The sequence below is a fragment of the Drosophila persimilis genome, unplaced genomic scaffold, assembly GCF_003286085.1.
Source record: "Drosophila persimilis strain 14011-0111.01,24,50 unplaced genomic scaffold, DperRS2 tig00000606-arrow-arrow-pilon, whole genome shotgun sequence".
NCBI lineage: Eukaryota > Metazoa > Arthropoda > Insecta > Diptera > Drosophilidae > Drosophila > Drosophila persimilis.
In genome coordinates this window covers 2,748,717-2,817,030 of record NW_020825324.1, presented here as the reverse complement: position 1 = coordinate 2,817,030, position 68,314 = coordinate 2,748,717, and the positions used below count along the sequence as shown (strand labels likewise).

The 68,314-nt window shown below is 49.6% G+C and overlaps 8 protein-coding genes and 1 long non-coding RNA gene across 12 annotated transcripts; 3 read left to right on the top strand and 6 right to left on the bottom strand.

Moving 5' to 3' along the window:
• Window positions 1-102: 102 nt before the first annotated feature.
• Window positions 103-706, bottom strand: LOC6597790. Its single transcript, XM_026990753.1, has 2 exons — window positions 675-706; window positions 103-621 (listed from the first exon to the last, which is right to left on the bottom strand). Exon 2 carries the CDS (start codon window positions 590-592, stop codon window positions 197-199), a length of 396 nt encoding a protein of 131 aa, XP_026846554.1. The 5' UTR covers window positions 593-621; window positions 675-706; the 3' UTR covers window positions 103-196.
• A 24,075-nt stretch (window positions 707-24,781) lies between these two features.
• Window positions 24,782-25,792, bottom strand: LOC6597788 (farnesol dehydrogenase). The gene is made up of 2 exons (XM_002022884.2): window positions 25,138-25,792; window positions 24,782-25,060 (listed from the first exon to the last, which is right to left on the bottom strand). The coding sequence occupies exons 1-2, from the start codon at window positions 25,711-25,713 to the stop codon at window positions 24,893-24,895; spliced, it is 744 nt and encodes a 247-aa protein (XP_002022920.1). The 5' UTR covers window positions 25,714-25,792; the 3' UTR covers window positions 24,782-24,892.
• Window positions 25,793-26,366: 574 nt separating this feature from the next.
• On the bottom strand, window positions 26,367-27,552 carry LOC6597841 (farnesol dehydrogenase). Its single transcript, XM_002022883.2, has 2 exons — window positions 26,957-27,552; window positions 26,367-26,902 (listed from the first exon to the last, which is right to left on the bottom strand). The coding sequence occupies exons 1-2, from the start codon at window positions 27,518-27,520 to the stop codon at window positions 26,735-26,737; spliced, it is 732 nt and encodes a 243-aa protein (XP_002022919.2). The 5' UTR covers window positions 27,521-27,552; the 3' UTR covers window positions 26,367-26,734.
• Window positions 27,553-34,768: 7,216 nt separating this feature from the next.
• Window positions 34,769-39,549, bottom strand: LOC6597840 (protein stoned-B). Its single transcript, XM_026990570.1, has 6 exons — window positions 37,559-39,549; window positions 36,207-37,497; window positions 35,884-36,135; window positions 35,632-35,813; window positions 35,341-35,551; window positions 34,769-35,242 (listed from the first exon to the last, which is right to left on the bottom strand). Exons 1-6 carry the CDS (start codon window positions 39,495-39,497, stop codon window positions 35,095-35,097), a joined length of 4,023 nt encoding a protein of 1,340 aa, XP_026846371.1. The 5' UTR covers window positions 39,498-39,549; the 3' UTR covers window positions 34,769-35,094.
• LOC6597839 (protein stoned-A) lies at window positions 39,499-44,865 on the bottom strand. Of its 3 annotated transcripts, XM_026990571.1 has the most exons (4): window positions 44,590-44,865; window positions 43,433-43,508; window positions 41,650-42,987; window positions 39,499-40,907 (listed from the first exon to the last, which is right to left on the bottom strand). In XM_026990571.1, exons 3-4 carry the CDS (start codon window positions 42,956-42,958, stop codon window positions 39,556-39,558), a joined length of 2,661 nt encoding a protein of 886 aa, XP_026846372.1. In that variant the 5' UTR covers window positions 42,959-42,987; window positions 43,433-43,508; window positions 44,590-44,865; the 3' UTR covers window positions 39,499-39,555. The 3 variants fall into 3 exon arrangements, with proteins under 3 accessions (XP_026846372.1, XP_002022917.1, XP_026846373.1); XM_002022881.2 differs by lacking the exon at window positions 43,433-43,508; XM_026990572.1 differs by lacking the exon at window positions 43,433-43,508 and having other exon boundaries at window positions 44,825-44,845.
• Window positions 44,866-45,366: 501 nt separating this feature from the next.
• On the top strand, window positions 45,367-45,823 carry LOC113566191. The gene is made up of 3 exons (XR_003408977.1): window positions 45,367-45,460; window positions 45,535-45,700; window positions 45,788-45,823. It is a non-coding gene; the product is annotated as an uncharacterized LOC113566191 (long non-coding RNA).
• Window positions 45,824-46,464: 641 nt separating this feature from the next.
• On the bottom strand, window positions 46,465-50,293 carry LOC6597838 (alpha-(1,3)-fucosyltransferase C). 2 transcript variants are annotated; one of them, XM_026990715.1, is made up of 6 exons: window positions 49,324-50,293; window positions 49,215-49,248; window positions 49,097-49,125; window positions 48,858-49,013; window positions 47,610-48,772; window positions 46,465-47,540 (listed from the first exon to the last, which is right to left on the bottom strand). In XM_026990715.1, exons 5-6 carry the CDS (start codon window positions 48,395-48,397, stop codon window positions 47,105-47,107), a joined length of 1,224 nt encoding a protein of 407 aa, XP_026846516.1. In that variant the 5' UTR covers window positions 48,398-48,772; window positions 48,858-49,013; window positions 49,097-49,125; window positions 49,215-49,248; window positions 49,324-50,293; the 3' UTR covers window positions 46,465-47,104. The 2 variants fall into 2 exon arrangements, with proteins under 2 accessions (XP_026846516.1, XP_026846515.1); XM_026990714.1 differs by having other exon boundaries at window positions 49,097-49,248.
• Window positions 50,294-50,998: 705 nt separating this feature from the next.
• On the top strand, window positions 50,999-52,087 carry LOC6597836 (ras-related protein Rab-21). Its single transcript, XM_002022878.2, has 2 exons — window positions 50,999-51,136; window positions 51,205-52,087. Exons 1-2 carry the CDS (start codon window positions 51,073-51,075, stop codon window positions 51,810-51,812), a joined length of 672 nt encoding a protein of 223 aa, XP_002022914.1. The 5' UTR covers window positions 50,999-51,072; the 3' UTR covers window positions 51,813-52,087.
• A 3,360-nt stretch (window positions 52,088-55,447) lies between these two features.
• On the top strand, window positions 55,448-66,612 carry LOC6597833 (proton channel OtopLc). The gene is made up of 8 exons (XM_026990741.1): window positions 55,448-55,493; window positions 55,659-56,321; window positions 56,499-57,321; window positions 61,598-62,350; window positions 62,414-62,531; window positions 62,887-62,983; window positions 63,052-63,234; window positions 63,313-66,612. The coding sequence occupies exons 1-8, from the start codon at window positions 55,448-55,450 to the stop codon at window positions 64,617-64,619; spliced, it is 3,990 nt and encodes a 1,329-aa protein (XP_026846542.1). The 3' UTR covers window positions 64,620-66,612.
• The last annotated feature ends 1,702 nt before the right edge of the window (window positions 66,613-68,314 follow it).

The following is a 68,314-nucleotide window of genomic DNA, read 5'->3' as shown; positions in this document are numbered from 1 at the left end:
TCCGGATAACTATTAGCCACACTAGCCCAACCAAGAACTGATCAACAATCCACTCGATGCACGCAGCGAAAAGAAACAAACTTACACACTTTCATTGCTTTGTGAATGTGTGTGTATTTGAGAATTGTTCTTGATCGATTGATATGTTGATTTCTAGTGCATTGGCAACCAGACAGTGTTGTGCTACAGTGTAAACTTATGCGAATGGATTGTTGTTTTGGACTTCACACTTGACCCACTTTGTGGCGGTTATGAAGCAGTCCTCCATGCGAAAGGCGCTCTTGCCGTGCTCGAGCTCCCGCATGCATCCCACCAAAGTGACAAACACGGGGCCATTGGACTCCAGGTAGAGCACTCCGCCCGGGTGTACGTCGATGTCCAGGGACACTTTCTGAGAACATTCACGCAAGTCGGCCAGCATTTTCTCATTGCTTTTGGTCTTCAGCCAGAGCTTGGCCCATATTCCCTGCTCGAGGGTGACGTTCGCGAGGTGGATCGGCTTCTTCAGGAAGGGGGTGTACGTGAAGTCAGGCTTCATGTGCAATGTCGAAAAACGCGGCGACTGGAAGTGGGATTGCGCCATTTTACTCATTTTACTCAATAGCCCTGATAGCTATAGCACTGAAAAGTATCGTATTAGGCCAATATTCCACACCGCACAATGCTCCACTTACCCCAAAGCAGCGTAGCGAAAAAAAATAAGTCGGAAAAATTACAAAAACCCACAAGCGAATGACTAAATTTTCACTGACACGGGATTTTACTCATTGACATTATTCTCATCGACTTAGAGAGTGCACCGAACTATCGCACTATCGATACATTTATTTACTGCAAGCCTGGCAGGGAAACAGCATCCGAAGGAAGAAGAAACCCGTAAAGTGCGGCGCCACATTGTACGCATGGTTTCTGCTGCAAAAAGTGCTCTACAGTACCCGTATTGATCCGGGCATCTTCTGACATTGGACAATCGAATACAATATTTGAGAGACGAGACTACGATACTTTCATCTTTGAGTACACTACATCTACATCTGGTGCTACATCTTCAGCGACTTCATCTGCGGACCTGGTAACTTGAAATTGGATCTGTTTGAAATTTGCCTTGCGAGCCAGTGCCTTTGAGGATCGACCATCGATAGGCCTTGTAGCGATTGTATGCTAGTCCATTAAATTTGGAAAGAAAGAAATGGATTCAGTGCTCCCAAATATGTACAAATCGACGATCTAAATACTGCACATTTCAAGTAAAATGCGTAAGATCTAAGCGATATATGGCAAGACAACTTGGGCGAACGAAACGGCAAGTTCTACTGCGATATGGACATGCAAAGTGCTCAAATTTGGCTACAAGGAAGTAGCTCGGACTCTTTATTAATGTCCCCTCTCCAGCCCAGTTTTGGGTCCAAGCCGAGCGGAGACGAATCATAGCGAGTGCCAGAAAATGGGACACGTAGCGGAAAAAAAAGCTGTGTGTCCAAATTTCAAACGTGCAGAGCCGCAGACAGGGCCAGAACCGGGAAATGGCTCTGGGCTTGGACTACACTCCCTTTTCAGTGCTAAAAAAAGACAAAAGCAAAATGTCTGCCCTTGTCTTGTGTCATTGCATTGCATGTAGAATGTATAATAACATGCAAAAATAAAGAGATGTCACAGAGAGACAGACAGACAGAGGGGGAGAGAGAGAGAGAGAGAGTGATCCTGAAGTCCACTTGGGCGACAATTAGAGGAATATTCTTTATTTTATTCTCTGGCATGGACTGGCAGGACTGGTAGCGGGCTGAGCAAAAAGCGACGACTAAAGAGTGCAATTGTGTGTGACACTTTCGGTTTCCACTCCACAAAAACACACCGAAGACAGCATCTGCAATTCCTTTAAGGAATGCTTTAATAGTAAAAGTAACATCGCTGATATATGACCTTCGCAGAGACTTTGGAACTGATTCGCATGCGTATTCGATGGAAGCCCCACGGCGATCCAAAAAGAGTGTAGAGTCGAAAATACCAACCATTATGCAGAAAGGATCTTGTCCTGGGAGTCCGTCAACTCTGCAACTCGATGACCACCAAAATTGAATATACGAACAAGCCAAGGATGAGGCAGAAGAAGGCAGAAGGCTGAAAACTAACCAAATTGCAATCAGAGTCGATGCAGCTGGAAAACAACGGCCTAAAACAATTAACGGAGCATCGGGCAATAAAATCAAATAGAACGAAAGGCAGACAAGCATCAAATCGAAATTGGGACGCTGAACTGGTTCGGAAAATATGCAATTGAGTGAACAGACGCAGGTCTGTGCAACCGCGGAGCGATTCCATCGCATGGTCTGGCATTCCTCTGGCGCGTCGCCCAAATCGATGGCATATGGCCGTGTTTGGGGGCCACACGCTACACGCCACACGCCACACGCCATCCACCTCGAGGCATTGCCATCAACCAGAACTGGGAGCTGGGAGTAGTCCCAGCAGGGGTCTCTTCCCACCTCTTCTTAATGCTGCCGTTGCAAGTGCATCCGTTGCAGTTTGAAATTTGAGTAAAATAAATGAAGTTGAGTGTGCCACCTTTTCGGTTGCCGGTTGTCGGTTGCCGGCTACCGTCTGCTGTCGTCGCAATTGATGAGCACGGCAGAGCACGACGGAGCATGGCATCTGCGGCATCAAGAAATGCCCTGCCCCACTGCCTTTGCCCCAGTGCCAGTGCCACATCCACTCGCAAGTAATTCAAGTGAAACCACATTAAGCTTACTTTGCTAATTGCGTGCGACACGTCGCCAATGTCGAGCGCTTCCCGAGCATGCGAGCATTCCACCCGGCACACGGCGTCCATCTCCGCCATTTGCCCCACTTGCAACACACCCGCTTATCTACATAACTGTGGCACGTGTGCGCGTTTGGCTGCAGCTTCAGGGAACTGGCAGCATGGCAGATGGGGACAGGGAGAGGTGGAGGTGGAGGGACAGGGACAGGGACAGGCCCGTCCCAGGCGGAGCCTGGCAGCCGCCGGAGCGGGCCAATCATTTTAATTAATTTGTGAGAGTGTTGGTGGAACACACACGAATTTATTATACTCCAACGACTCGTACTCGTCGCCACCTTCAGCTCGTCCTTTTTTCCTCTGCAAACTGCTGAAAATGAAGCTGTTTGTGTGGGAAATCCGTGTAAACCAAACTTTTGATTACGAAAACCAAGGAAATCAATGCCCAATACCGCCAAAGACCCCCCACCCCCCACGAAGTTTCAGACTCAATCAGCTGATCGGCCGGCGACATTTTCCAGCACGGCCATGCGCCAGCTGGCAAGCGTTGCCGAACTAGTGTTCCGAACACTGGACGACATCAGCATCAGCATTGTAAATTGGGAAAATAATTAAAAAACCTGGACAATTTTGTAAGAAACGTACAAATTGCGTAAATATAGTAGAATACCCAACTGCCACGATAGTTTTGTGATTGTTTAGAATACATTTTTTCATTGCAGTGTGCTGAATTGTGTGTACAAAAAAGCAGCAAGCGAAATCAACAAGCCAGAAGAGCGGCAGAGTTTTTTGGAATTTAAAAGATTTGAAGACATTTCCATGTAAGTTTAATTGTGGCTTAGTAATGGCAGTAGTATGAAGATTGTCTTTCCGCAGCATGAGCGACGGTCAGTCCACCGAAAAACAGATGAAGCCTGACATCCAAAAAGAAGAGCCAGAGCACAACCACAATGCAGAGCAGGCCTCAAGGGAGGTGGAGGTCTCTACCTTTCTGGCCGAACTGTTTTCAAAAGCTTGCGCACAATCGAGTGATGACGATTCGCAAGAGAACTCCAAGTCGATTAAAGATACCTCGGACGACAATGAGAAGTGTCCCCATTACGAGGAACAGCCGGACGATTCGCAGAGTCCCAAAACTCATGCCTTTCCATATCAGGAATGTTCTGACGCCACGTTTTACGGCGAAATACTCGACTTTTTGCAGAGTCGCAAACCGCGAGGTTCTGAAGATGAGAAAGGTTCGGACGACAATGTTGAATGTTCGTACTTCGTCGGTCAGCCGGACGATTTTCACTGCCAGGAAGTGTTGATACCAAGCACACAGGATAACCACGAGGATGGATATGGAAACTCAAGTTCTTAACGGCTAGGGAACCCTCTGAAATACAACTTGTATAGCAAGGGACTCGCCTGAAAAGAAGCATATAATGAGCGAAAAGTCGAGGACAAACCAAAATAATTATAAGTACACTGAAAAAATGTAAATCGAAAAAATACATGTATTTAAAAGTGATTTGAGATAGATTTTTTGGCCTGTTAGTTGTTTATCATTTCTTTCAGATTGCGCCCTGGATGGCATTGGGTCGGTCCCCATGTGGGTACTCGAGAGGGGGCGGACCAAGTCAGGTGTCCGTTAGTGAATTTCCCCAACATTTGGGGGGAAATCCTTGAGCACTTTCGAGTGAAACTCTTGGGCACACATCTTCATGGCTTTTCTGCAATTTCGGGAGTGGCCAAAAGGGCGGAGTGCGGCTGTCACGGTGCTGCACTTTGAGGATTTGCTGTTGCCGTTTGCTGTTGTGCCACATCCATTGGCTCCGTCCGGGCCGAAAATGAAATGAAACGAAATGAATTGCCCCAAGTGCTGGCGGGTGTTTCATTTAAGTGTTCGCCTCGGATTCGCCCACCTGCATCTGGCCGGGATTGCACGCCATTAGCAGGAGTAATAGGCGAGGCGACCCGAGAGTGCACTCCGGCTACTTTCTTATTGCAACATTTAATGTTGGGGCAAGCTGAATTCAACCCTGTCCCTGTCCCTGTCCCTGGCCTGGCCTGGCTTGGCCTGGCCTGGCCCCCCCGGCCCCTCATGAGTAATTGCACAACACATAATACACAGTTGTATTAGTACACGGCTGCGCTAATCCCTGGGGGATATCCTGTAATGCGACGTGTGCCTGACGCTCTGATTCATTCTGGTCCTGGAGTCCGAGTGTCCGACTTGAGCTCGTGTGACTTGCTTAAGCCCTTCGGCGGCGCCTATCAATGCAAATCATGGTTTATAGCCAATTGAACGTATGGCCTGTTAATTGCCACTGCCTTAGCGGTCATTGATGGGGATTAGCAGCTGGCAAAAATGAGAACATACTCGTCCGAGTATTTGATGGGCTCAATGCGAGGCCTGGAGCGAGTTTCGAAAGCCGGATTGTCTTTAAGTTTTCTTTAAGGTGTTATTTCAGTTTCTCGTTCAGTTTTAGCCACACCTGTACAGATTGTCGATGTTTAAGACCATTTGTGTAGCTCAAAAATAATTATTATGGCTAATTTTTAATAAAAATTAATACAAAAAAGTAAAACCCACAATTGAAGTTAAATAAACACGACGGGGTACATTGTGAGTCGCGGCCTTTGCCGCTGTTAAGCCCGATACTCAGTCAGTATGGCTACCCTCTGCCGGAGGGCGCACACTGCACCAGGAAGAGTCTGTGAAAGAGGGGGAGAGAGAGAGAGAATAAGTAAGCACGTGGAGGGCGTTGCATAGTCACTACAATTTCGTTGGTTCCTTCTGGCTACAACATTAATCCGAACTGATCCAGAATCAGCAATCTGCTAGATACGGCCACAGAAGTCCAGATACAAAATTTGGTTGCTCTAGCTTTTATAGTTTCTGCCAAAAAATGCGATTTCTATCCTTTTTTTAAATTTCAACGTTTTTTCTGTCGTTGCACAGATTCAGCTTCCGCAACACGACACTAGCCCGGCAACATGCTGCGCTGCACACAACTCAGCAATATGGGAATTTGTTGCAAAGACACAGATGCGGTGATTTTCTGTGCGCCCTAAAAGTATGCAAGCAAAACGCGAGCAGACAATTTTTCTACTGTATCTTCGCGTATGTTGTGTAGGTGTGTATGTGAGGGAGTATGTATGTGTGTAGTGTGCCGTCGTCCCCTTCGCATTTTCTCAGATCGCCCTGGATGGCTATTGGGGTGTTGCAAACGCGCTGCCAGTTGTCATCTGACTCCGTCATGTAGTCCATCAGCTCCTCTGGCGGTGGAACAAACTCTGTTCTAGAGCGGTGGTGCACAGATTTCATGCCTCGGATCCTCGCTCGCATTCGATCACTCAGGACACTCAGGACACTCGGGGGTGTCCTCGTGTCTGGAGCTATAGAAGTACTTCCTGTAAGCACCGTGTTCCGTCAGGAATTACCTGTCCGCTTCTCCGCTTATCGGCCCAGTACCCGGACACGGCTTGAAGAGCGCAGAGTCTGTGTATGCGTATGCGTATGCGTATGCGTGTTTGCCTCTGTGTGTGCGTGAATGAATTGCAAATGCAAATGAAAATGCTTGAAAATTATATATCATTTTCACGAAACTCTCGATGGGCGTGGCAGGGGAGTGAGGGTTGGAGAGCATGAGAGCTTGAGGAATGGGCTGAGTGGGTGGAGAGGTACATGCGTGCCTTTGCAAATCACGTCGTAATATTTACAAATGGTTTCTTGTAATTAAATTAACACAAAACGTGACATTGTCACTGTAGCAGATTTTTAAGCGACATCCACACAGAAGCACACTCACACACACACACACACACACAAATCATGGCAAGGACAAAAGCCAGAATACAAAGTCCCCAAAGCATTAAGCCCAACGACATCTGAAGTTGGGCGTCTAAATTGTAACTTTCCCTGGCTTTCCTCGCTCAGCTTTTCGCCCTGCTCTTCCTGCTTCCTGCTTCTCCCTCTGCCTCTTCACTGCCTGTTCACTCACTGTTCCCCCCTCCCCCGATGCTTGTCCCCCGCCCCCGTCCTGCCATTGTCTGGAAATGAAATTTAAAACATAAATGAGCAAAAGTGCGTGCCGCCCGCCCGCCCCACAAGTCTATTTGTGCCTCATTTGGGAGCTGCCACAAGGCTGGAGTGGGGCGCTGGCGCACCGCCACCCACTGCCACACACTCGCCTTAAAGTGTAGTTAGTGCGGCATGTGTGTGCGAGTGTGTCGGCCAGGCAGCCAGGCGGCCAGGCGGCCCTTCCCCACCAGATTAGGAATGTAATTTACAATTTACAACATGCTCGCAAATAAATGTCGACTTCTTTTATACAGGCACTTATGCCTACCCCCCTAACCACCTTGCCGTCCTGCCTGCCCTCCTGCCATCCAATCCTCCCACCCTGTTACCTACCCACCCTTTCTGCCCCACCTGGAGACCCGGCGCACACGTACACGTACACGTACACGGACCTCGACTTGGTTGCGGCGCCACAAAACGATACAATATGTGTATCAAAACACACGACCACATGGCGGCATCGCAATGCTCGTTGGAGGCTTCATCAGTCGCTGCCGAGGAGTGCCACAAAGATTGACAGTTCTTGCCACTGAAATGCGCACACAAGCAGCACAAAAGCGACAAAAAAAGCAGCAGCAGCAACAACAACGACAACAGCATCACCAGCAACAAAAGTTGCCACTGAATAAAGGAGAAGAAAATAAAAACCGAGAGGCATTCAAATAAATAAAGGGTGCCGGGCCCCTAATCCAAAGAAAACATCTCAAGAACATTCTGTAGGACCCACACTGAATGGGAATTCCAGGAGGAATTCCATGAAACAACAAAAAGAAAGAGCAGATGAAAGAGGACAGATTACATATCTGTATGCACTGATAGTAATTTCTGATGAAAATATACAGGGAAGCCACATGATTTCAAGGGAGAGCATCTCAACCGAGGTTCTGGTACTTCAGGACTCCAGGACTCCAGGACTTCATTTTATAAAATCGATTGCAAATCTTAGGTTTGATGGAGCAAGCACCCTGTATCGGACATGCGAGTATGTATCACTCGCATATGTACAAAAGAAATCTAGAAATTCCTTATCGCACCTCAGTGTGCAGCATTAAGTGGGCCTGTGGCACGGGCACGTTCGGGCTTCACCTGGCATCGCCACTCCACAGCTACAGCTACAGCTACAGCCACCCCCGCCATACTCCCCGCGTGGGGCAAGGATGTAAGTCGGGACGAGTCGGGCGAGAGCGTTGCAAGCAAACCGATTAACTACCCGCCAGCGTCAGTGTCAACACGAAAGTATTTGCCACATGCCACGGATGAGAGGCGATATATGGATGGCGGGCTGGAGGTGGAGGTGGAGATGGAGATGGAGCTAGAGGCCAAGGGGCAACGTGTTGAGAGAGGCAAATGTATCTTGGACGTGCTGTGCCACCGAGGTGCGGTGCGCTGCGGTACGGATCCGAGGCTCTGTAAGGCTGTGAGACATTCGGTAATCCGCTCAGCAGCCACCAAACTACAATGTTCGCTCAGCGAGCCAAAGGCAGAGGTTCAGGCAGCTCCCAAAAGCCGAAATCGAAGCGGAAACAGAAGGTAAAGCTGGGAGCTGGGACCCGGGAGCCGGGAGCTGAAACTGAGGGCAGAATCTGCTGCAAGAGCAGAGCTGATGCCGATGCCGATGCCGATGCTGGTGCTGATGCTCATCGTCTTAGGCTGAAGCTCACTTCACTGGCAACTGGCAACTGGCAATTGGGTTTTCCCAGCAACTTGGGGAAATCGAATCGCATCGCATCGCATGGCATGGCATCGAATCAAATTGAATGGCATTACAGCTGAACACAGTCGCCATTGGGGGAACCGTAACGGGAATGCGAACGGGAATGCGAATGAGAATGGGAATGGGAATGGAAATGGAAATGGCGGTTATGGCCGCATTTATGGGTTTGATTTGGATTCAACGATGTTTCGTTTTTAGCGAGTTATTCATGGAATACGTTTCGAGAGATGCACACGTTTATATGGCGAGCCCTTTCCCTTTTACACTGGCTACACTGTTCAGATTTGTTCAGCCTTTGTAGTCTCGGAAATCCTTCCCATATCCTGGAATTTCTGAAAATGTTCAACAAGTTCCCCGGGAATCTGCAGAGGCACTCTTTTCAGGGACCCCCACAGGGAACTCCTGGCAGTCGGTTGTGGCCAACTTTACCCATTGAGAAGTTCAAGAGCCTTGTTCAAAAAACCCCTCCTCCGCTTCCTGACAATCCTGACAATTGCAAGGAGGGCGCGAGGGGGAGGCGCAGTGGTGGGTCAGTGGAAAGGAATTAACAAAGCAATGGCCAAAATGAAAGTGAAGTGCATAAATTTTACACCTAATTAAAAAGTAAATGTTCGCTTTATGCAAATCAAGTTGTAACTAAATAAATTACCCCAACACCCCCCTCCCCGTCCACGCCCCCGAAGGAGGCTTCCAGAAGGGAGCTTCCTTGAATCGACCGAAAGATGGAAAGATGCAAGATACGCGACTCGGGACCGGGGACTGGGGACTGGGGATTGGGGATTGGACCATGGAATACGGAATCCGGAGTCCGGAAGGAGAGATGGAGCTGGGCTTGGATAATGGGGGCAGGAGATGGAGATGCCAAGCGGCCTTTTGTTTTATTCCATCTATCTTTGCTTCGTTTTGCTTTTTCCTCGCTTTTCGCTTTTCCTTTTGCGAGTTGTGAAAGCGAAAATAATGCATAATGCTGCTAATGCTGGACCCCACCCTGGACACTCCCACCCTCCCATACACAGCAGAGGGGCACGAGCACGCAGACAAAGAAGCAAGGCACAAATGGCCTTGTGGAACAAAGATTAAGGTGCCCTAGAACACTACACTACTAAAACTCTCACTTGAGAATCTTAAGATCGAAGGAATATGAAGAATATGGTTCCTATTTCGAGAGCCTTTTAAAGTCGAATATATTGATCCTATCTTCGTGGCTCCGATTGGATGTGGCAGGACTAAGACCTTAGCAATGGCATATGTACGTTCTCTGGCAAACTCTTGGCAAACATCTGATCGAAATCGTTATACCCTTTGACAGGGTATTCGGTATGGAAGACGACGTCTAAGCTCGGCAGCGTGTTAATCACACTTAATCTCATTTTTATTTCTGGGTCAGCATCTTTATTTATTTTTTTCCTTTTCACTCTCCCGTTGGCCCTCGGCCTCTACTGCCTCTGGTGGCTCTGCTGCCTGTTTCTATTCCTCTGTTGCTGTTGTCCTTTGGGGCAGGGCATGCAAAGCGCCCTAGACGCTGGGCCACGCCCATCCCGACGCCGCCGCCGCCGCCACCGCCGCCGGCTGCCGTAAATATCCTTGACAAATCTTTTTGCCCTTTCGGCGAGCCAAGCGCAAATAAAAAGACATTAATTCGTTGTCCTTGTCGTTGCTGGCGTTGTTGCTTTTGCTTTTGCTTTTGGTTTTGCTTTTGCCACACCCACACCCCCAGTCTTACCCACATCCACATAGCCTCAAGTCTCCCCCCCCCCCCCCTCCCTCGTTTTACGGCCAGGTAATTTACGTAACGAACCTGACACTTTCTAATTTATAGCATCTGGCAACGTCGCTGAATTTTTCGCTGTCTAGGCTGAGGCTCTGCGCCCAGGACCCAGCCAGGACCCAGCCAGAGCCCAGCCAGGACCCTCCCATTCCCACTTCCACCCTGGGCTCTGCCATGAGATGATTATGGGGATGATAATGACGTTGGCAGTGGCACTGCATACAGGATGGGGTCTGGGGACTGCCTCAAGAACTTAACAGGTGCCTGAAAGCCGCATAGAAGGAGCAAAATGCGTGATGAGAGGAGAACGGCAACGAGAACGAGAGTGAGAGCGAGAGCGAAGGATTAGTGCAGGATCAGAGGTTATGTAGGTGTCGGAGGTGTAACCAAGGGACGGGGACGGGGACGGGGAAGGGGGACTGTGGTTGGGTCTGGAATTGGAATTGCAATTGGCGTTGGGATTGGCGTTGGGATTGGCGTTGGGGTGGCGTTGGGGTGGTGTTGAGTGCTCGCTGATCTACCGATTACCAGGGGGATAATCAGCCACAATGTTTCCAGCATTTAGCACTGTAATTGCCACAAATCCATCTAGCAGACGTAGGCAGCTGTTTTCTGGCCTCACTATGAAAAAACCGAACCTTGCTGCTTTTAGAAACATTTTCCAAGAAGATGAATATTAATTTTCCTCAGAAGAAAGTACGAGACCTCATCAGCCTCTTTCGGCGTCGAAAAACGTTGACCTTTAGATGTGGGGAAATGTCTACAAGGCAGATGACCGATATGATTCGATATGGTTGCTGGTTAGCAAATTTCTTGGAAAAAATTGACCAGTTTCCGATCAAACAGGGCGACCAGTTGATCCGAAATGGCTCTTTGCAAACACTTTTGTGGCATTTGGCTCGCTTCCAAACAGCCATACCGTCGATTGCTGCCTTGCTGCACCTCTTTACCACACTGTGATCTTGAATAATTGGTGGAGCTCATTCGAATGCCTAAGAATGCCTCAATCTCACGGACCTTCATGTAAGGACGTCCATCTGCAAGGTTGCGGCAGTTAAATAGATCTAGAAGCCAAACGGCTCCAAACCGCATATTGCGCTTTTAAACTGACGAAAAGGAATACTCTTGACCGGAAAACAAAAATTTGGGGAAAAACATTTTTGCACACAGAAAAACAGTCTTAAACTTTGAGTGCTCATACCTCCTAGGATAAAAATCAGATTATTTTGAAAAATAGATATTTGAAATATTTGAATTCCAAAGCCCTAATAAAATTCCTTGACTTTTGTCACCTCTTTCCCGTTGATCTCCCACTGTGCGACGATACAACACAACTACAAATCGATGGCCTCATGAGTGCTCTTGAAAGATTTGAAACTATGAAAGGTACTACCCGTACACCACTCTGCAGATCTTACGCAATGATCCATCAACTATAATGTCACATCAGTGAATCCTCAGCTTTCTTCTCACATAAGCATCTCAGTCAGCCATTGAAGGTTGTCTTCCAGACAGCTGTAAGAGCATACATACGATAGCAAATGTATCCATGTAATTTCCATGCGATTTGGTGTAGAAATTAGTTCATTTGCGGGAAGTATATATGTCAGCCTTGCCACTTTATGTAAAGCGGCCATAAAGTACCATAGCTCTACTTCCTTTCCACGACTCTGCCCTGCCCCTGCCCCTCCCCCACCGCATACTCCATACCGAACACTTTATGCTGTCCATTAGCAAGCCGGGGGCATCGACGCGGTCTGCCCATTAAGCTGATTCCCATTATTCTCATTCAATCCCCCATCCCAACGCCCTGCGTTTTTTGCCCTCCCGTTCCCCGTTCCCCGTTCCCCGCTCCCCATTCCCCATACCCCGTTTCGGTACTGGCCAAAGGCAACAGTTATCGGTTAAGCTGGAAAAAGTCAAGTTGGTAAAAAATGGGAACCTGTGCAAATGTGTATGTGTGTGTTTGTTAGGGTAAAAAGAGAAGCAACGGCCGCAGCGGGCCAGCAGAGCTGAAAAAAAGTGCGGTAAATGTAACCAAATCCGCACCTAATATGCAAATTTAATGAAGTAATTCAAAGGGTCGTGGGTCACCCCACCGCCAGAAGCAGAGGCCCACACTGAGAGAAATACATATCCTTGAATATGGGTATCCCTACTTTTCTTGGCAATACTTTCCTCTTATAGAGACATCATGCGTAAGAACTTACGGATGTCCCTTCTTAAAAGTACAGGCCGGGATATACGGCACTTTCTGGACCAACTGATCTGCCTACTAGTAGAAAGTTCTGAACTCCTTCTACAGAGGGGGCTATTGCAGAGAGAGATGCGCTTTGTCGCTGCTCATAGGAGGAGAAGTTCCGTTTTTTTTTAACGACTATTTCCTCAGTGCATGACCCGAGCATTTCGGTTCAATTTGACAGAGAGACCTGTTTACCCAACGCCTTCGCCCGCTGCCATACACACAGCCACCCACAAGCTACCGAGTAGATGAAATAATTCACGCAATTTGCCGCACATTTTAGTCAACCTTTCAGAGGCGCCTGGGGACCACTGGGCAGCCTGGAGAGGGGTCTGAGGTCCGAGCTCTGGGACCTGGGACTCGAGACCCGATACCCGGCACCCGGGACCCGGGACTTGGTCCGAGACAGAACAAACGCAAGTTTGCCTCTTGGTTAATTAATAAAATGACCTCTGTCGCTGTTATACTCCCTACGAATGGGGGTTTTTTGTTTGTTTTTGTGTGTTTTTTGTGCTGCTGGAGAACTAAAATATTTGCCGCTTAGTGGCACGACACACGTCCGCAGAGAGCGTGAACCAAGACAATGGGGTCAGCAGGTTGCGAGGAGGCGAGACCAACACTCGTGCGAGAGAGCGATGGCAAAAAATAGAAATTAAGAGTTAATTGCGTTGCTATTAAATTTAATTGTCCCGCTGCCTTCAAAGGGCACACATCCAGAGGGAAACACCCCGCCAGATGGACACAGATACAGAAAGAAAAAAAAAAACAAGAAATAAATAAATAATGGGAAAGTGAGTGCAAAAAAGGACTCGAGCATTAAGATGAATCTGTGTCGAGTGCAAATGAAATGGAAAGTATGTTCAGAGGCTGAATGGCCAATCATTTATCAACTCTCCATGTTATGCCAAATGTTTTACACCGACGGTTTTTTTCGGGTCGAGTCGGGTTTCAATTAGAATTCGGATTACTCACTCTGAAACGGAGCTGCACTATCAGCAGTGGAAAACGGTCCCGCGACTACCATGTCTGTCTCTTTCTCTTTCTCTTTCTAATCCACAATCTTTATCGCAGAGGAACACGATCAACTCGCGCTCTCTTCAACTCGTCCCTTTTAATCGTCTCAGGGCGGTTCGACTCCCTGCCTACGCTCTACGAATAAAGAGAACACTGCACAGATTACACTGAGAATAATACTAGGATCCGACAAGCACTCTAAGGTACACAGTAAAGATAACTAGACATAGTTCTCATCGGTTCTGTCTGTCGAATGACAGGAATTATAGTCGAAATGTTCCTTTCTTTGCAAGTACAATATATTCGCTCTAATTGAAAACCATATCCATCTATAAAATATACATATTCTGGCTCATGAATTTATAAAAACCTCCAATAAACAATTGTATCGCTCGAATTGTATGAATGTTTGGCAAATAACCTAACAGTTGAACAATTAATTAAAGTACAGTTCGTAGCATTTAATTAAATTACGCATCCCACAGGCACTATGAATTTTCAAATAATATACATAAATGTATGTATGTATGTATGTATGTGCCTACACACAAATTTCTACATGATTTCCATCCGATTTGCATCTCGTAGTACTTACTTGTTTATACTCCATTTGTATCCTTCATTTATTCTTACCAATTTCACACAGAACTGTTTTTTATTTTGGAAGCGAACTTCGGCGAATCGAATTAAATTTACAAATCACAGAATTTTTATGGTTTGGTTTACTGCTGCACTCCACAATTAAATGCAGTGAATGCCCCTCTCGTGAGCGCTTGAAACCCACAAAAAAGAGAGGAAAAATCACTGGAAAAAAGGAGGCTATGTGTGTAATCCTGTGCCTGTTTTACACGCTTAACAAGTCTATTCTATCAGTAAATTCAATATCAATTAATATCAATATTAATAAGATTGTGCACAGCTCTTCAAAATATGTTTTTGCATAGTAAAAATCCAAGTTTTTAAGAGGTTTTTGACATTTGAATGAGAAAATAAAAAGCTTTTAAGCGATTTGGAATTAAATTGATTAAACTCTTCAAATATCGTGAAAAACCCATTACTAAGTTGCTGCTTAAATTCATTTAAAACAAAACCAACAAAAGGAAGGCTGGTTTCCAATGGAAGGTCGTATAGTCCGGAAAAGCCATGCTCTTTAAGTGCAAAGTTGATGAGCTCTGAGGATAGTTGTGGCAGCTCCAATGTGTGGCGATATTCAAGCCCTTCGAGTAGTGGAAGGACCCTTTGTAAGGGTATGAAAATCACACCGCTCGCAGTTGTACGTACGCATTCATTCATGCAGCGACCGTCATTCATTTGGTTTATTCACGTACTCCTGCCGCAATTATGATAATACGAGTATGATGTGCACATGTCAAACCAAAATTCATACGCCATGTTGCCCCGGAATGAAGCGCGGTGCGGTGCGGTGCGGTGCGGTGCCGAAGAGAGGGAGACAGCGGTACAGACAGATGTAACCATAAAGCGAGCAACCGGGACGGGGACAGAGGCAGAGAGAGGAGCCGACTTGGGCGGCACTGTGGCGACTGGGACGTGGCCGTGGCGGCCTCTCGAGTGTGCAACATAATTGAAAGCTGCATGCGTCAACATAATTTTCTGACAACTTTAGTTAAGCATGTAAATTAAGTTAAAAATAACGATGACATTGGTTGCATAAGCGCAAATGTTGGCGCAGAGGAGGAGAGCCCGTCGCAGTGGCAGTGGCAGTGGAAGTGGAAGTGGCAGGTTGGGGACTTTGCCGCCTGCCGCTTTCTGCTCCGTGCAGTCGCTTGCACATTTTTCCTTTGGCTCGCGCTCGGGCTCGGGCACAGGCACTGGCACTGGCACTGGCAGTGGCACGACTGCTCGTAATTGGAGCGTGGAATATCACTCTTCATGTTATGACATTTTTTCGCCAACAGCGAATTAATTGTACACTGAGAGAAGTCTGAGAGAAATGGCAATTGCTTGGCCGCCTTTGCCGCCTTTGCCGCCTTGGCCGCCTTGGCTTGTGCCAATGGAATGGTGGTGCACATTTCTGGCAGTGCACTTATCTGGCCTGCGACTCACAAGTATTTACACGCCACAAGCACACATACGAGTATACCACCTGCCCTGGCCCCTCCCCCCCCCCCCCCCCTCCCCCGCACTGTGCTGCGGCTGCGGCTACGGCAGTGGCTGGGCTGCGGATGCGGCTGCGGCTGCGGCTTCTGGCTGTGGTGTGGCGTGGGTGTGCCCCCCATTCCCAGTCTGCCCCTTGCATCACATGCAAAGCACACCCGTAAGCACCAGAGGAGGAGGAGGAGCAGCAGCAGCAGCAGCAGCAGCATTAGCAAAAATAAAAGGAAAGAAAGCGACGCCAAGGTTACGCGCTACCTGAATATAAAAAGGCAACTCTCGACACACTCAAACGCCCAGCAGCCAAGACACACGCACACACTCGCACACTGCCACTAAAATACCCACTCACACATATGGAGAATATGAAACATGGCTGCCAGACGACCAAAACCAGGAGCATGCACCATAAATTGCGAGTGCATCCTGCTCCTTTTACTGTTGTAGAATTTTCTTGGCTCGCTGGCTTTATATACCCTTCCAGCGAGGGCATCATCATCCCCCGAATCATTACAGCCATGACCTTTGCGTGCAGAAATCTTTCTTAATGGTGCATCCCGTGTCTCATAAGTAACTGCCATAGGAACGATCCAATGTCATATTTGCAGATGCCATGCCATGAAATCTAATCCACGGAGTGCCTCCTCCTCTATGGCCCCCTTCCCTAGGGAGCCGTGGAAAATGGATGTCATCTGAAATCATACACCAAATATCGAAGCTACTCCACAAGTCCTTACGGTGCGGTGGGCGCAATCAGTATACATTTATGAAACATGCCACATGCCACATGCCACATGCCACATGCCACATTCCACACAAATCCCAAATCCCAGCCCAGAATGCAACCATTAATTAACGTGCTCATATAGGTGAGGTTTTAGAAGAGCACGGCTAGATCAAGTCTTCACACTCCAGGGCTAGGGCTATAAAAATCGAAAAGCTAAAGCATTATTCATCTTGTTTCGAGTCTTTTGGTTTCTCCTCCATCTTCGAGTATGATTTTGCGGAGGCAAACAATTAAAAACAATTACGAATACCCCCCAAAAAATCTTCGAAAAATAACTTGAGAAAAGCAATTAGCAGAACTGGCTATCAGAACGGAATTCAGTTAAAATTGGGAAGTAATTTCCACTTTTATTACAGCTCGCAAGCATAAAACTGTCCTGAATCACGGCCACAATTATGTTGATTGTTTGGATAATGAGCATTTCGATTTGAGAGTCATTTACAACTCAAGCGAACATTATGGCCAATGAAGTTTTCACCAACACCAACACCAACACCAACACCAGCGCCAGCACCAGCACCAGCAGATAATCCATGAATCTGTGGCCAAACATCTTCGGCCGGTGACCACTCCATTGTCCATTATTGTCGACATCAACCCAAGGAATCCAATGCTGTTGTTCGTGGGTCGTTCACAGCGACATGGCCAGTGGGCAGGAGATAGGGGATAGGGGACACAACTTTTTGTCTCCCTCCACAACAGTATCAGAGACAAGGACAGGGACAGGGACAGGGACTGAACAGGGATAGGGGCAGAGGCGGCGGGACAGATTGAGGGACGTTTATGAACGAGAACGCCCACAATGCCCGTAAAGTGCTTCATATTACGCCACTAATTGCATAATTTCGTTGCCATTTTTATTAGTCTCGCAGTGCGATGCTCCTGCCTTTGATGTCCGCCAGAGTAGGAGCCAGTCCAGCAGTCCAGCAGTCCACCAGCCACTGTCCGACCCCACAAACTCGTACCCACAAGCTCCATACTCGTCCCATCGCATCGCATCGCATCGCATACCATTCTATGCCATTCTTGGCTCTTTCCGTGCCATTTACGTTCGAGTGGAGTTCGACGGGCGACTGGGGAAATGGAGAAATGGAGAAATGGAGACTGCAAACGAGACCGAGAACAAAAGCTGTCGCCCACAATTGCCATTAGATTATTATAAAACGGGAGTATTTATTGCATAACATGTACATAGCAAAGAATGTAATGTCTCTGAATTGTCAGCGCTTTCGGAGCGCTTTCGCTTCGGTTCAATTGAACAGACCCCTGGCCAGAGATGCGACCGTGACACAGGATACAGTGAATGCCAGCGAAAGAGTCACTCCACAAAGCCGCAGAGACGCTTACATTCCAAAACGAATAGAAATATTGACAATCTAGATTGTAAACTGAAGAATGTGTGAATGTACCAAAAATATATGTGAAAAGAGCTAAAAGAATACATTTTGAAATTTTAGAGACTAAAAAACTCGCACCTTACTTTTGCCAAAGACTTTTGTGATCCAAAGTTTCGAACTTTACGAGGGGGAAGCAGTCCCAGTCTCAGCACTGCCTTTGCTAAGGGACTCCACTCTGTGGAAGACACTGAGCAGAGCCCGATGTCCGACAAGTCCCGCCCGATTGAGCAGCACTTTGCCAATCCCCATCCCCAATGCCCCATGCTCCTCAGGCGGGGAGGGGAGTATTTTATAGTCGCTTAATAACGACTCCCTCTGGACCCACACCCCAGCACCTATGTATGCACGAGTATGTATGTATGCCCAAATGGTCAGCTCATGGTGATCCGCGTGACAGTGAGCCCCCGTCCAGCACTGAGGGAGTGCTGTGTGTGGTGTGTGGTGTGTGGTGTGTGGTGTGCGGTGTGGGTCTCCACCTGACAGATTTAATGGGTTCAAAATGCTGGTCACCGTAATATTCTCTGCTTGCTGCTTTGTTCTTATTTGCTGTTGTACTTCCGAGTACTTCCGACTGTTGCATTCATGACTGCCTCTGGCAGCCTCGGGGGACATCTGTCCCCCCTACTGAGCACACAGCGAGGCTGTGCCACCCGGGAGTCCCGCCAATGAGCTTGTTTTAGCATAACCAATTCGTAAGGGTTCATTACTCCCGTGGAAATACGGTATCGATGCTTCAGTGAAGCACTTGCAGCACTAGACACTCAGAGCTAAAACCAATTCAGCTTACGTTTTGCAGCAGCCACAGACTTCAGACTGTTTGTTTGTTGCATGCCACACTGCTGAAATAAATGAAAGTGGTTTAAAGGTGCAAAAACGTAAAGCTACGATTTGTTCTGCTCTTATACTTTTTTTGCCAAAAAGATAATAGACTTTCTATCAAAAATAATGATACTTTTTTGTAGAGAAGAGCTCCAGAACTATACTTCCCGAAAGAAGATGGCCTTCTTCCAGGAGGGTTCCAATTCTGATAGAGATTTCCAGGGAGAGGTTTCAGAGTTGGTCATATACACACCTCACATGTAGATTATATAGTTCCCGATTGAGTTCGGTCTTACAAAATGGTTTTAGTCGATAGATTCGATTTCTTGGGTTCCATTTTTGGATGATTTCAAGCGACGTTTTTCCTTACAAATTATGATTCAATCAGGTAAATAGCTCCAATTTATCTCTTCTACACATAAATCTTACAACTGTTTGAGAGACTTGTAAATTGTCAACGATTTTGTATGAAACTTGTCAAAAAAAAGGAAAAGCCATATATTATTTCCTCCCATTAAGTTTTCATTATAGAAATCTCCTGAGTTTTAAGTACATTATAGAAATAAGTTTTGCTTCCTTTTTTATTTCAGAATTTTATTGCAAAATGTGTAAAGATCCCGAGCATCCAAGAGGAAGGTGAAATAGAATCTGATAGATCTGCAGAGGATCTTGCTTTGGTTGAAGAACCAACTTCTGTGATCCGTCGTACATAAGGTCGGAGCTGAAGAGCGACCATTCAAATGAGGCACCCATGAAAAACCACCTAGGGCTCTGCGAGTATGACAGTGTTTCGTAGCGCCTGCTTTTCACCGTTGATTGATTATATAATAAAAAAGTGCATCAAAAAGCCCTTGTCTTTTTTTATGCCCGTGGGGATTTTGCAGCGTTTGTGGGAAATTATATAATTCTGGTTCTTGTTTTTTTTTGTTTTGCTTTTATCGGCCTGCAGCAGAGAGGGGTTCGTAACAGCGATAAAATGGTAGCCGGCACTGCGTCATCGCGCCAAGCCACTTCCTCCTGCAGCCGCAGCCACAGAGCGATAGAGTGTCGGGGCGGGGGAGAGAATTGGGGATAGGGGGATAGGGGGATGGGCGAGTGCGTTGCACGCATATGCAGAGATTACGATTACGTATTCAGGAATGCACGAAGTTTAAAAAGTTCCAAGCCCATAAGCCACAATGGCCACGTCTCACACAGGCTTGACATTTATTATCTGCCGCTGCTGCCGCTGCTGCTACTGCTGCGGCTCCTGCAGCGTCTTTTCATGCCCTTTCCGAAGTCATAATGCCTTCTTCCAGGCGTTGGAAGCGCAAAGATTGACCATCAATGCATGGAGAGCTTAACCTATGGCCCTTCTCTTGAGTTTTTATTCCAATTACGATGCCATTCCTCTGTCTGTCCCCTGATCTTGAGCCCTGGCTCCTGCTGATGTGACGGACGCAGTGGAACAAGGGATCCGGCAGGGTATCATGTGCCGCGGCCATGCAGCAAGCCTTCCTATTTCGTTTTTATTGGAGTCCCACACAGCGCACACACACACTCTTACAAGAGAGAGAGATGGACCGAGCGAGTGAGAGATGTGTGATGTCGAGCTGGAAGAAGAATGAGAGCCATGGCCGGACCCAGACCCGGAGCCGGAGCCGGAGCCGGGCTCGTTTTGCGGTCGAGGGTCGGCGGTTGTCGGTTTTCGGCTTTCGTCTGTCGTCTGTCGTCCGTCGGACGGAGCCATTTGTATGCCCCGTTTGGCCATTCTACGTGTCGCAGGAGGAGGGGGTCGACCGAACTGGGATTGGCCTTTTGATTTCGTTAGCAAGTTTGGCCAAACTCTCTTATTCCCGAGTCCGCACACGTTTTTGGGAAATGTGCATTTTTCGCTAAATGTTTTGTAAATGTTTCCGCTCTCAACTTTATAATTAGTTAACGTTGCCATCGCCCAGAAGCACGGGTAAGCCCTGGGAAAGAAAGCAGCGACAGCAACAGCGACAGGGGCAAGGACAGCGACAGCGACAGCGACAACGGAAGCGGAAAAGCCAGAGAGGAGAGAGCATAACGGAAATTATATAAGTTGAGGGAAGGCACACACACAGAGACAAGACAGAGTGGCCACCGATGCTCTTCCCGTGAAGGACGAAGGTCCATGCAGTGGCGATCATTTCTGGATACATTTTGGACTATTTACGTAAACCTTTGCAGCCGCCATTCTTCTTAGCCAACGGCCCCAGGGAGTCTATTCTTATCATGTCTTTCCCTATTCGGGCCACTTACCATTTGGCTTCAACAAAGGACTAACCCCAACGGATTCGACTAGGAAATAGTGGCAAATAGGTGGTTTCCTCAGCCAAGGCCATGCGCGGACTCAACAGGTGAGGAAGCGCCCAGGTCGGCCCCCTCCAGTCCATTCGGAGGTGACGTTCCTTTGGCTGGGGAGCCAGGAAATCGTAGCTATCTCAAAATGAGTTAAGTGTCAGACGGCTGGCCACAAAAGCTTTCATCTTCCACTTCCCAGGCCACACACAAACAAGGACACGGACACCGACACGGCTGGTGGGGGGAGGCGGCGCGGGACCCCTGGGGCGGTGCCATGCAAAATGCCGAGCAACGCAATCCACCCGCACGGGGCACTCGGGACCTTCTCGAAGCTGTTTAATTAGATTTTCGCTGCGAGATGTGAGTCGCGTGATTGAGTCACAGCTGAACTGGGAGCTGGGACTGCGAATGGGTCTGGGACTGGGACTGGGACTCGATGTGGCTTTCGGGTTGAGGTTCGGAGACTGCCAATGGGACGTCGACTGGGACTGCGACTGGGACTCCAACTGGGACTCCTACTGGGACTGTGACTGCGTGCTGGGGCTTGGTCTGGGTCTGCATCTTCGGCTCGAATTGAAGTTTTAATTAAAAGGCAACTACTGGATTGGGCAATCAAATGCATTTGGAGCACCTGCTCTGCTAGCTGGCTGGCTGGCTGGGTGGCTGGCTGGCTGGCTGTCTGGCCGCAGCTTATTAAAAACTGTCATTATTAGCATTAAGCTAATTAGCACCCGAAAATGTGGGGGAATCCAAAGCAAAATGTCGCGGCAAATCAATCAAGATTCAGGGCCGTTGCTGTTGCTGTTGCCGTTGCCTGCCCTTGAGGGAAACCCCCCCCCCCCCCCCCACGCAAAAATGTCAGCAAATTAACAATTAAATGGCCGGCCAGAGGGGGTCCGGAGGGACAGATCCACTGATTAGCGTAATCGGACAATGGGTCTCACGTTGCCTCGACTTGACTCGACTCGACTCGACTCGCCTAGCGACGCGTTTGCCTAATTTTAATGCAAATTCCAAGCTGACGCCCAGAAGTATGGAGCCGAAATTTGATCAAATTTCGGACACCCAACCCCAGGCAGGTGACAGAACAAGGACCTTGCCAGGCTCAGGGGCATGTGTGTGTGTGTGTGTACTGACCAATTTGAATTTAAATGGATTCTGCCCGGCGGTGCTTTGCACTCAGCAAGTTTTGCCAGTGATTTAAAGCCCGATTCGGCACTGGTATAAATGAATATATTGAATATCCGGCAAGGCAGAAGGACATCAAATGTCCCTTGCGGCTATCCCAGAAGGTGCACGTATATATCCATATTTGATTCAATGAATTATGGAATTGGGTATTCAACGAATTCAGTGGCCAGTTCGTCCGACTCAAATTTCTATAAAGTTACCAAAAAATGGTCAGAAATGCCCAACAAACCGTCGAGGATCCGTCCTGTGGGGAGGCCCCCGATAATTTCAATCTTTAGATGAGAATTTGTTCCGAAGATTACTAACGATTGAGTTACAGTGTTGCCGCTTAGTCGCTTAGTCGAGGGCACTATGCAAACATGAATCGAATAATCGAGTGGGCAACTTCTTACTACCTCCCACTGGCATTCCACCGAGGCCCAATTAGCCCACAGAACTTTCACCTTTCTCCCGCTCACTTAAATGGCTGCGCCTGGGGTTACATATTTAAAAACAAATTAGAAACTGGCCACTAATAAGTGCCGTAACACCGCCACTGCCACTGCCACTGCCACTGCCGCGACCACCACCCACTGGCCTCGGGCAGGACTCGGCCAGCCGGAGAAAAACACGAGGCGCTCATGAAAAGGAAAAGTTCAAGTGTCGAGTGGAGAATACATTTCTTCCGTTGCCCCAGCGCCCAACAGAAGTCGAGGCCGTAGCTGGAGCTGCTGCTGAAGTCCCTTTAAGCGCCGACATGCTGGCGATGGGGAAACGGAAATGGAACATGAACGGAAGTGGAGGGCCACACCAGAGAGAGCAGACTCCGATAGGGAGCCGCATTTCGATGGTTTTGAGCTCGGGTTGAAAGCTGCGAGTGTAATCTGTCGAGAGTCAAGGGTTGTCGGAGCCGAGCCTTGCAAGAGCTTGGGAGCTAGAGAGCTTCAGACACTAAGGACTGATCGATGCAAAAAATCATATAACCGAAGCACTGATCGATAGCCCTCAGCATTGAACGTTTTCTATGATCATTTTGTGACGTTAATTAGCTTGTGGATAGCTTCGGCTTCCGTATTTCAGTTGTCGACTCAATGCTCAACCTGCCTCACGGATTTAAGTGGAAAGCGCGGGGAAAAAGATGCAAGAGCAGTCCTCCATGGAAAGAAGGCACCAAGCGTCAGTTGACAGAGAGTCAGGACCCTCTCAACCGGGAAAAGAGACACGAGACAGGGATAGGGACAGGGACAGGGACAGGGCCAACATGGAACCGGGACATTATTAGCTCTATTTGTGGCAGACTGCTGACGAGGAGCAGGTACGGAGGAGCCCAAGGGGGCGGCGCAGGGTGCAAGACATAGCTGCCACTGAAACAGACAAGTAAACGAGCTGCCCCAGTTCCTTCCTTCCAGAATTCCTTCCAACAATATTGCAACGACAGCAACATTGACAACACCGTGTTTATATGCAACATTGACAACTTGGCGTGACGCGAGTGACGCGAAACGACGCTGGATGTTGGATATGCTGCTGGTTCTGCTGCTGCCCCCATAAGCATAAGCATAAGCATCACCATTACCGTTACTGCAACAGCTTATGCCACTGCTGCCACTGCTGCCTCTCTTCGTGAAGCTTCTTGCTTGCAGGCAAGTCATAAAAGTTGTCTGACTTCGGTCCTTGCCCGAAAGGCGGCGACGGTGGGGGATGGAGGAATGCGCCATGTGTGCTCCGAAAAATACCCCAAAAATGAAATGCAAAATGTGAGGCAACGGGAAAGTGCACTGCAAGAATGGCCACAAGATCTGAATACTTTAAAAAACGATCTTTCCAACTACATCCTTCATATACAGAGATCCCCAATGAGCGCAGAACTTGAGCCCCATTTCGGTGTCACACGAACTTTAGATACAGTTGAGTATCTCGCGTTGAGTGCAAATGAATCAAAGTTTAGAGAGGAATGAAGAAAATTGGAATAGCAGAATTCATTCGATCTTAAGTCCCAATTCATTCATTCGTTTTCGACACCTTGGAGCGGCAATCATATGCTGCTTTGAATGCATTCATTCAAGTAATCGGAATATTCAAATATCTTCCAGGCAGTGGAATTGCATTTCTCTGAGTGGATTTCTGGCATCTCCGATGCTTTGCATATAACTGTCTCTCCTAGTCTCTCTATCTCTCGCTCTCCCTCTCCCTCGCCCTCTCTCTCTATTTCTTTCTTTTGGAACGTCTACTATGGCTGAACTCTGGCAGTGCATGGGTCTGGTCTGGCTGGGGCTGCGACTATATTACATTTTATGTCAAACGCGTACGCTTTCAATATTGACAGAAAGCTTCGTTGCTGTAGACGCTCGCGGATGCCGGTGCGGATGCCATTGCGGATGCCGGTGCGGATGTGGACGCGCCACCTGTTCCGGCTGCCGCCCCACGCTCCCACACCCCCACACCCCCAAACGCCCACACCCATCGTCATCCTGGTGCTGGTCTTGTCATGTTAATGTTAACTTATTTTCGCATTTTTTTTGGCATTTTGGCAACAACTCACATCCCAGACACAGACACAGACACAAACCCAATCCCAATCCCTGCCCGCACCCATCGGAAGCTATTTTCAAATAAAGAAAACGCAATTTCAGTCGGTGAGCTGCCACTTCAGACACGCCCACTGCGAGCTGTGTATATGTATTCGCCGAGAATGATGGCATCATCGGGAGCGATGATGGTGACGTCATCGGCAGCACCTAGAAGGGCTCCCCCAGCGGCTTGATCGTCAGCTGATGCACCTGGACGTGCGGCGGCGTGGCCAGGGCGTAGATAATGCCGGCGGCAATGTCCTCGGGCCTCAGCATGGGCAGCGAGTCATAGCCCCTGGGTAGAATCTCCGTGTCCGTGACCCCCGGCGTGATGCTCTGCAGGGAACAGGCAAGGAACAGGTGGAAAAAGGTGGAACAGGAATTTGACGAAAGGAAATCAAAAATAAACCTACCGTAATCTTGATCTTGGTCTTGAAGCCGCGAAACTCCTGGCGCAGCACCTCGAGCATGGCCTTGATGCCGTGCTTGGTCAGGGGATACATATTGAGCACCTGCAGCTCGTCGCCCGGCGGATTGATGATCGTCTCGCCCGTGAGGCTGTTGATCAGCACCACATGACCGGCCACGTCGCGCTGCTGCATGGAGCGGAAGGCGCGGCGCGTGCAGTTGAGGACGCCCATGATGTTCACCTTCCAGGTCTGCTCCAACTTCTCCAGCTCCTGGGTGAGCAGCTGGCCGGCGAACAGGCAGCCGGCATTGTTCACCAGGATGTCGACGCCGCCCAGCTGCTCCTCCACCCAGTCGAAGGCCGCCGTCAGCGAGTCCAGGTCCGCCACGTCGCAGTGCATCAGATGAAAGCGCCCTTGCATCTCCTCCGGCAGCTCGGCCCTCAGCGCCTCCATGCGGTCCATCCGGCGGGCCAGGCCCACCACCACCACGCCCGCCTCGACGAGCGCTTTGGCCGTGGCGGCCCCGATCCCCGAACTGGCACCCGTAACCACGGCCACTCGGTCCTGCCAACGATCCATTTTCGAAGACTGGCAATCCAATTGATTCGCTCGGTGTTTGGCTAGTTTCGTTTGCTCCTCGTCCAGTGGAGCACTTGTCGCAACTGACTCTGAATGGCCTCCGGCTCGCGTCTTATATACGAGTTCGCGCCGATTCCCAGCCGCCCAGAGCCGCCCAGAGCCGCCCAAAGCCGCGGAACTAGCTCCAAGACGTCTCCCAGCTGGCCACACCCGTCGTTGACAATGCAAATCAATTATTAAATGGGGCCCGGCCCGGCCCGGCCCAAGTGCGCACAGTTCACACGTGCACTGAATAATTGTGGTGCCCCGAGGGGTGGGCGGCGCAGGTGGCAAGTGGCCGCATTGGTTGGCACTGGGTGGCACTGGGTGGCACGTTCATTGAGGCAATTAAGACGTAAACGGCAACCGTAAATATCGGAAAAGGTCAAAGAGCCCTTACCCATCAGAGCTAAGTCATGTGCATGGCAAGTGGTGATCGTTGCTCAAATTATGGCAACGGATATCAGGGACCGTAATCAATATAAGTTCTACTTTAAATATCACACAATATAAATTAATTATAAGCTTTAAAGGAAAAGTCTTAAGGAGACGACTCTCCATTGCTCTCGAAAGAATAACGGACTACTCTACTACTTATAATTTAATATAATTTCTGCTCAAAGACCAAAGATACGCTTTATTTGTACAACTCACCGATACATATATTATCTTCTTTTCGGCTACAGAAATAAACAATTATGATTTTCTACGGACCCTGGTATTCATGGGATATTTTATATCGATCTTCAAAGCGTTAGACGATGCGCATTTCGAATATTCCCCAGAATCCATAAGTGTCTTACGGACACTCGTTCTTGGGTTTTAACCCTCGTCTATTCTCGCCCGACTAAACCCCCTGGGGCCGGCCTTTGAATTATGCAAAAAGAGGACGGGATGTGCTCGGTGCCTATAGATGTGCTCATGTGTAGTTGTGCATGGGCTAATGTATGCAAAGTGCAGAGTTCAACGATATCGATGTCACTCAAAATGGCTCGCCCAGGGGCTTGATGGTCAGCTCGTGCACCTGTACATGGGCTGGGGTCGCCAGGGCGTACATGATGGCATTGGCCACATCCTCGGCCTGCAGCATGGGCAGGCATTTGTAGGCCTCTGGCACCATCTCTGTGTCCACCAGGCCCGGACTGATGCTCTACAAAAATGGCGTGGTAGAGAACGTATCGTACAACCCATTGCGATTACCTACCGTAACCTTCACTTGGGTCTTGAACTCGCGCATCTCCTGGCGAAAGAGCTCTGTGAGGGCGGTCACCGCGTGCTTGGTGGCAGGATACATGTTGAGCTCCTGCTGGCTGCCCGGCAGCGGGTTGAACAGATAGTGGCCCACGACGCTATTGAGGAGCACCACATGGCCGGACGCCGAGCGCTGCCGCATCGACTGGAAGGCGCGTTGGGTGCAGTAGACCACGCCCATGACGTTCGTCTGCAGCACCTGCTGGACCGTGTCCAAGGCCATGGTCAGCAGCTGGCCGCCCGACAGCTTGCCGGCATTATTGATCAGTATGTCAGCGCCGCCCAGTCGCTCCTCGACCCAGTCGAAGGCGGCGTTCACCGACTCCAAGTCCGTGACATCGCACTGGCGGATGTGGAGCTGCGAGCCCAACTCCTGGGACAGCTGCTCCAGGCGCTCGAGGCGCCGAGCCAGGGCCACCACCACCACGCCAGCAGCGATCAGCTTCCTGGCCAACTCGGCCCCAATCCCCGAACTGGCTCCGGTCACCACGGCCACCCGATTATGCCAACGTTCCATGTCGACCGACGCTGGAGAATCAACTGAAATCCAAGTCAGTCGGCGATCACTGGGTAAGCTTCCAGCCTCGGGACAGTGTCTTAGTCGCATCTCTGGCCGCTCCATGGGTCCCCTTCGATGCGCCTCTGCCTCTCCATCGGCTTCGATTTTCATCTCCGCTTCGGGTTACGTGCACGATGATGCAACAACACGCTACAGCAAACCGCAGACTGTCACGATCCGCTCGTAGATTAAATTCGACCGAAGTTTTACGTTCCCATTGATGGACCATGGGTGTACCTTGTACTCTCAGGAGGGGCAGAGGCAGAGGCAGAGGCAGGGGCAGGGGCAGGGCAGGGGCTGATCTTTAACGATGATCGATTTATGGGCAGAGAAGCTGTCTCTGCAGTCTTGAAAGCTTCAAATGCCCAGAATGTGAGCTGTGTGTCGTAAAGCCTTAAAGAGTAGAGCCCCTCCTGCTGCTCAACATTGTACGAGTACTCGCAGTACCCTCTCTAGAAGAGCGATTACTGTGTCAAGGCTTAAAGGCACATTCCGAGGGGTTTGAGCACCTTTTCCTTGCGTTATTTGCGCCGTGACGGGCCAAATCGAAGTTGTATGAAGAGACGCAGTAATGAAATATTGACGGGGGCCGTGGATTCGCCAGTTTGTCGCAGCTGCAAGCCGGCAAGGAAAAGCGGCAACAAAAATATAAAACAAGAAGAACAACAAACTCGACAGCTGCACAAAAGTTTTTCCTTTGAAATATAAACAAAAATCAATTTGAGGCGCATTTTCCAGCGCCAAAACTCAAACAGACGACGACTGGTGGAAGATTGGCTGTGGCGGTGGCACGGTGGGGTGCCAGTGCCAGTGCCAGTGCCAGTGGCACGGTGGCACGGTGGCGTTGGGTGCCACGAATTCTTAACGGAGGAAGTGTGATGGTGATGGTGATGGTGGTGGCACCTACGCAGGCAAATGTCGGCAATAGTTAACAAATGCCATAGAGAAATGCTCAATGATCAATGCTCGATTCTGGTTATACCCCCGGAAGGGTATGTTCTTCAGACGAGTATATTATTGATATTGATCAGCAAAAGCATCCTATATGAAAACGCTACCATATGTATTCATCTACGAGATCGGATGAAAACCCTTTTAGAGGGTTCTTTAGCAGGTATTCTCTAGTCGTTTACTCCATGGACGGTCTTGATTCTTTTGCTCTGGTTGTGGTTCTTCTTTTGATTCTAGAGTACTAGCCCAGGGCACACGTGTTATTTGCTCACGTGTTTATGGAAATTGAGCAACGTATTTCAAGTTGAGCGTCAGCTCAAAGCGCCGTTTGTTTGCCGAGCAGGCGACTGAAGAAAAATGTGCATGAAAATTTCACTGATTACGTATTTGCAGAGGGCAAAGACCCATGGAACGGGATGGATGCTTCACAGAAGGAGACGACCCACCAAGGAGCTATCAACCAGTGTGGCAGTAGGCGGAGTGATAGGATTGGAGGGAGTGGTGGGAGGGGCAGGAGAAGGGGAGCAAACTTTTCGGCAAACAAGTATCTATTAGTCGCATTAGACTCGGCAGGATGCTCTCCCACCTCATCTCATGCCCGCTCATGCCCCTCTCCTAACCAAATATACACTTATGTACGAGTATTCGTAGTCGTATTCGTTTGTTGGCATAACAGTTTAGTCTGGCACTCGCACACATCCTCCAGCATCCAGTCTCCAGTGGTCAGGGTTCAATGCCGAGCACTCGGCAACTCCTCCATATGCACATGCAAATTGGAAAAGGGCTTCGCTTCACATTGCCTTCCCTCTTTTATAGAACAGGGTACATCGACTGGGAGAAGAATAAGGAAATAAAACTTTTATCATCAAGTTCAATAGATACATCTGGGAAGATGTTCTTCAATGGGTTATTCTTGGCAGTAACTCTGGATCCAATCTATAATAAGACTCAAATATTCATTAAACGTATGGCAAATTTTACGAATATGGAATTCTCACGTTGATCATAGATCTTGAATAGGTCTTGAATTGTTAGTGAATCCTTGGATTCGTCTTGACCGAACATTGAATGATCTGCTTTCTTGGGCTGCTCCTACCAATTTGGTTCCGATTCTGTTCACTTTTTTGCTCCTTTGATTACCCATCGCATACATTTTGCCGCTTCAACAGAGGCAAGCGGAACAGCTGCTGCTTCAGCAACAGCAACAGCACCAGCATCAGAACGAGCTCCTATTCCAGTTGCTCCTCCTCCTTCTGCTCCGTTGTATCTTCTGCCCGCCGCTGGCCATAATTCAAATTTGCAGTTTTCTATGCTAATTCGTTTGATATCGCCGGGAAGATGGCGCGCATACAGCCACGACTACGGCTACGGCTACGACTACAACTACGACCCTTGCTCTGGACTGGCGGCACCTCCTCCTCCTCATCCTCCTCCTCCTCCTCGTCCTTTGGCCGCAAAAGTGTGATAGAAATTTATGCAGCCCTGGCATATGTGGCCATGTGGACCTGTATTACGGACAGAAGGGCCCGGCAGCAGCAGCATGCAAAGCACAATACAAATTCGAAATGCGAAATGCGAAATGCGAAATGCGAAAAGGCTAAAAGGCGAAATATTTTACAAAATACAAACGGATACGGATACGGCAGGCAGGCGACAAGTGAAATGTGCAGGAACACGTGACATTTGCAATTTGCATTCGCCATTCGCCATTCGCCATTCGCCATACGCCAGTCGCCATGACCCTCGAAGGCGACCTGCCAGCAGTTTTCATTATGCCAATTTGTCTTGGCTTCTCGTCTTGCATAATTATGTACGCAGCTGTGGCACACACACAGAAACACCTTACCCTTACCCTTGCCCTCGCCCTTGGCCCCCAGAGGCATCCTTAAACACATCCGCAGAAGCATCTTAAGACCCAGAAGCATCCTCGTCCTCAGCCACATCCTACCTTCCATCCTGGGGGTGCCATTCGGATGGTTTATGTGTTAAGCCCGGTCTGGTTTTATGGCCCACCAGCCAGGTGTACGTGTACCTCCAGCTCCAGCCCCCATTGTGGGGGCCTCCTCCATCAAACCGGGTGTCGAATTTTTGTGTGTATTATGTTCGCCTATAAACTGAAGCAGAATAACCGCCCGCAAATCGCTTCCTGAGTGGAAGCTCCACATTGTTGCAGCTGGAAGGAGCAACAAAATTGAATGCCATCACCGGTGCACCGGCTCGAGGATGTACCGTGATTGATTCGATTTTAATGCGAATTCGAAATTTACTTGGCTCGAAATTCGCAATTCGGGCACCCAGTAATTAGTGCTAGACGCTTGCCAACTGGGTAACCGGATATCCTCTCTTTTTGCAGTTTCAGTTTTCAGTTTTCAGTTTATGATAGCTGCTTCCGCATTGTCGAGTCTGGCACGGGTCCAGGCATCCCCGGACATCCACCGGAATGCCTCTACCAATGCGGTGAATGAAGTAGCTCGGGATTCCCTAGAAGAATGACTCACAGAAACTGAGCTTCAAAGTTGAAAGATGTTCCTTCCAATCGAGCAGGCCCCGTCCTTATATACGTACGAGTAAGAGTCTTGGCGTGGCATCTGGAAAGGAACGTTTTTCGCCCTCGAGGGTCCACAGGGCTCTGGCCCCGTATTCGCAGTACGAATATTTGGACAAGTGAATCTCATTTGGCGCTTCAATCGGCAGCTGCCAGTCAATCTTTTCAATATTATTCAATAACAGGCCGCAGGGTGTTGTCTCCTCGTGGCCAGATGTCAGAATCTCATATTCGTAAACAAGCTCAATCCAACGGAGCAGAAGGCGGAGGACGACGACCGGCAGGCAGGCAGCTTGTGTCATTCGTTCAACTCATTTATTGATTCATATGTGGGCCAGAAGACACGTGTTCGTCGACAGATTGATGGAGTCCGTTGGGTCCGTGGAACAATGGGGCCGAAGACGTGCCGGACAAGTGCTCAAGCCTCAGGCGAGGGGAGGCTTAGATAGCGTCACGGGCAGGGGCGGGGCCCGGGACGCGCTGAGGGAACGTAGCATTTACTGGCCCCCGATATTCTCAGATATCAATGCTCTGACAGCGTATTTCCATCACGTCCAGAGTCCGATGAAATGTAAGCTCGACTCCGGAATAAACTCATTAGGCGGGACAGGTGCTGGAGAGCCGTACCCCGCACTTCCTTCCGATTTGAATTCCCCGAGAATTTCAGATTTATTTGACTACAAAAGCCAAAGCCAAAGCCAAAGCCATAGCCATATCCAATGCATGGCCTGGGGGCACTCAAAAAACAGTCACGTCAGCTCCTCTACCGAGACTGAGACCACGAGACCTTAGGAACCATAGACACAACAGAGCCATCTGAGCGCCGAAGCGCAAAAGTTGAGCATAATATTTTATGAGGACTTCATGGCCAAATCTCCGCTGCACATGTGTGCACTGATTGCAGCAGTCCTGGATTCTGGATGCTGGATGCTAACTCATGATAAATGGCCCCAACATGCAGTCAGTCCTCTCTGGTGGAGATGGTGGGATTTTGTGGCAGAAGCTCTGGGATTTGGTATATCAAATTATGAAGAAATAATAATAAAATCCTCGCAAAAAGACATCCTACAACTGTTGATGATAAATGAAGCCAAGGGCAAGCCCCGCATTGGGTAACAAAGAGGAAAAAACGAAACAAGGGATGAGACTCGTATGATTGGCAGGAATGGCATCCACAGTTCTTTAAATTTGGCAACACTCAGGAAGATTCGGTATCACATGAAACAACTGACCCTTTTGTAGGTCTAACGAATACCCATTATATTACAAGAGAGTCCATAAAACAGCAACAGTCCATTGCTGGCCAAAAGAAAATGTTAAATAAAAACTGAATAAAACGCAATTTGGAATACATAGGAACCCATTGAAATCTACAAGAGAGAATCATCTCAGGAGAGCTCACTGAAGTTCTGAGATATCTCGGCCATAAGTAGAGCGATGTAGGATGAGCCAGAACATCGTACATCGTCGTACATCGGAAGAACTTACAGTTTTCATAGATATCCAAGGATGAAAGGTATGTATTATTCCCAATTGAACAAGTAAGTAGCCAAGTAAGCCCATCTCATTTCAAATAGAAAAGAAACTCCCAATTGCATTGCTTAATATTGGTTGATTCCATATTTATTTTCTCATTTGACTAGGTAAAGGTTCCACCATAATGCGTTTGCTGTTCGGTTCATAATAATTCATTATATTGTATTTAGTTGATCGGTTAATACCTTTAGCGATCGCCGCATATTCTTGTATAATAGGGACAGACCCCGACCCCGACCCCGTCCCCGTCACTGGGCAAACCACACAGCATACGCCTTCGATTCAGTCCCATCGGATGGGGAGAGGGACATATGGTGTGGCAGGGTGTGGGTGTGGGTGTGGGGGCCTGCCAATTTATGTATGTATGTATGTATGTATATTTAATATATATAACATGTGAGAGTGTTTGTCGGGAACTTTCATTATCCGATCCGATTTGGTTTGTCTTTTTATTGTACATACAATACATATGCATATATACGATATACGATATAGTATATGTAGAGTTAAACGTATTTAAATAATGTAACATACAATAAATGAATGGAATGGGAATGAGGGATGTAGAATAGAGGTTTCAGAATCTTAGGGGAGTTTCTTAAGGATACAATATACATAGTTCTCTATCATCAATATATCAAGGCTCCTCCTTTGAGAGACTCTCGAAATGTGGTACGAAATATAGTACTTTAAATGGAATGCCTTGGTATGGATGGTATGGTAGGAGTGCATCAAGAGTGTGTGTTGGGAATGTGGTTTATAGGGCAGGAGAGTGGATAGTGGATAGTCGGACAGAAGCTGGGTCGGGTATATATTCATTTAACACTCAATTAACAAATCTATTTTATGCAATATTGCTAGTAAACTCAATATATACCGATCGATCGGTACCGATCGATCGGTACCGATCGATCAATATCTGTGTGTGGCATACTTATAATTTTGTCCACATTTTTTTTTCGGTTTTATCCGTACTATATATCTATTTATGTAGTGTGTTTGTAGACCAACAAAGATGATTTGCCTATAACCATTTAAGTTTTTGTTTTAGTTTTAGTTTTGGTTTTGCCTTTGGTTTTTTTCGTTTAGTTTAGTTTACTTTTACTTTGTTTTTTACTGAATATAATTTAATTTGATTCACAACAATAACATTTTTTCTTGAATATGCATTGAATCGTTCCGTCTCTAAATTTATGCATTAAATCAATATGGTAAAGCTTAGTATATTTTGTTTTGTAATAGAGGAATAGTACTAGTGGGGCTATGGGCTATGTAGTGTCCAGATATCAGAGGTTATCAGAAGGAGGGGTTGGTTATCTACTGCCTTCGGTCTCCAGTGTTACTTGCTACTACTATATGATGATGCTCTATCTGATGATATGCTGGCAGCATGGGGTAGGTATCCGTATCCGTATCCGTATCCGTAGCCGTATCCATAGGTTCCATTCCATTTCCATTGCATCTACGAGTAGTAGTATGTGGGAGTATGGGCGGATAATGTGTGCGTGTTGCCTTCTTCCATTTCCACATCGATTTCCACTTCCGTTTTCACTTGCACTTGAGCTCCGATCGTCACGTAACTCGATTTCTTCTTCGATGAACTATGTTTCTGTGGCGGAATTGCTTTTCATTTTCATATTACTTTTCGATTACTTGTCGCTTAATGGTTCGATTCGATAAGTTACAACTAAGAAGGTCCATCGATTATATATGTATGTTTGTATGCATGTATACGTATTACGCATAGTATAGTATGTATGTGTTTGTGTGTGTACTGGTTCGATTATAATCATTAACTCTATGCATATGTATGGGTTGACTTTACGTACGCCCCATTGGATTGATATATTACCAATGGCTAGCATTAACGTGATCTCTCGTACAAGTATGGGCTATAAGTAACGCGGTTAAGGCTAGATTTATGTAAGGTTAGAGTTGGGCAAGTGGAAGGTGGGGGTGATGGGGTTATATGGTTAAGCATTCCTTTCCTCTGTTCCTCCTCCTCCTTCTCCTTCTCCGTTGACACATCCACATCACTTCGCTCAGCCTCAGCCTCAGCTTCATTTGGGTTTCCGTTCCTTTTGGCTTTTTACAATGTGTTCATCATCTTCTGCACTTTATCTGCTTCACATTATCAGTTTCAGTTTCAGTTTCAGTTACAGTTACAGTTTTAGTTTCAGTTTCATCATTCAATTATCATTCTCACATCTGCTGCTGATTTACCTTCTCTTAACATTATTGTCAACTAATCTTTACCTAATACTCGTACTCTGGAGCTGATGAACACGCTGCACAAGCTAGACGGGGGAATATATGGCGGGCAGACGCACTTGAAATTACACATATAAGTAGGTATGTTTATAAGATATATCTATGTGGTGTATATATATATGTATGTAAATATGTATATAACAAGAACGATTGGGTAAACCATGCACACGGGGAATATCTACAGAAAGCCGCGCGGCGCTGCGCTGCGCTTCGCTTCGCTTCTCTCCGCTTAGTTGGAGTCCGTGTCCGAGTCGCTGGGAGGGACAGGAGAGGCGACCGGCTTGGTGGCCACCTCCTTGGCGGTCTCCTCCTTGATGGGACGCGTTGCCGCCAAATACGCGTTCGTGGACTCGCCGTGCGTGGTCTCGATGCCAACCCTGGAATAAAGAGAAAGCGAGAAAGAGCGAGAGCGAGAACGATAGAGTCTGTAAGTTGCTGATCTTCAAGATGTTGTGCTATCGTTTGCAGTACTCACTTGTACTCGTGTCGTGCCAAATAGCGGACATACTTCTCGGGAGGCTCATCGGCGTCCGAGTCCTGGACACTCACTGAGCGCACGGTGGTATGCGAGACCTGCGTGGCGGGCATAGTGAACTCCACGAATGCGTATGGCGCCAGTTCACTGGGGATCTGGTCGTACGATGTCAGAGCCATGCGGCATACCAGCTGGTGTGTGGTATAGGCCCCTAAGAACGGCAGCAGATTGTTTTAATCGGTCCAGATGGAAGTGAAGCTTATGGCTATGGCCTATGGATTGCTGGCTTACCCTGACCCTCCTTGGGCAGGCGGGGACACCGCCAGACAATGGCCCGATGGTGATGCTCGTACTTCGCCTGGCCCGACGTTACCTCGATCAGCGACTCCTGCAGCGTGTCGACAGCACCGAGGATCCGTTCAATTCCCTTGATCTTGCCTGTCCGTCGATGGGCCGACTTCACCGACCCGTACCTGTTCCACCCACCCCAGTAAGATTTTCGAGTTATTCACCGATCCATGCACATGCCGAATGAACACCCACCTGAAGTGCTTCTCCACGCGGAACAGATAGATCCAGCACTCGGGTATGGGGAAGCGCACCGATACATCCTCGCAGGGTATCTGGCCGAGCTTGCGAGAGGTGAAGCCAGGCACCAATATGTCGGCACGCAGCTCCACCTTGTTGCCGGTGACGCACCAGGTAGCCTTCAGCTGGAGCGGAAGCTCGCGATTCTTTGGCGGACGCACCCGGAAGCGCAGCAGTTCAATGTAGTTGGCGTCGGGCGGCTGGAATCTGGTTGGATTGGGTTGGAATTGGAGTTGGAATTGGCATCGATCTTTTTGGATGCGACGAGCTCTACTCACTTGATGGTGCGCGTTCGCTCGTACTCCTGCTGATTGACAACGCTGTGGAACTCGACCGCCTCGAGACGGATCCACTCCTCGGTGGCCACGGGAATGATGTCGTGACGGCCGACCACCTCCTTGCCCTGGCGCCACATATCGTTGACGCCCAGCTCGATGGTGGGCATGCCGGTGAGGAAGGCGAGGAAGAAGAGGCGAACGCGGGCGATCTGCTTGAGGATCTTGCCCTCGCTGTCCTGCTCGACGGTGATCTCGTCGACGGCCGTCACCTGGACCTCCTCCATCTTGTAGGTGAGGGCGCGTTCGCGCAGAGCCGGCAGCTTGAAGAGGGCCTCCTCAATGCAGACGGAGAACTGTTTCATGTCCTCGTAGGTCATCGAACCGATCTTGAAGAGCTGCGACGACTGCGGCGCATGCTCGACGGGCAGGCCCAGCTTCTTGAGGTCGCTGCCGAACTCCTTCACGCCCTCGTAGTCCCCGGCGATGGCGTACTGTGCGAACTTGGTAAGCTTGTTGGTGATGCGCTCCGCCTTAGTCACCTGGCCTGGCCGGACGCCGGGACGCTCCTTGTAGAAGATGTACTGCAGCTTCATGGTGAAGATCTTGCCGAACTGGTCGTACTGCTGGGCCCCGATCTCCGAGACCGAGTAGGAGGGCTGCAGCGGCAGCTCCTGGAACGGCTGCTTGTCCCCGGGCTGGTTCAGCAGCTGCACCACCGGCACGTCGTTCTGCACCACCAGGCGCACGAAGATCTTCTTCCAGAAGCGCTGGCCCGTGATCTTCTTCTTGTTCGGCTGCCGCAGTTGCATCTCCCACCCGGGTCCCACGTAGTGCAGGCGCGGGAACTCCTCCAGCGGCTGGGACACATCCTCGTCGTAGAGCGGCGTCTGTGGCGTGTCCTGGGAGTCTGTGCGCTTGATGCCCGCCTCGCCCGCTTCTTCCGTGGCGGATGCTGTCGCTGCTGGTGGTGCTGGGAATCCGGTCACATCCTCGAAGGGATTGACTGTAGCTGGCGGAGACGACGAGGATTGGCTGGCCGTCGGCACAGCCGACCTGGCCGGCGGCGGCGGTGGTGCCAGCTGCGGGGCCACGCCTCCAGTGCCCTCCGCCTTGGGCCGGATCACCACGCTGAACTCCTTGTCCACCGACTCCACGGACTCGGCCCGCACGGGCGCCCGCATGGCATAGAAATCGTCGTCCTCGTTCCCGAAGCCATCGTCCGCCGAAGTGGCGTCGCCAAAAGCATTGCCCGCCGAAATGGTGGCCGATCCAAAGGCGCTGTCGCCCCAAGCTGAAAGAGGGAGGAATAGATTGGGTCCGGGCTTTCTACTGGAGATCCGTAATGGACTTACCATCTCCTCCCGTGGGCGTTATCGCTCCGGAGCCACCGAAGCCGTCCAGGATGCTGATGTTGTCCTTCTTCACGGAATCAAACTTGGCCGAGAAGGCGTCAAACTCGTCCGGCTCCACGGCAAAGATGTTGCCTCCGTAGCTGGGCGCCTGCTGCACGGCCTGCACCTCTGGCTCTGGCTCTGGCTCTGGGTCGTCCACTGCAAAGATGTTGCCCACCACAGCAGCGGGCACGAAGCTCGGCTCGTCCTCCTCCTCGGGACTGGCGAAGGGATTGGCCGAGAGCTGGCCGCTGGCCAGACCGCCGCTGCCCAAAGGAAAGTCCAGGCCCGTGTCCATCTGCTCGGGCTCATCGCTGGCCAGCTCCATGACGGGTTCGAAGGCTGGCTGTGACTCAGTGCCCTCCAGTGGTGATCCAGTGTGATCCGACTCAACAGGCGCTGCTGGCGCCCCGAAGAGTTCCACCTTTGCCTCCGGTTCGGGTACGGCTTCGGCTTCGGCTTCGGCCTCTGTTTCTATTTCGGGTTCTGGCTGATCGGGAGCTGCTGCTGCTACTGGTGTTGGCTCTGGCTCTGGCTCATCCTCGTCGTCGGAGCGCGGCAGATCCTCCACCGTGGTGATCTCTATGTCCGGCGTGGGAGCTCTCTGTCTGCCCGTCGTGTCCTGTGGCGCAGCCATGTGGGCCAGGGTCGCCGCCTGCGGCTGGCAACTGATGTCATGGGTGCTCTCGTCCGGCCGCGTTAGCACAGACGTGAAGATTGGCTCATCCTTGTCCTCCCCATCGTCGTTGTCCCTGTTGTTCTCCGCGTCGCGCTCTTCCTCGGAGGTGACCACCGCCTGGGGCAGATCATCGTGCAGGAGATCGGGCTTGGCCACCGGCTGCGGCTGGGCCTCGAACAGGCTGAGGATGTCCTCCTTGCTCTTGGGCGGCGGCGGCTTGGCCGGCTTTGCGCTGGTCGTACCGAACATGTCCAGCAAATCCTCCGAGTCCGCTGGTACTGTGGCGGGGGCTGGGGCAGTGGCTGACGGCGGTGGTGGACGCTGCGGCGGAGGTGCCGGTGCCGGCTGCTGTTGGCCATGCTGCATCATGTGTGCTGGTGGCGTCGGCCGTGGTGGCACTGGGCGTGGCGGCGGGGGACGTGGCGGCTGCTGTTTGGCCGGCGAGGGCATGGGCGTGGCCCCCTGCAGGCTGGGCACAGCCGTGGGCACCGCAAAGGGATTGTCGTGCTGGCTGGCAGGGGGAGCAGGAACGGGAGGCGGAACCACAGCCGCAACAGGTGCAGGAGCAGGAGCCGGAGCCGGAGCAGTAGGTTCGGCCTCTGCAGCTGTTGCCGTGGTGGTAGCAGTGACAGTGACTCCCCCAATGAGATCCAGGTCCATTATCTGGTTATTGGAGCCGCTGTCGGACACGTCCAACAGATCGGCCAGTCCCGAGTCCGGTGTGGGGCTGGGCGAGTGGAGGTCGCGCATCGAGACGGGGCTGGGCGATCGGGTGGCAGGTATGCGGCCCAGCAGCTCCGAGGAGGTCTCGTCCAGCTGGCTGGAGACCGTGCTGATCAGATCCTGTGTGCTCTGCGGCGGCTGTGGTCGTGGCGGAGGCGGGGGCTGCTTCTTTTGCCCAGCGGCGGCGGTGTCGTCCTCCTCCTCTCCGGCGGCTGACTTGATGCTGAGGGCGTCGTCCTCCGCCTCTATGGTGGTGCCAAAGAAGCTCATGGCCGGATCGATGTCGTTGATCGGCGGCTCTGGCTCCGGTTCGAGATCGTCGCCGCCAAAGGCGAACGGATTGGAGGCAGCACTGACGCTGGCAATGACGCTGCTGGCTGCCTCCCCGAACGGATTCGACTCCGACTCGCCCGGTTCCGGATCTGATTGCATTAGGAAGGGATTGGCGGCCATATCGCCGCCATCCAGGTCGTCGTCCATTAGGAACGGATTGGCCATTTTCGGTTCGGGTTTTTTGTGGTTTCTTCTGTGGGTTTTTGTGGTTTTTGGGGTTTGCTTATCGCTCGATCAGCTCGCTTTCGAGCAGCTTGATCTCCGTCTCGCCGGGCGCAAGATTCTCCGCAATGGAGGTGTCGAAGGGATCGATGTCCTGCGGCCGCACTGGTGGTGGAGGACGCGAGGGCAGCGATGGTGTGAGCACCTTGTCGCCAAGTCCCAGATCCTGGGCGTCGCTCTGGGCGTCAATGGCCAGCTCCTGGGCGCTCCTCTGTGGCAGCAGCTCGTTCTCGAGCAGCTTCAGCTCCGTCTGTCCGGGCTGTAGATTGGCAGCGATCGAAGTGTCAAATGGGTCGACGTCCTCGTCCGAATCCCCCTGGGCGTTGTGGGCGCCACCGGCTTTGGGCAGCTGTCTGCGCTCCTGCGCGGGTGTCAGCACCTTGATGTCGATGTTCTCCTCGACGGCGAGCAGCACCTCGGCGGGCACGGGCGTGGGCGGGGCACGCGGATCGAAGTCCGGATCGGAGAGGCTGTGCCGCAGCGTGGGCGTGGGCTCCGCAATCAAATCCGCCTCGATGTGCTTCAGCTCGATGTCGCTGAGCTTGGCCTCCGGCACATAGGAGGTGTCGAAGGGATCCTCCGACTCTGGTATGCCCTCGGCAATCGACTGCGATGCGTTGGCTGAACCGGTGGCGGAGGGCGCGTAGTACGGTGTCAGAGGCTTCTTGTTGGCCCCGACCTCATTACCGGCCCCGAGTAGGTCCGGCCCTGGCACCAGGAAGCCCACACTCTTCGCCTGGATGTTCAGGCTCAGCGAGGACTTGCGTCTGGCGGCGTCAAACTCCGGAGTGATGTGAGATGGCGAAGGTGGCACCGGTGGCTTCGGCCTTTGCGGGGGCTTCTGCTGCTGCTTGTGCTGCTGGTCCTCCTCCTGTCCGGCTCGCGGATCAAAGTCCGGATCGCTTAGTGAGTGCTTGAGTCCACCGCTCGTCTCGTTGGTGAGCAGCTCCCGCTCTAGAAAGCGCAGCTCTGTGGCCTTTGGCTGAACGATTGCACTGACCGCTGAGGTATCGAAAGGATCAAAGTCCTCCGGCTCTTGATCGATGCTAAGGGTGGGCGCCAATGGCGCTGGCACCACCTTACTGAGATCAGTGGCACTCCCGGCCAAAAGATCGCGTCCTGGAGCCGCTAGCAATGAGGACCCGCCAGTGGTCTCCTCCTCGGCGCGCGGATCAAAGTCGTCGTCCTCCTCGAGTACGGTGGTTTTCTTGATCACCTGCTCCGCGTAGTTGGTGTTGAAGGGGTCGTCGTCAAGATTGGGCTCCTCCTCGTCGTCACTGACGTAGATGGCACCAGGTACAATGTGTGGTCCAGTGGCAGGCCTGGCCGGTGGCGGCGGGCGCTTGGGTTTTCCTGGTGATGGCACGAAAATAAGTACGGGTTACAATTAGTAAAATTGGATAGCTGAAGCGTGTAGAGGTGTGTAATATTATCGCTGGGGATTGGATCTGCTAGATATCTGCTGTGGGTCCTCAAAGTATAACGCCTCAAGTATAAGTATATCTCGTATATCTCCCCAATGTCGCCCCCTAAGATCAATCAAATTTTGTAAGAAAATAGTGAAATTTTGTAAAAACCATGGGTTCAATCAATACGAGAGTCAGAATACCAAAAAAATACAGTACATTTTTATTGAAAATAACTATCTTCAAAAAAAGCATTAAATATTTCCATAATTAAACTTCTCTGAATGGAATCCCACAAAAAAAGAAACATATTTTGGATGACATATTTCGTATGTAATGAAGGATTATGGAGGTATAGTATAGTGTAGTGCCAGTCTGAAATACAGTACAATAAGAAGACACCGACACCTGCAGAATAATATACAATTATCATATACATATGTATACTTCAATGCCGAATCTGGTTGAGATTGGATTACTCGTAAAGCCAGAATGAACAGTCGTTTGGCTCCTTCAACACCTGGTCTTCGAGCAACGAGCTTTCGAGATCATGTTCCGATATAGTACATACAAATAAAGGAGATGATTATCTTTCGAAATTCCCTGAAAGAACCTCTTGTGTTTCGAGTGGCAAGTGTGCTGAGATATGCGTTCAAGTTTGAAGGGTGGATCCATGGATGATAGCTCACCTGGTAGTGGCTCCTCGGACTCTGGCTCCGCCTCGAACTCGGCCCAGCTGGCCTCTGCAACCGCTTCGGCGAGTACGGAGACTGGCGGCAGCACGACCTGGTTGACGATGGTGATGTCCTCCTTTTTGGTGAGCGACTCGGCGGCTAGTTCGGCGAACTCGTCGTCTTCCTCGTCCTTGAGCGCGTCGAACTCGGCTAGATCCGGATTGAGGGAGCTTCCCTGAAGCTCTGCGAGCTCGGCGTCCTCGTCCTCCTCGTCAACCCTTTGGGGCTTAATCAGATGCAAATGGAGCGAGACACTCAAATCGATGGGGCCCGCCGATTCGGTGAGGTCGTCGTCGACGAGATCGTCGAGCAGATTGTGCTGCGGCTCAGCGTTGGCGGCTGCGGCTAGGAGATCCGCCTCGGGATCGGCTAGCTCTACGCTCTCGCTGAGCAGAAGATTCTGGATGCCCTTGCGGAGCTTGCGCTTGGGGTTGGCTAGGGCTAGGGCGTGATCGCGGTCCACGCGGCCTGAGAGTACCTCTACGGCAGCACCGAGGCTGACGAGCTTCTTGTTGCCCTTGGCCTTGTCGGCGCCAACAATGACCTTCTCCGCGTAGGCGGTGTCGAACGGATCGGGCCCGTCGTCCGCCGGGTACACGGGCGAGTCGGGTACAACGGCTAGTTGGAGTTCTCCGCTAGTGATCGCCTCGATGTAGTCGGTGGCAAAGATGTCATCGACCTCGTCCTGCTGGTCGTCCTCCGAATCTGAGAGCTCGACAACGGCCTCTGCTAGCTTGTCGCGCTGTGATTCGATTAGTGCGAGGCGCTGGCGCTCACGCTCCTGGCGCTGGGCCTCGAGACGGGCTGCCTCCTCCTCCTCCTGTTTCTTCTTCTCGGCCGCCGAGGGTAGGCGTTGGTAGAAGGACTCCTTCTTGATGCGATCGAGCTCGTCCTGGGTCTTGTGTAGGATGGTATCGACGCCCGATGTAAGCGCCTTAAACTTGGCCCATTCCTCGTCGCCTCCGCCGCCGCTGGAACTCTGATGCTGATGCTGATGGTGGTGGTCGTCAGTGGAAGTGCTTGCAGCACCGGATTCGGCTAGATGAGCGTCTCCGACAGAGGATCTGTGGTATGTGGCGCCTGCGGCACCCTCGACGTCCGATGCGCCACCGTCCGATTCGCCAGCGTCCGATTTGTTGGCCGCCGCCTCCTGCTTGGCCCTGAGCTCTCGTTTGTACTGCTCGAGCTCCTCTTCGGTGAAGAGTTCTTGGTCCTTTTTCGACTTCTTCTTTTTCTTTTTTAGGCCCTTTGGTAACTTAAGCATTATCTAATTGCGGAGACATCGAGATCGGTCTGCAAATATTTATCGAGAACTTACTCCCACAACTGCTTCAGAAGCTTCAGAAGGATGGCTGGATACTGGATTACTGGATACTGGATACTGGACAGAGCTAGGGGTTTGCTTCTACGTAGGACTGAATGATGGACTGACTGGGTAGGTGGTAGTGGTGGTGGTGATTTGGACACTGCGGGAGAGGGGATACTTATTATGTAAGCTACTCATCGACAAAGGCGCACATGTACGTAGGTGCATCTGCATCTATGTACATCCCGAATACGAGTCGAATTGCGCACTAATTGATTGATTGATTGGTTGATGATTCAGTTGCGGATACACATTACATTGACATTTAAAGAGTACATATATGTATGTATGTAGTATATATAGGAAGTGGCGATTTTTTCTACTGGAGTCACTACCCAACCCCGCAACCCGTCTACCGTCTACCGCACTCACCGCCGCACCAAATGTCCACTGGAGGCTATAGAGATTGACACCCACGGAAAATCTACACTCGACTGTGCTATTACTTCTGGGAAAATCCATACGAAATTTCCTATTAAATCTGTGTAGACCTACAACGGGATATTGAATGTTCCCTGTTTCCTGTACGTGCGTGCTCCGTTCCGTGGAAAAAATGTACACGGTCTCTCCTCTCCTCTCCTCTCCTCTCCTCTCCTCGATTCTCTTCTCTTTTTGACAACGAGCTTCCTGGCGGGGCTCTGCGTCTCTGAATGTGGTGTACCTACACACGAGCTTTCTCGAACAAGGAGAGCTTTTTCACCACAGAGCCACAGCCACAGAGCCGCAGAAACAACAAAAACGCTAAAAAAGCCGAGAAGAGAACTCAACACAAAAGTCAAAGCTCACATTGGCAGGCAATAGATTTTCGCCCACTTGCACTTACTGTTAAGTGACTTTTGACGGGCACTTTGCCAACACTAGCACCAGCACCAGCACCAGCACCCGAACAATTACATATCTATTATTTGCGAAGGAATGCCACAATCATTGGGGGTCATCGATAATTGTTTTGCAATTGGTTGAATATTTCAAGATCAGACAGAGAGGGAGAGAGATAGAGAGAGGGGTATCCCTTTTCAAGGATGCTCTGCCGCATCATCATGCAGATGATGTACATATGGGGCACAGAGAGAAGCAGGACAGCACGCTTCTCTGCGAATGGGGGGCAGTAGTATCTCTTACATCTCGGTTGTTGTTGCCTATGGCTTTTAGTGTGAGGGAAAAATCGATGATATAGAGACGCACTTTGGGGCATAGAGAAAAAGAGACAGGAAGACAGAGGGAGCGAGACAGAGACAGAGTACGTTCCCACGCACGTACATAGAGGTATATATGAATATATATGTATATTATGTACATACAAGTGTTACACGAGTTTTCCTACTCAACTTTTCTTCACACTTTCCCCGACACAGTCAAAATGAACATTAAAAAAAAGGTGGCACACACTCATTGGAGAAATATTTAATGGGGTTTTTTTTTAGCAATATTCAACACTTTCGCTTGATTTTTGGTTAATTTTTGGTTGATTTTTGGTTGATTTTCGGTTGATTTTCGGTTCGATTTTCTCTGAAAATTATGCAACTTACGTCTCACTCTTGCGCACTTTATTGGGTGAAGGGGGGAAATTCAGGAAAAACAATTGCTTTCGTACGTTCGTTTCCTCGTGGCACAGCACATACACTTCTTGCCGAAAATCAATGAAATTTCTTGAATTTACTTTAGTTCTGGATATTTTTTAGGCGGAGGTATTGAGCGTTGAGCGTGGTTTTGGTTTGGTTTGATTTTTGGGTTTTGGTTGTCTGCTGGCTCTTTTTTATTTACTTGGGGGTTTTACTGCCGTAATCTCCTCGATTTGTGTTACCTCTGATTTGAACTATCGGGAAATCTAGCACAGAATGAGTAAAATGTCATGAATTTCCATAGGAAGTGCTTTCAGAGCCGTGCCACACACAGTATCCTTCAAAAAGCTGCGGCCCAAAAAAGCTTCTACGCGAAAGCGCCCCAAAAGCACACACACACAAATACACAGCGGAGCGCACAGCTGACGTGGGGGTTTGTGTCCCTCTCCCGCAGGAACTCTCTGTTGCTCTCCAGAATAGCTCCAGAAGCTTCGAAAAAGCTTTACCGCAGGAAAAACAATAAGGAACAATAGCAGCTTCCGTCCGTCAGAGACGTCATCGTTTGACACTTGACATTTGGAATACACGAAGCACGACGCACGACCCACGACGCACGAATATCGCGACGCGTGCGCCTCCCCAAGTGCCCAGCCCTGGAGAAGCGCCAAACGTTCGAAACGGGGGCTCTGAGTCTCAAGAACCCTAACTCAATGCTTTGCAGGCATCATAAGTTCTATAGCGATGATAAATACCAATCAAATTGGAAAACCTTAATATTTCAGAAGGTTGCCTAGATTTGTGACCGAGCTCTGACTTTATAATTATAAAGGCAGAAAAGGTAATCCATTAAATATACATATATGTCCATTCTGAAATCGCAATTGACAGCATCCCATCCTATCCCAAGAACAGCTACGACGCGCGACTACGAGTATTCTCCAATAAATGTCTATATGTATATCTACTGCGAGTATATTTTGATACCATAATGGAAAGAAAGAGGAAGCGGGAAGGCGAAGCGGACGAAGATAATAAGGCTCCCAAGAAAGAAGAACGGGAGAGCCTCCCGACTGCTGAGGTAAGCCAAATCGCATGCAAGCAGATCTTGCTAATGATTAACTGAAAACATTGACACTAGACTGAATCCCAATTAGTACGTCCACAGGAAACAAAAATCATCATAATTTTAGCGCTTAAATGGAAACAAATGCAATCTCAAATGCTTTCGAACACTTAAAAAAATGCAAATGCGATCCCATGCATTCTCGCCAGAATCCATTGCATGAAGCACATCTTACACCCTTCCGAACTATTAACGGAAACTATAGCCAATAGACTTCAGCAAACAATCAACCCGTCTCGCGTGGTAGATGGGCTCTGAAGATGGTTCTGCGTGAGGAGAGCATCCGTATTATCAGGAACCTTCAAACTGGAGACGTCTTAACGATTAAAAAGTAAAACAAAAACTGAAATGAATCGGAATATTTTGATCAGATTTTTCAGACATTTGGTATACAAAATGCTTCCAACTTGAGCCTCTGAATGCGTAAAAATAAATAATAATAAATGGAAATATGAAAAAACTACCTGATTCCATAGAAAACACTTTCAGCTAAAACTTGATATCAAGAACAAATTAATAAAGGGAAAAGGAATGGAAGGTTCAAGAAAAAAAGCAATGCTTTAGTTGCAGTCCTTCACTTGCTTAAAAATCATCTTTAAAAAGGTCCTAGAATGTTTTAATGAACATTTTAGGGCCCGCTAAACAACAAACAACATCAGATAACGGGCATTAAAAACCCTTAATCTATGAAAAATCTGCCAAAGCAACAACAAGTAATCTCTAATTAATAATGGTGAATATTCATTGTAAAATAAGTTAGTAACATCAGAGAGTTACCCTAAACTGCCACCACAAACTGGCATGCATATGACAAAGAATTGGAGCTAGTAATTTCAGTTGTTCTACAGATTATCTTACTTACTTACTGACTAAGATAAACTAATTATTAAAATAGTAATACAGGAGAGGGTTACAGCTGTAAATTGGAAGAAATAATGATGGCCCAGGGGTCTACATAGGAATCGAAACAAATTAAACTTACACAAAGGTGCGTGTGTGTGCGTGCGTACGTGTATGGGTAAGTGTGTGTACTCTTATCGCCCCTAGAGGCTCATAATGGCGATAATGTGACGCTTTTGGATTAGTTGTAGTTGCGATTGTGGATGAGTCAGTGCTGCATTAGACGGCGATAATGTCAAATAGTAGTCGTAGCCGGCTCCCCGCATATCTTATCTTTCGGGCCGGGGCTTCGAGCTTTGTCACACAATTATTGGTAGGTGGGCATGGCCATGACAGTTGGAGCAGGAGACACAAGAAAATGTTTTCCATATCGTATGCAAACAGTCGCATGCCTGCTATCCCGCTTTCTCGCGTGCGGCTGTCGCATAGCGCCGTCCTCTTCCTTTTCGTGCGTCGCCCTCAGAATCGGATGTTTGCCTTGAACCGGCAGCTGTTGAACCACCAGGACTGGATGTCGCCGTACACCTGGGACCTATGTCGCTGAGCGGACGAGTGCAGACGGGCGCAAAGGTCGCAGAAGGGGGAGACGGTGACCAGGCGGTAGTGCTGGCGCCACCAGAAGAAGCTCGTGTACTCTTCCAAATCGCCGGCCACGAAACGCATGTGCTCGGCCAGCTCGTGGGCGCTGTCGAAGCGATTCGCGTCGATGTAGGAGTGCGGTGGCAGGAAGCGCGTGTAATCGGCCCCGCCAAACACCACGGGTATGATGTGGCGCTCCAGCACTCCAAAGAGCTTCTCCGTCACATAGTCCTCGCACAGCGAGTTCTCAAAGGCCAGATAGAACATGTAGTCCGTGTCCAGCATCTCATCGCAGTGCGGGTCGCCGCGATCACAGCTGGAAGAAACAACAGCGTTAATGTGGACTCCACGATGGCATAGGGGCATGAGGAAGATGGTGACTCACCTAAGGGGTCCGCACTTGCCGTATACGTCCACCTCTAAATGCTCCTGCAGGGCCGCCGTTAGGTTCTCGCGCCGAGACAGCGTCTGGCAGTGGGACACGAACCATGCTGCCATCTTGGTCTTGCTCTGCCACAGTCCCTCTGCCCGGGTGTCGTTCCAGGTACCTTTTGTGGGCGGCTGGCGCCAGTGGGGCTGGGCACTGGGGGCCACAACGGCGCCCGTTTCGATGTCCTGCAGCTGGCCATAGGGCCACACCACATCCGAGTCAAGGCGATTGGTCATGGTGAGGTTATAGAAGTCCCGCTCGTCACTCAGCCGGTGCTTGGTCTCGCCAGCCGACTCCATCAGGGCGAACACATAGGCCTGGTGCGGACTGCGGCTCGCGGGCACAGGCTGCAGAAAGGGGAAATGCTCGGCCATATGGAACACAATGGCGTCGTACAGATCCAGAGCGGGCAGGAAGTCATGGCTGTTGGTCACCTCGCACTGATACACGGGACAGTGCAGGTCCTCGCGCAGCTCCTGCGGCCCCAGCGAGTCCGCGGGCAAGCCCCAGCGCGGATCCCCGAAGAAGCTGCTCCACAGCAGAATGGAGCGCGTTCGGGAGCTCTTCTGGGGGTTGCTCTCCAGGTACTCCTGCAGAATGTCATACTGGTGGATCAACGGCGAGTGGTTGAGCTTGTACAGCACTAGCAGAGTGCCCAGGAGGAAGACAGCCAACAAAAGCAGCAACAGCAGCTGGGTCGGGCGCCGACACCCATTGACGATCCGACCTGAACGAGCAGCCATTGACAATTGGCATTAGCTGGTCTTCAGATAATGCGACGCCTTCCTCCACCGCGATTGTCGTCGTTCCCCTACCTTCTGACGGCCGAGGTGCGAGGGCGATAAGGTAAGTAGTATTGATTGCTTTGCGGATAAGTGGAGAAAACACACATTGAACGGCAGGTAGGCGTACAGCCCTTATCGGTACCAGGCACCCAGGGTGGGCAAACATTTTTTGGCGTCTCCTTCCACTGACCATTAGATGATTAGAGGGCCAGCGAATGCCACAGATTGAGGGCTGCCTGGAGCACGCGGGTGAGCACGGTGAACAGGGCCACGAATCCGTGTACGAGGAGCGTCCTCAGCAGAATCAGCAGCTGCCTCATGGTTCGTCCAGTGCTGCGGAGCAAATGAAAGTATCAACGAACTGCAGCACCGAGCCTCTGAACCGAAATCGGAACGGGAGGGCGCAACGGCAACCCACCTGTGGAAATATCCTCCAATCACCCAAGTGTTTACCTGGGAACGCAAACACTTGAGTAAGTCGACCCCGGGGACTGGGCAGCAAGTGTTGACCCGCCATTGTGGAGAAATCTCTGTCAATTACTTTAATGGAAAGAGCCGCACTACCGCTGCACTCCTGCAATGGATTAAAATTAATGGTTTATTGTCATGACTGGGGAAAATCACACATTTTCTACTCCACTTTGATTGCGCACTTACAAATTGTCCACGCGCCAGTCCTCCCAGTCCTGCCACCACCATCATTAGCCGCGAATGTGTATATAATTAATTATGAATTAGTTTTCCAGCCCGGTTGCCGCATATGCATGGTACGTACCCATTCCTCACCCCAAAGCGGCAATGTTGATTACCTGTGAGATGTGCATCGAAACAAGGGAGCAGGGGATTACACATGTGTCTAAAGGATCCCCATATTCGTGGCTTACTTGTTCTTTCCATCGATGTCTATAACTTCGATACGCATGGTTTATCGGACTGTTGGTCCAGGGCCAGCGCCGTGACTCCTTCCAGTTCCACACGCTCATTGCCATCGACTCGGGCCCGAATGATGGCCTGATGGCTGCCGACATCTGTCGAGAAGAGCAGACGCCTCGCCTTCATGGACATGCCAGGACACCGGCAGCGGCACATTTGGGCAGTCTGTCGTAGCTGGGGGGAATGCAGGGCACGTTCTTGGCGAGGCTGCGGCTGGCCCGTCTTGATAAATGTCCGCGGTGCTCCAGTCGCTCCAGTACACTTAGTCCTAGCTGGCAACCAGTATCCGACGCTTCTTGCCATCCAGTAGAGGCGTCTCGTCTCCTGGTCGAATATGAGCTCCCGGCCATGGTTGCAGCTCGGATACGGCCATCGTACGCCATCCGCTGCACATAGGAGCCATTGGGAAAGGCCCGGAAGATGCACTTGGTCTTCTCGTCAGCCCAGTAGATGCACCGCTCCGCCACCGACACGTCCAGGGCGTGCGCATCGCCCACATCTTTGAAGGGTATCGCTCGTCGTCGTGATTCCGCTCCCCTCGCTGAACTCGGTCGAGATGCGGCCAATGTGCTCCTGGCGCGAGAACAGCAGGAAGGCGGCAGGCAGCACGCAGGGGGGTCGCGGGGCCGGTACAGGCAGAGGTGGAGCAGGCCCCATTCCCCACGGCACACGCGACCTTGTCGGTCTTTCCATCGCACCAGCCACCAGAATCCAGTCGCCAGTCGTCGTCTCCAATCGAATCTGAGCTCCCGGCCATGATTATAGCTCCGATCCGACGTAGGGAGTCCGAGGGGAGGGGGGCGACCTCTGTCCGGCTGTCCCCTCCAGGATGCGCGCCCTCGGCATTGTCCACTCTGCACAGGAATTTTCCTTTTTTCCGACACGTGTCGACGAAAACAGCTGTTCGGCTGCACCAGCGCTCCCGTTTGGGCACAGGTATACCCTATTTCGTTGATATACATATATGAAAAAACTGTTTTTCTAATTTGTTTCAAAACGTAATTAATATAGAAATGAACTCAGATTATTATGTTTTGGACATATTAATGCATATGATTAGGGTCTTTTAAATATACATATGCCGATCCCGATACCCATTCTTGGTCTCTGTAAGAAGACCAAACCCTTCAAAATATCGTTGAAATACCTTTAAAACAGAAACTGACTAGTTTTGGCCCTTATTGGTGCATTAGATGACAAACATTTTCTCAGTTCCATAACATCCATTTCCCAGGGTATGCAAAATGTTGCTCAATCCGCGCAATGTTGTGGAACAATGCTGCTCGATTTTACGGCACATGAGTCTGGCCCATACAAATTAATGCTGACAGCAACATAAAACGTAAGAAAACGTAAGTGAGTATGGAATGCGCCGTAATACGGCCTCACTCTAAAAAATACAGATATACCGTAAATATACCGGCTCATTTTGGACGCCAAAAAATACCGAAAAGTATAAAAAATACCGTAAACGGTCACCCTGCACTAAGTGGTGCATTCGACAAGAGGGTGGTCCACAGCGCGTCTTAAAATATACTGGAAAGTACTAGAAAATACTATGAAAAGTGTACAATTTGCAAGGTGTGTGAGCTAGACATGGTGGCAAGAAAATCGCGTGACGTCTCATTTTATGGATCCTCCATGACCAAAACAAAATTAAAAGTTTAAACTAAGCCAGTAAAAATTGATTAAGGAGAACAATGAGCTCGCGTAGGAGCAGGAGCGGTCCCACCCTGAACTTCAAGGCGGTGCTGCTGGGCGAAGGTGAGTCCTGAAATCCTACTCCACTTTTCAGTAGACATTCGATGCGACTACGATTACGATTCTTGCAGGCTGCGTGGGCAAGACGTCGCTGGTGCTGCGCTACATGGAGGACAAGTTTAACCCGCAGCACCTGAGCACTCTGCAGGCATCGTTCGTGACCAAGAAGGTGACGCTGCCCGATGAGCGGCGGGCCCAGCTGAACATTTGGGACACTGCTGGGCAGGAGCGCTTCCATGCGCTGGGCCCGATCTACTACCGTGGCTCGGACGGAGCGCTGCTGGTGTACGACATCACCGACCAGGACTCCTTCCAGAAGGTCAAGTCGTGGGTGCGCGAGCTGAAACAGATGCGCGGCACCGAGATCTCCCTCATCATCGTGGGCAACAAGACTGATCTGGAGGAGCAGCGGGCCATCGGTTACGAAGACGCCCGCCAGTACGCCCAGACGGTGGGCGCCCAGTACCTGGAGGCGTCAGCCAAGGAAAACGAGGGCGTGGCCGAGATCTTCGAGCTGCTCACCCAGCTGATGTTGGAACGTCTAAGCCAGCGGGAGCGGGACGCTGAGCCCCCGAACCTTCTGCGGTTAGATGCGAGCGACGCCGTGAGTGTGTCGGAAGGAGAGGAAGGGAACGGTGAAGACACTGGAACCGGCCAGCGTTCCTGCTGCGGCATCTAGGAGCTGCGGGAGGCGGGGGTCCGCCCATCGCCGTCCATTGTGATAATATGTAATGTACCAGTAGATCTGTAGCCGATGTTTGTCTGTATATACTATATAGATATATATATATAATTACTTATATATGTATGATTATGTTACCAAATTATCGTTTGTTTAAGTGGTCCCCGATGATCTTTATTTGTTGTAATCCCCCTATTAACCCCAATACCTGGATTAACCATTAAAAATTGTTCTGATATGATTCCACGATTCCCTATTTAGGACTTTTAATATTACATTTTCGCTCTTTGTGTGCGTCAAGCAATAAAATATCTTGTACTAGCACTTACTTATCTGCATTATATTTGTGAGATAAGAACCTCCCCTCCCCAATCATCAGCTGCGGGTAGAATTTCGCATGAATTGGAATCTTTATCTGGAGTGGGCTGCTCGCTGTGGGCACTCTTTCGCCCGCCACGGTATGCAAGCAGTTTACTATACGCTATTCATCACTCATTCGCCTTCCACTGCATGCAAGCAGTGCACTGCGTTCAGAACTGCTTTGTTAGTTTAATTTTAAATTTGAAAGTATGAAAGTGCAGTATATATCTCGGGTATATGCTAAAGAGAATCGTATTTATGATTGTAAATTAGTATCAATAGGTACAAAATTCTTATGAACCTCTCAAATACTCCAAGGTTTTAAGTAAAAGCAGTACAAAAAGAGCCCACTAGCTAGAGGGCTGAAAAAGGTTTTGTACATTTGTTATGGTTTAATAACAGGAAGAATTCCTTCACAAAATGGCAGTTCCGATTCGTTTCAACACAGTTGACAGTTCTGGCTGAATTTCCGCATTCGTTTTCCTCATTACGCAGGCTCCGAGGCCCAACAATGAGACGCACTGACACCAGAACCCTTTCTACTCTCGCCGCCTGTCTCTCTTTCGCTTTTGTTTCATCTCTCTAATTCCCTTGATGTAAGCGACATTCCAGCACAGCCAGAGGAGTATCCCAGGGCAACACGCAGATGAGAACGCGATTGGGATTGGGGATGCCATGTTGGGGGGGTGCTGCGCACTTCTGTTGTTACCGGTTCGGCTCGTTCGGGTTCTATTGCTCTCGATGCTCCACAAACGAGTCACAATTGAGGCATCACAACGTAGTGACACTTTTCACACGCTCAGAGGTCCCCCCTGCGCCGCTCCATAGCACGTCCACCCTTCAGAGAACGATGGGATAGAGAGATCTAAACATTTATAATCTGTTTTGCATTATTGAAATACAATATCCTAGCAAATTGTTTATTATATCAAGGAATGATAGGGATAGTGCTTAAAGGCATGACACACATTATCCATGAGCCTTCAGGCTTCAAATGGGACACGATACGCTGCCAGCTCTCACAAGTCCGGAACGGAACACGGTCAAGTGCGTAGTTATGAATCCCGGCTCGGTTCAATTGTGTTTGACAACCACCGTTCGTTCCCCCTCTCCTCTGTCCTACATATGTCTGTGCACTGCTTTTGCTTTGTTCTCTTCTCCAGCAGCTGCGCTCTCGCTGCCCTGCTCTCTCTCTCTCTCTCTCTCTCTCTCTCTCTCTCTCTCTCTCTCTCACATTCTCTTTGATACCAGAGGAGAGGCTGTGCTGTGGGTACTGTGGGGCTGTAGCCGTTGATGTCGTCGTCTAATGGCGCAGCTTTCGCCTCGTACTGCCGCCCCGAACCGATGGCGTTTCATTCTAGAATTAAGTGCCGCCGCAGCAGGAGTCGACTACTGCGACAGGCGCTCCGTGTAAGTGTGTGTTTTTGTCCAGAGTGTGTGAGTGTGTTGGGTGTGTTGGTTGTGTGTGGTGTGGCCCCGTAAAGCCCGTTTGTATATGCCCCGGACCGAAACCGAAACCGAAAAGGAAACCGACAGCGAAACAGAAACCATAACTGAGACCGAGTCTCGCGACTCATGCGAAGGAACCGAACCGCAATGCAGTGCGAAGTGCAGAGTGCAGTGTAAAAAACGGAGGAGAAGATCCAGGAAGAGGGAAAGGCTTCTAACGTCTAACGGTCTGTCTATTGGCAAAAAAGGAGATAAATTCCTTAATTTGTCAGAACAGAACAGATCAGATTGGTGTCCATCTGGCGGTACAAAGGGATACGGTACGGTACTCTCTCCTTTGAACAGGAGTAACGGTATGCAGCAATTTGAACTGTATTCATCCGGTTTTACGGGAGTGTGCGTGCGGGCGTGTGTTTGTGTGTGTGTATGGCTTTTAAAGGGCTTCCATCCAGTATGTACTGCCATCCAATGGATTCTTCACGGTATCCCTCCAGGAGGAGTATATGGGCTTTCTAACGGTCCCTCATAACGGTCTTCAGTGTGTATGTGTGTGGGTGTTTTTTTTGCTTGTTTTTTTTCTGTGCCGCAAATAAGTCTCATTGGTTCTTGTTGTTTGCCAAAAAATCCCTGCCCTACAAAAACATACGCAGTATCCGTATCCGTATCCTCTTTTTGAGGGGTTGCACACACGCACACACGCACAGCCTCATATGTACATGATATTCCGAAGTTCACTCCGAACACACACACACAACCCCGCAGCGGAGATTCCCACCAAACAAACAAACAAACAGCAGCAACAGCAACAACAAACAGAAAGAAAATAGAGAAATAGAGCAACAACTTTTCCAGATAACCGTTTGGCCTGCTCCTGCTCCTGCTCCTGCTCCTCCTGGTCTGGCTCCCGTTGCTGTTCCTGTTCCGGCTCCTGTTCGTGCCCCTCCAACCCCTTCCAAATTAATGCTCTCTCCTCCTCCATCCCCCCTGGCGGTGGTTAATCAAACTACGCACTTACACGCACACATCTGTAAAGCAGGCACTGTTGCAGGACTTCGTACATATGTATTTGTGTGTATAGGATTTGTTGCGTAAAAAGTCAAATGCGCAGCAAAATGCAATGCCACGCCCCATGACGCCCTCGACACAGCTAAAGAGAGAGACATAGAAAGGGAGAGAGATGGAGTGAGAAAAAGAGATTTAGTGGAGCAGCAGTGCAAGCAGTAGAAGAAGCAGTACAACAAACTAGAGTGTGAGTGGAAGCAGGTTTAAAATGAGGAGACATGGAGACATGCAAAGTGCAAGCAGTAGAATGAGTAGAAAATCGGTAAAGCATGCAAGCAGTGGTGAAAGCCGAAGCCGGGCTTTTGATTGGAAAAGAGAGCAGGAGTGGAAGTAAAAGCATGAGTGGGAGTTGAAGTGGGCATGGGGAGTGAGAGTGGAAGTGGAATTTGCAAGCTCTGGAGTGAGAGAGCGAGGATGCTGACTGCTGGCTCTCTCTTTCTGTATGGGTGTGTGTGTTTGTGTGTGAGCTTCCTGACACTCTTCCTGATGTTTGTGTTCGTGTGTGCATTCCAGGGATACACACACAATGTGCGTGCAGTGAAATGGAGTGAAAACGAGTGACCAGAAAAACAGCAAAATAGCAAAAACAGAACAAAAGAAAAGAAAAGCAAGAAAAAAAAACAGCAACAGTCGCTGCGCCCAGGCAACAGAGTGCGCCACCAATGTGAGCCGTGAGTGTGAAGGTATTTCCCCTAAAAAAAAAACAAAAAGAAAAAAACAGCACGAAACCCCATAGTAAAACTAAAGAGAGAGTGAGAGATATGGATAGCTCGCCGGATCTGTCGCTGAAGCTGCGACGTGGCTCCAGTGATTCACGGGACAATTTCTACATGGATTTCGCCCAGGGCATCGACTCGGACATCGAGGAGGTGGACACCAACGCGACCACCACGGCCGCCGCCAGCACAAGCACCAGCACCAGCATCACCACAGCGGGGGATGCACCACTGCCACCGCCGCCCCTCCCAACAGTCTCACTCAGCGAGGAGATGCTCCTGCTGGTGGCACCGCCACCACCGCCGCTGGCGCCGCTGCTTGGCCAGCCGCTGCCCACGCTGACGGAGGCGGAGGACATGCCGCCGACGCCCACACCGCCGCCGATGATCGGTCATCCGCAGGCGGAGCCGCAGCTCAGCCTGGACTTGAGCCTCGATATGGAGATGAGTCTGGACGCCACCTCGCCGCCAGGATCGCCCATCAATTCGGTGCTGGAGCTTGAGCTCATTCCACCGCCGCCCCTTTCCCCCATGGAGGATGCCGGCCTGCGGACGGACGTAGACGACGATGGCGAGGAGACGGACGATGCGGAGGAGGCGGCAGCTGTGCCGCCGATGCTCATCCCCCCTCCCCCCATGACAGAGGAGCCTAGGGATCGGGCTGATGGTGCTGCAGCAGATGAAGAGGCAGAGGACGAGGCTGAGGAAGGGGAGGATGAGGAAGATGATGATGATGAGGACAAGTCCACACCGCCACCACCATTGCCGCCACTGCCCTCAAATCTGTCGTATGTCCAGGGCAACGTCACCCCGCCCCTGACCAAATCCCCATCGAACTCACCCTCGCCACCGGTGACGCCACCGCCCTGCCCGGAGCTGAATCTCACGCGAATGGTGTCGCCACCGGCGCAGCACATCAGTCAGATACCACCACTGACGCCCTCCTCCGAGAGCGACCAAGAATCACAGCCCGATTCCCCAAATCCACGATCTCTGCCAGAGCCAGAGCCAGAACCAGAGCCAGAGCCCGAAACGCGAGAGGAGGAGGAGCCAGAGCAGGAGCAGGAGCCCAAGGAGGAGCTAGAACCAGAACCAGAGCCCGTGAGCGGCAGGGATTACAGCCGGTCGCTGGACAACGAGGATGAGTCGACCACCATTACCACTCCACCGAGCAACGGGTATTCGGCCTCCTCGATCATTGCCCCACCGCCAGAGCACTTTGCGGAGTTGGATGAGGACAGCGTGGGCGGAGGAGCAGGACGTGGGCTCTTCATTCCTCCGCCGCCCCTGAGCATGGACATGGAGGAGCCAGAGCCCTCCGAGGAGCCTATTACCCAGGAAGACGACGAGGATCCCCTATCCGTGGACAGGGAGGAGGGACACGCCGACAGCATCAGCTCCCCACGAGCCGCGAGCATCGCCAGCGGCGGCATCATGTCCACCAGCGGGGCCATAGCGGCCATGGCAGCCAATGCCGCTCCTGGCAGCGGCTCTCCCAAGCTCTCGGAGAGTCGCGGTCCCAGCCGCACCGGCAGCCAGCGCTCCGCCACTGCAGCGGGCATCCTCTCGCCACAGGCATCCCTCAAATCGCAGGCATCCATCAAGTCGCAGTCGCAATCCCACTCCCAGTCGCACTCGCAATCCTCCGGCAAGAGTCCCGTGGCATCCATCAAGTCCAGCTCCCAGCGTGTCCAGAGCCCGCCCGTGGGCGAAGGGGCCCCAGTCATGCCCTCGCCGCCACTGATGCGCAGTCCGCCGCCGGAGCAGGCCCGTCAAATGCACAGTCCGCCAAGGATCACAACGCCGCCACGCGTCTGCAGTCCTCCACTGGTCAGCAGTCCACCCAAGCTAGCGGAGACGGCAGCAGCAGCCGCCGCAGCCGCCGTCACAGTCACAATCAAGGATCAGTCGATCGTCAGGTAAGCCACAGCCCAGAGGCGGGAGAACCCATAGAAGATTTGATTTGTAGGATGGGTGGTTGATTGATATTTCAATCATTTGGATGGGTGATCACTTAAAGGAGATTCCTTTCAATCGATGGAATTCTTTGGTGATCATTAATCGATATTTGAATACGGATATGAATATATGGAGATTGCTTGGGCTTAAGGGCGTTAAGGATCTTTTTGATTCGATTTGGAACTAAGATTCAAAAACAGATTCAAATTAGAGTTGTGGAATCGATGGGACTCCGCGAAAAGCTCGATCGAATTCACATGGAATCACTGATGATTCTCACTCTAAAAAAATCGACCAGCCCCAAACGCCTATCTAATTGTCACATCGTGTCTGGCGTTTGGGGCGTCTATTATCCCCTGGCTGTCCTTGTTCTAGCACTTTACTAATTGCATAAGCTGCTCATCATCATCATCATCATTATGAGAAACAGCGGCAGCAGCATCCTCATCATTGCACTCAATCTCTCGCCTAACTACATTCCCAGCCAGGCAGCCAGGCAGCCAGGCAGCCAGTGCATTCTCATAGTCATCAGCCTCCATTAGTCGGCTGCTAATAGCTCTACAAAAACTGTTTAACTCGTACGACGACTCAACCCACAACCCTCAAACCCATCCCCATCTCTGTTATCCAGCATCCTCCATTTGATGTTGTCTGCATCCTTCTCCCCTTCATTCCGTTGTGCATTAATTAAACATCACGTTTCCAGTGCAACACCCTGACAAGTTTCACGCCGGAGCCAGAGTCAGAGCCACAGCCAGAGCCGGTGTCACACGACGTATGCGGCATTTGAAGTGCGTATACAGGTCCGTCTGCCTGCCTTCTGCTTTCTACCTTCTACCTTCTGCCTCCTGCCGGCCGCCACTCGATTGGCTTGACATGCACAAATTGTTGCAAAGCGGAATATATGCAAAAAAAAAAGAGCTACAGGATTCTCCCGGCCAGTCACCTGGGGACTCCTGCAGCACAATGTTGTCGTCTGGCCGTTGCCATGCCCATTATACGTATTACGGGACTAAATTGCCGCAAGGCACCGCAAACACCACACAACCACCACACCATCGCACCACCGCCCGCACTTAAGCACCACGCACCCTTAGCCCGACCGCAAAATAGGTCAATTGAAAGTTTGTTGTGCCTTGTGTTTGGACGAGTGCCACGACCCCAACAAGAGTCCGTCCCGTTTTTGTTTCAATTGCGGTTTCTGTTTGCCCTCTGTCCAGATGCAACGACTCCCAGGAACCAGGCTCCTCCCCACCCCTAATGGACATTTCCAGGCCAGAGTACGCGGCCAATTCTTTTGTATGTCTTGTGCCCCAATGAATACTTGATGCCCTCCGGCCGCAGACATTTTGAGAGAATACCGGGGAGTCAAGCAGAAAATTAGCAAATCAAATTGTAGTACGAGCAATTTCTAGACACGAAAGGTTAGGCGGGTCATCGGGGTCACCTGATGCGGAAAACCGAGTGTTTCCGGTCACTTTTTATACAAACTTCCCTGATCCATATTCCATTGCCATTTACATTCATTTAAGCGATCGATTTGTAATTGAGAATGCAGATATAGTTATATGTGGTCGGGGTCACCTATTCCTAAGAATGATTCAGTGATCACCAAGGATCTTAGCCCAACTTAACCATCATCTGAGATGAGGCTGCATTATATGTTCATATTGGTATTATGTCTTTGTATGTCCATCAAGTGGCTCAAGTGAACCGAAGAAACGCGCAGATCCGAACCAGTCGAAGGGCGGTGCCGAATGACCCTTAAAAGTGACCCCGACACACAATAATTAACTTTCAACCAGGTTCGCCTGGTTTGTCTTCACTGTACACCACTGCAATTGAATGGAAATGGAAGGGCCCTGAAAGGGTTCTGTCGCTTTTCGCCCTGTGTGACTTTGTGGCATGCACCCAGTCCCAGTCCCTGTCCCACTCCCACAGCACTACCGGGACTTTATTCATCATCCATTTATGCAACAGTCGAGTGAGAAGGAAGGAAGGGACCAGGACCTGGCTGGGGACTGTGGACTGTGACTGTTGTATCGTCGGGTTAACAACCCCAACGAAAAAAAGCAAAACAGGAGAATGACGCCATAAAGTATGCAGCACGCTTTTAGAAATCTGATTACAAGTGCGCTTGAGTGCATGACCCACACAAACCACAGGCTCACACACACACACACAATACACTCTGCAAGCACTCGACACGCGCTAGAGCATTGTTTGCCCCGTCTCCCGTGTGTTGCATGTTGGATTTTGCATGGTGGCGGCTGCGTCGCTAGCTGTGCTTTGGCCTCATGTCAAGGTTATTTGATAAGCCCCACCCCCCGCCCAGGGCTCGAACTTGTTGCGATTCCAGTTCCTTGTTTGCATTTGCATTCGTAATCCTCCATATGCCATAATGATGCCCTGCCCATGCTCTTCTCCGGAAGGAGAATCCCTTCAAGGATGTCAGTGATTTGAATGTGAATAAATGATGCGCGGCATGATCGCGGATGGCATGGGAGGCGTGTGAAGCAGGTATTCAGTCTCATATTTGGGGAGTGCTTCCTGAAGCACCACCTGTCAGGCAGCCCTCATGGGGGTCATGTGTAGTGTCATGCGGTGTTTGGTGTTCGGTGTGTGGGGGGCCCCGTCTTAATTAAACATCGCAATCACATGCACGAGCCCAGAGCATATTTCATATTTCCATTTGGCCAGCAAACAAACATTGTGTGCCATCCATCTAATGCCAGACAGACAGCTAGCTGCCTCTGCCTCTCCATTCAGTACGGTGCGGGCCAACAGTGGTATTCCATTCTGTTCTGTTCGCATTCAGAGTACAAAGAATACTTGCAAATGGATAAGGGGTTGTACATCCCATTCCTCAATGATCTGTTGCAACCATTCCAGTAGACTAGCTACATATGAGATACATTTTACAATCAATAATCCAAAGTACTACCTTCAATCTCTTGATTGTCGATCGCTTCAGCTTCAGCTTACACCCTCATTCTCTTCGTTAGAAGACATCAGAGCTCTCGTTCAGTCAACGATTCCTTACTATAGACCCTCCACAGAGCTTTCTTTGATTTTCTAGCCACCCGATCGCAGTTCCTTGGCTATGGCTATGTTCTACTGCTACTGAAACGCACTGTACCATACATATCTGTACAGATTTGTGCTCTGTGGCAGTAGACGACGATTAGTCTCAATTGCTTTCGAGAATGGGACAGTCGGGACGGGAACTTCCATTCATTAAGTTTCGTGTGTTTCTGTTTGCTATCGCATCTGTGATTAAGTGCAATTTACGAGCACACGCTGTGTGTGTATCTGTGTCTGTATCTGTGTCCCCCCCTTGGGAATGGAATACTTCTGTACGGGCGGGAATTGAGATAGAGTGGGTTCCCATCCGGAAGGCAACCTCCTAAATGTACCCTCATAAGCAAACAAGTCTATAAATACATAGGTGCTATTCTCGTATTCTCGACTTCCAGAGCAGTGATCCATCTAGATGCAGATCCAGATTCAGGTCTCAGCGATCTCAAAGTTCAACAGGCCATCCAGATCCAGCGAAAGTCAAGTTCAATGAATCGTAATCTTGCGAAGCAAATCCCGGAATATCTTTATACATATATGCTATATGTATACACTGAGAGGAATTTATGAAGGGATTTACGATAGAGAACAGAGAATATCTAACATAGTATATGGTTCTAGTTAAAGGAAGTGAAAGATATTTCAAGATAATAGGAGTCCTTTGAAGTCGAATATTCCCTGAATCATACTTTGTAATCTGGCCCCAGCTCCTAAGGGATTGTATGACTCCTTTTGGAGTAAGCAAACCCAAATTTCCATCCTACATCCCACATATATTCGCAAACTGGTGGCTTTTCCCCTCAGTGTAGCATACATATAGATACATTTGCGTGATCATTTGTGGTCCGTTCGCACAATGACGACGGAAATGTCTGGCATCCGATATAATGGAAGCCGCCACACACCCATGCACCGTATAAAGAGATGCTTGTACGTACCACTGATTCGAAGGGGGGATTCTGATTCCGATTCCGTCCATTATTTAATTAAGCCGTCTCTCCATGCGTCTGTATCTGTATCTGTGTGGTTGTGTCTGCAACAGTATCTCAATCCAAATCCGAATCGGTGGCTGCCTCTGCAAAACCGGGGACGGGCTTTGGGGCCATCATTCAGTGAACCAACGTCAACCATGCATTCCACATCCTCATCCATTTCCAGCAGCAGCAGCAGCATCGCCGAGCCACCGATCGCAACACTGAGCTTCCAGGATGAGCAGAAGACCCAAACGCCACAGCCACAGCCGAAGCCAGTGACCACTCAACCACGGACGCACTTCACCAGCAGCCACCATCATTACCATTTGCCGCACCAGTTCCAGCATCCGCACCACCAGAACCACCACACGCACAGCGTTCGCGTACCCACGCCCACTGTCCCCAGCAGCTATGCCCCGCCGCCGCCACCGCCCACCGATGACGGCTTCCCCGAGTACAGCCGCAAAAGCTATATCCCGGCTATGGCCGCTCCTGTCCTCAGCTCTTCGCTACTGTCGGCAGCCTCCGGCGAGGGTGCCACAGCCCATGTGACGGCGGCCATTTCGCCTGGCCGCGCATCGGCCCGCTCCGGCTCCCAGCACCATGTGACCATCGACGAGTCCAGTCTGCCGCGCAAGAGCAGCGTCAGCGTGGTAGAGGCCTCGGCCGGACCCAGTGGCATCGTCGTCGGTGGCGGCGATGGGGACGGCGATCGCGACGTTGGAGGCGGCGGTGGTGGCGGTGGCGGTGGCGACAGCTCCGATCCGCCATCTTCCCCTGGGAGCAGCTCCCAACAGGTGAGCGGCAGCCAGGCGGACGGACAGCTGGCCTTGATGTACCACTCGCACCAGCTAACCAATTATCCGGCCATCCTGCCGGCCATCAAGCGCACCCATCGGCCATCGTTCGTCTATCCGCCAATGCCCAGGGTCAAGGCGTAAGTTGAAGATGCCTCAGATCACAAAGATGATTCTCTCTAATTGATGTTCTCTATTCGCAGTGGCGATGCTCTGGCCACACTTTTCTCCGCCCTGTACGGAAAACTGCTGGTGGTCATGGGCGTGGCATTTCCCATGGCCGAGGTCATTTCCACTTACATACCGCCATCGTTCTACGAGGTGAGTGAACAGTGTTGGCAAATTCTTAGCAGTGTTTGAAAGGGAAATATAGAATGAGCAAAGTTTTGCATTCAAAAATAACTTCTTTCGGCTTGCATTTATCGAAATCAAAACGATTTCGTGCTTAGTTCATTCCAAGACATTAAACATATTGTTTGATTAGAAAACCATCTCTTCAGAACTGTAACTTCTTCAAATTTATGTCCGGGCGTCGTGCGATAGTGCCCTTCGGTTGAAAGAATTTCATTCGAAAATCCTCAACATGGAGCATTGGGACGAGCCCATTCACACATTTAAATTGAAATGTGGCCCAAATAGCTTTCAAATCATTTCAATAATCTCGTACTCTTTTCAGGTATACTATCTATATTTGTATATTGGTAGCATGATCTTTCTGCTATTCATGTACGCCACGTTGCTGTGGGGTCGCCCCAAGCTGCCAACACCCATGGGTAAGTGCCGCCTGCCACTGGTGAGGGGGAGATGAGATGCATCATATTAAATCCTTGTTTTTGTGCAGCCACATCACCGAATAAAACAACAAAGACCAGCACCTCGGACAGCATGGACGAGTCGGACACGGACAGCACCTCGAACCATCGGCGCCTGCCGCCGCCCATCCAGGTGCGGCGTCCATCCCTCCTGTCGCCCCTGGGCAGGCAGCATCACTATGGCAGCTTCTATCTGCGCATGGGCGCTGTGGGTGAGTGTCCCTGATGGTCCTCCGCCTCCTCTCAGTGTCCCCATGGAAACTAAGTGCCTTTTGAAACGTTCTTTATAGCTTTTGGGATTGGCAGCATGATCTATTCGGGTCTGGAGTTTGGGCAGTACTTTGAACTGAATCCGGACACCAAGTGCCACAATGTGCTGCTAGCATTGACGCCGGCCACCCGGATGGCCTTCATCTTCATCCAGATGTACTTCATCTTCCTGAACAACGAGCAGATCAAGGTTTACCGGTACAAGATCATCGCCCGCTTCGGCCTGATGCACATGATCGGCACCAATCTGGCCGTCTGGCTGAACGTGCTCATCCAGGAGACGAAGCACGAGATTCTCACCTTCTACAATCCGGAGAACCGCACGCTGCGCATCTCGCATCGCATTCCGGGCCACTCACGCGGGCATGCCGTCATTCCAGTGCACGATCCGACGGCGCACTTGAGGGTGGCTCGAGGCCTCAAGGGTCCCTACCAGATCTTCGAGTGCCGGCGCACCAACATCATCGGAACTTTGGTGCAGGACGCCTCGCCCTTCCTTTTTCCGTGCACCATCGAGTACTCGCTGATCTGCGCCGCCATCCTGTACGTCATGTGGCGCAGCATCTCGCGGCCACAGAGCAATCCGCCGCAACGCCCGGACATGATCAGCTCGCCGATGAAGCGCTCGCCCCACCACTACTCCGTGGACTGTGCACGGGCCCACAAGGGCCTCTTTGTGGGCATCCTCATCCTGGTGCTGACCATCATCTCGCTCATCATATTCTTTGTGCTGATCTCACGGCCGGAGTTCGTCTCGATGGCCGTCACCGAAGTGACCATCTGCGAGCTTCTCATCTACGGCACGGCCACGATCGCCACTCTGCTGGGGATGATCCAGATCCGGCATCTGCAGTACGATGCCTACCGCAGCTTTTCCCTGGACGATATCCTGCTGGTGGGCGCCCAGACGGGCTCCTTCCTGTACAACATTTTCACGGTGATCGCGGGCCACTTTACGCTGCGCAGCGACGACATGCTGGTGCCCATCAATGCCCTGGCCTCCATCGTGCAGACCGCCTGCCAGACGATGTTCATTCTGGACGCCAGTCGCCGCCAGGCCGTTAGCCCCGAACACATCCGCAAAAAGCCCGGCCGGGAGATTGTCACGTTCATGCTGGTGGTGAACCTGGCCATGTGGGCGATCAGTACGCTGGAGAAATCGCGCGCCGAATCGCATCCCATCCAGCTGAACTTCTACGGGCTGTGGGCCTGGACCATCATCACGCATGTGTCCATGCCGCTGGCCATATTCTATCGCTTCCACTCGACCGTGTGCCTGTGCGAAATCTGGAAACGGGCCTACAAGCTGAAGCCAACGTACATGTGAGAATTCGCCCGCTCGCGCATTCAGAGCATTGCGCAGCAGCAGCAATTCTGCGAGGATCTCAAGACGAACCTCTCCTACTGCTACTGCTCCACGACCCTCGCCGGCGGCGAGCTGGAGACCGTCGAGGAGGTGGACAGCGGTGAAAGTGCCAACACCAACACTGGAGAGGCGGCAGGTTCGGGATCGGGATCGGGTTCGGGTTCAGGTTCAGGATCCGGTTCGGGATCCGGTTCGGGATCGGGAGCAGTGCCTGAAGATCAGGAGAAGATTGAGGCTGAGGCTGGCAAGGAGGAAGTGAAAGATGCCCTGGGCGGCGACAGTGGGCGGCGTGCACTGTCGCCGCAGAGCCTCAACACGGAGAAGGCCTTCTGTCCGGTCTACGTCATAAATGGTGAATGAGTTTACGCGCACTTTGAGTTCATTGACGCAACAAGCGGCCATGAGCTCAGCTTTGTTTAGGATACGCACCCGCCATAAGCCATAAGCCATACGTCATAAGCCATACAAGAGAAGGAGAACCAGTACCACCCACCACAGCGCACATCACCCACCAAAATCGTCATGAAACCACCATTATTTTTGGGGCGGGTGCCAAGCAAAAGAGATAATCCTTATCCCCCTCAAACGGAACCTAAAATAAAACAAAAAAAACATATCCGCCAAATCGGAAACGGAAATCAGAAACAAACACAGAAACGGAAAGGCGATACATAAATAATCGCAAGCCCACGCAATATCGTAAACGGTTTAATCAATATGACAGTTCTGGTAGATAATACCCGCACTCGTACTCGTACTCGTACTATAGTATCTGTAGGTGGATATTTAGAGCATATACAAAAATATACCCCAAAAGTGTTGACTGTCTCTCTTTCGACCGAATCATGCATTTTATATATATGATATATATACTAGTATGTATTTATATATAGAGACTGACTGCTGACTGTGTGGGTTCTTCGAGCAATCACCACACCATTCATCTAATGATCCTAAAGATCCTAGAACTAAATACAATATAAATCGGTATACGCATAGAGCATATATACATATACTACTAGAGTCCTGCAGAAATATCCAAAGTGTTCACAAGCATTCACAAAACTCTTTCGAAATTGCTCAAACAATCTCTACCAGAAGATCAAATGGAGAAGGCGTTCAGTCCCGTTCTGCTCGAATGCTTCGAAGTATTTCAAAGTGTGTCGCAGGACTGATTCGGTTGTGTGTTCATGCAGGAAGTGAAAGAGCAGCAAAGAAAATAAATTGAAAATGAAAATAAAGAAGAGCAAAAAGAGAAGGAGATGATTCATCAACCCCACCAAAAAGCGATGCGAAAATGTCGACAACAACAGAAAGTTTATAAAAAAAAACACCACTCGTACTACATAGTAGACGGTATAGACAGTATAGCACATAAGTATATATACACATACTCGTATGTAGATGGTCTATGCTATCCATAACACCATTCCCTACCATCATTCCCCTACCCTACCATCGCCTATCGCCCCACATTAATGGATCGTTTGTTGAAACTCCTAGTTTATCACAGCGTTAATAATGCATTTTATTAAGTAATTTTTGGATGGGTTAAGATCTTGTTAGGACCTTGTTTGCCACCCCAGAAGCGGATAGGTTTTTTGTGATACATATTTGTGTTTTTGCTTGTTCCGATTTAAACTGATTCTTTAACTATTATATTAACCAAATCTTTCAGTATTAAAAAGCAACAAAACAAAACAAAAAAATAAAAAAAAAATGGATAAAAAGCTCAAAAACTGTAGAGAGACAAATCACCAGATAACACCTACTATAAGGCACACAAATCTACATATATAGATTAAAGCAATTTTAAGGATATATATGAATATGAATGTCTGTTTTTTTTGTGTCTACCATAAGGGTATAAGATATATCTATGCATATACTATATATACATATAGGATTAGACTCCACATACACTTACGATACGCGATTGTCTTGTATATTTTGTCAATGCCAAAGAGTTCTTTAAGCTTAAGTTGAGATTACTTTTCTCTTCGATACTGATACTGACGATGGTGTGAACGCGACTTGACCATCCGACCGACTCATCCATTGTACTATATTCAAACGTTATTAATGCCAAAACTGATACCAAAAATAGTACGAAGAAGAACCACGAATCACATGAACCACAAAGAGATGAACACTTATACATAATAAATTAGTTATTTCAATTTTATACTCGATACTAAATTTTTAAACTAGAATTAAACTGTAACTTTGTATGCATTTTCTTATATATGTATTTATTGTACACCGACTTTGGACACTGCTCAAAAACAAAAAAACCAAAAAAACCAAAAAACGAAAAAATGAAAAAAATCAAATTGAAATTGTATTACTTAGAATTTATTGTACTCTACTCGTAAGTAGAAGTTGGGCTATGAAATGCCACGAAACTCACTAGAGGAACTCCTATTCCGAGTATTAGGAAAACCGGATCCAAGCGAATCGGTTCGAACACGAAACAAAAAATAACATTTTAAGCAAAATAATAAAGAGAAAACAAAAAAGTAACAACATATAGTATTCAAGTTATACCCAAAAGCAAAACCAAAACCAATTGAAAATCAAAATAAATGTAATACTCGTAATTGTGGGACGCAATTGAACGTCCTAACAATTCTGCAGTTCCATTCGATATTTACTGGTCCATTTTCAACTTTCGCTGCTCCTAATGTTCCATTTTCATCTTTTTGTACAAGGGAAGAATTTTTGGGAAGAAATCTCAGATTGACATCCATTCTTTAGATCCATTTTAATCGTGCTTCTATATCACTGTTTCATTCCAGCGGTTTCGAGAAAAATCTGTGCTTGCTTTCGACAGATATAAAGACATCTAATTGAAAAGAGATTCCACTGAAAGATTTCTCAATCATCTCACAACAAACTCTATGCTTCGTAAGCAACAGCATTTGTAAAGAGAAACATCCTACTGTTCCATTGAAATTATAATTGATTCATATATTGATTGATATATATATATACATATATGATTCAATGATACCAATAAGAATACCCATAGTTAAGGAATTTAGAAAATATAAATATAAATGTATGTAATGTTCTATGATATTATAGTCTCGACTTGCATGTGGATTGTGTGTTTCTATAAATATGGATGTTTCTGTTGTATTTGACACAAGTCAACTTGTTCTAATCATTCCAATGGGGATGTTTCATTCCCCTAAAGCTATTCCACTAATTTATCATGTTGGATCGTAATGTATCACTGTTTCTTTCCATTCCATATTCGCTTTCCACTGTTCCATTGTATTCCTTTCCCTAGATATATGTAACTCGACTTAACCCGAAAAAAGGAAGTTTGTATTAAGTGTTACAAGTATTTATATTAACAATAATGCCTATGAAGATAATAAAAATAAATACATCAAAACACCAAAACCCGGAACCCGAAATCAAAGCCAGGAAACAGACAACAGAAAGCAGAAAACAGATAAAAGTAATAAACTAGTCGTGAATGTTCCCCCAAATGCTATATTGACTATAAAAGTGCAGTAAATATGCAATAAATATGAATAATAAATTGAAACGTAATTCGATTACTATGAAAAAAGACGCCTTGACTGTTGTTTTTATATGTGGGTCACGTTGAGCTGGTCCTGCTCCTTCGGAGAAGTTCGGGGGAC

What these genes read in the sequence shown, in the direction of transcription:
- LOC6597841 (XM_002022883.2), bottom strand. Translation starts at nt 27,520, where the DNA reads ATGGAACGTTGGCATAATCGGGTGGCCGTGGTGACCGGAGCCAGTTCG. An exon ending in AGACCCAAGTGAAGGTTACG is followed by an intron (nt 26,903 to 26,956) that starts GTAGGTAATCGC and finishes CCATTTTTGTAG; the next exon opens with AGCATCAGTCCGGGCCTGGT.
- LOC6597839 (XM_026990571.1), bottom strand. Translation starts at nt 42,958, where the DNA reads ATGCTTAAGTTACCAAAGGGCCTAAAAAAGAAAAAGAAGAAGTCGAAA. An exon ending in GTCCGAGGAGCCACTACCAG is followed by an intron (nt 40,908 to 41,649) that starts GTGAGCTATCAT and finishes TGCCATCACCAG; the next exon opens with GAAAACCCAAGCGCCCGCCG.
- LOC6597833 (XM_026990741.1), top strand. Translation starts at nt 55,448, where the DNA reads ATGGATAGCTCGCCGGATCTGTCGCTGAAGCTGCGACGTGGCTCCA. An exon ending in GAAGCTGCGACGTGGCTCCA is followed by an intron (nt 55,494 to 55,658) that starts GTGATTCACGGG and finishes CCCTCCCAACAG; the next exon opens with TCTCACTCAGCGAGGAGATG. An exon ending in TCTGCGCATGGGCGCTGTGG is followed by an intron (nt 63,235 to 63,312) that starts GTGAGTGTCCCT and finishes CGTTCTTTATAG; the next exon opens with CTTTTGGGATTGGCAGCATG.
- LOC6597790 (XM_026990753.1), bottom strand. Translation starts at nt 592, where the DNA reads ATGAGTAAAATGGCGCAATCCCACTTCCAGTCGCCGCGTTTTTCGACA.
- LOC6597840 (XM_026990570.1), bottom strand. Translation starts at nt 39,497, where the DNA reads ATGGCCAATCCGTTCCTAATGGACGACGACCTGGATGGCGGCGATATG. An exon ending in GAGCGAACGCGCACCATCAA is followed by an intron (nt 36,136 to 36,206) that starts GTGAGTAGAGCT and finishes CAATCCAACCAG; the next exon opens with ATTCCAGCCGCCCGACGCCA. An exon ending in CCTGCCCAAGGAGGGTCAGG is followed by an intron (nt 35,552 to 35,631) that starts GTAAGCCAGCAA and finishes TGCCGTTCTTAG; the next exon opens with GGGCCTATACCACACACCAG.
- LOC6597838 (XM_026990714.1), bottom strand. Translation starts at nt 48,397, where the DNA reads ATGGCTGCTCGTTCAGGTCGGATCGTCAATGGGTGTCGGCGCCCGACC. An exon ending in GGCAAGTGCGGACCCCTTAG is followed by an intron (nt 47,541 to 47,609) that starts GTGAGTCACCAT and finishes TGTTTCTTCCAG; the next exon opens with CTGTGATCGCGGCGACCCGC.
- LOC6597836 (XM_002022878.2), top strand. Translation starts at nt 51,073, where the DNA reads ATGAGCTCGCGTAGGAGCAGGAGCGGTCCCACCCTGAACTTCAAGGCG. An exon ending in GGCGGTGCTGCTGGGCGAAG is followed by an intron (nt 51,137 to 51,204) that starts GTGAGTCCTGAA and finishes CGATTCTTGCAG; the next exon opens with GCTGCGTGGGCAAGACGTCG.
- LOC6597788 (XM_002022884.2), bottom strand. Translation starts at nt 25,713, where the DNA reads ATGGATCGTTGGCAGGACCGAGTGGCCGTGGTTACGGGTGCCAGTTCG. An exon ending in AGACCAAGATCAAGATTACG is followed by an intron (nt 25,061 to 25,137) that starts GTAGGTTTATTT and finishes TGTTCCCTGCAG; the next exon opens with AGCATCACGCCGGGGGTCAC.